Source organism: Lucilia sericata, unplaced genomic scaffold (genome assembly GCF_015586225.1).
Source record: "Lucilia sericata isolate MDLA Ls3-8-SP2 unplaced genomic scaffold, ASM1558622v1 Contig000687F_arrow, whole genome shotgun sequence".
In the NCBI taxonomy this organism is placed as follows: domain Eukaryota; kingdom Metazoa; phylum Arthropoda; class Insecta; order Diptera; family Calliphoridae; genus Lucilia; species Lucilia sericata.
This window is the reverse complement of record NW_023994690.1, coordinates 1,020-73,108: the sequence shown is the minus strand read 5'-3', so window position 1 is coordinate 73,108 and position 72,089 is coordinate 1,020. Positions and strand designations below refer to the sequence as shown.

The 72,089-nt window shown below is 32.8% G+C and overlaps 5 protein-coding genes and 2 non-coding genes across 7 annotated transcripts; 5 read left to right on the top strand and 2 right to left on the bottom strand.

Annotated features, from left to right (window-relative positions):
- Positions 1 to 5,356: 5,356 nt before the first annotated feature.
- Trnaq-cug lies at positions 5,357 to 5,428 on the top strand. Its single transcript has one exon. It is a non-coding gene; the product is annotated as a tRNA-Gln (tRNA).
- Positions 5,429 to 14,533: 9,105 nt separating this feature from the next.
- Positions 14,534 to 14,605, bottom strand: Trnaq-cug. The gene has a single exon. It is a non-coding gene; the product is annotated as a tRNA-Gln (tRNA).
- A 173-nt stretch (positions 14,606 to 14,778) lies between these two features.
- LOC119607325 (neuropeptide-like 4) lies at positions 14,779 to 15,372 on the bottom strand. The gene is made up of 2 exons (XM_037961190.1): positions 15,172 to 15,372; positions 14,779 to 15,110 (listed from the first exon to the last, which is right to left on the bottom strand). Exons 1-2 carry the CDS (start codon positions 15,181 to 15,183, stop codon positions 14,943 to 14,945), a joined length of 180 nt encoding a protein of 59 aa, XP_037817118.1. The 5' UTR covers positions 15,184 to 15,372; the 3' UTR covers positions 14,779 to 14,942.
- An 11,028-nt stretch (positions 15,373 to 26,400) lies between these two features.
- LOC119607322 (neuropeptide-like 4) lies at positions 26,401 to 26,969 on the top strand. The gene is made up of 2 exons (XM_037961186.1): positions 26,401 to 26,560; positions 26,623 to 26,969. Exons 1-2 carry the CDS (start codon positions 26,549 to 26,551, stop codon positions 26,776 to 26,778), a joined length of 168 nt encoding a protein of 55 aa, XP_037817114.1. The 5' UTR covers positions 26,401 to 26,548; the 3' UTR covers positions 26,779 to 26,969.
- Positions 26,970 to 29,761: 2,792 nt separating this feature from the next.
- On the top strand, positions 29,762 to 30,219 carry LOC119607323 (neuropeptide-like 4). Its single transcript, XM_037961187.1, has 2 exons — positions 29,762 to 29,868; positions 29,953 to 30,219. Exons 1-2 carry the CDS (start codon positions 29,857 to 29,859, stop codon positions 30,103 to 30,105), a joined length of 165 nt encoding a protein of 54 aa, XP_037817115.1. The 5' UTR covers positions 29,762 to 29,856; the 3' UTR covers positions 30,106 to 30,219.
- Positions 30,220 to 30,255: 36 nt separating this feature from the next.
- Positions 30,256 to 31,470, top strand: LOC119607316. The gene has a single exon (XM_037961180.1). The coding sequence runs from the start codon at positions 30,394 to 30,396 to the stop codon at positions 31,468 to 31,470; it is 1,077 nt and encodes a 358-aa protein (XP_037817108.1). The 5' UTR covers positions 30,256 to 30,393.
- Positions 31,471 to 46,988: 15,518 nt separating this feature from the next.
- Positions 46,989 to 70,077, top strand: LOC119607331 (myosin heavy chain kinase C; the record flags this gene model as incomplete). The annotated part of the gene is made up of 2 exons (XM_037961196.1): positions 46,989 to 47,348; positions 69,658 to 70,077. Coding segments are annotated over exons 1-2 (466 nt in total), but the record flags the coding sequence as incomplete, so codon positions are not given.
- Between the last annotated feature and the right edge of the window lie 2,012 nt (positions 70,078 to 72,089).

Genomic DNA, 72,089 nt, shown 5'->3' with positions numbered 1-72,089 from the left:
GTCGTTTTTGTGTGTATGTGTGATGCTTGTACTACTAATAAAAGGAACAACTGGCTTGACTGACAATTTCTCGTTGGCCATCTTCAGCAGTTATTTAAAGGAAAGGAACAACAACGACAATAACAACAACGTTAACAATGAAAGTGAAAAGGACTTGTGTTTATTGGTAATTATTATTTTAATATTTTATGCATTATTTTGGAAATTTGTATAAGAAGGAAAAAAAAAAGTTAATCAAACTTTGGTTTGGAATTGGTAACATTATGAGTGTTAAACTAAGAACTAAGTTTTATGGTAAAGGAGTTTTTGTTTTATTAGCTCCTACGGAGATTTCCTTAAAAACGTTTTTAATGTAAAATTGGTCCATAAATATTATATTTGAATTAAATTTTTTATTTGAAATAAAATTTTACTCTTCTATAGAAATTTACGAAAAATTTTATATTTTTTCAGAAAATTATTAAAATGTTCGATAAATTTTCAACTTTTTTAATTTCTTTTCTAATTTTTAAAAAATTTCGATTTGTTTCATGTTTTACAAAATTTTAGATAACTACTTAGTTTTAATTAATGTTCTATAAATAGAACAGGACTAGAACAGAATTAGAACAAGAACTAGAACAGAAATAGAACAGAACTAGAACTGAACTAGAACTGAACAGAACTGAACTAGAACTGAACTAGAACTGAACTAGAACTGAACTAGAACTGAACTAAAACTGAACTAGAACTAGAACTGAACTAGAACTGAACTAGAACTGAACTAAAACTGAACTAAAACTGAACTAGAACTGAACTAAAACTGAACTAAAACTGAACTAGAACTGAACTAGAACTGAACTAGAACTGAACTAGAACTGAACTAGAACTGAACTAGAACTGAACTAGAACTGAACTAGAACTGAACTAGAACTGAACTAGAACTGAACTAGAACTGAACTAGAACTGAACTAGAACTGAACTAGAACTGAACTAAAACTGAACTAGAACTGAACTAGAACTGAACTAGAACTGAACTAGAACTGAACTAGAACTGAACTAGAACTGAACTAGAACTGAACTAGAACTGAACTAGAACTGAACTAGAACTGAACTAGAACTGAACTAGAACTGAACTAGAACTGAACTAGAACTGAACTAGAACTGAACTAGAACTGAACTAGAACTGAACTAGAACTGAACTAGAACTGAACTAGAACTGAACTAGAACTGAACTAGAACTGAACTAGAACTGAACTAGACTGAACTAGAACTAGAACTGAACTAGAACTGAACTAGAACTGAACTAAAACTGAACTAGAACTGAACTAGAACTGAACTAGAACTGAACTAGAACTGAACTAGAACTGAACTAGAACTGAACTAGAACTGAACTAGAACTGAACTAGAACTGAACTAGAACTGAACTAGAACTGAACTAGAACTGAACTAGAACTGAACTAGAACTGAACTAGAACTGAACTAGAACTGAACTAGAACTGAACTAGAACTGGACTAGAACTGAACTAGAACTGAACTAGAACTGAACTAGAACTGAACTAGAACTGAACTAGAACTGAACTAGAACTGAACTAGAACTGAACTAGATGAACTAGAACTGAACTAGAACTGAACTAGAACTGAACTAGAACTGAACTAGAACTGAACTAGAACTGAACTAGAACTGAACTAGAACTGAACTAGAACTGAACTAGAACTGAACTAGAACTGAACTAGAACTGAACTAGAACTGAACTAGAATTGAACTAGAACTGAACTAGAACTGAACTAGAACTGAACTAGAACTGAACTAGAACTGAACTAGAACTGAACTAGAACTGAACTGGAACTGAACTAGAACTGAACTAAAACTGAACTAGAACTGAACTAGAACGGTACTAGAACTGAACTAGAACTGAACTAGAACTGAACTAGAACTGAACTGAACTAGAACTGAACTAGAACTGAACTAGAACTGAACTAGAACTGAACTAGAACTGAACTAGAACTGAACTAGAACTGAACTAGAACTGAACTGAACTAGAACTGAACTAGAACTGAACTAGAACTGAACTAGAACTGAACTAGAACTGAACTACAACTGAACTAGAACTGAACTAGAACTGAACTAGAACTGAACTAGAACTGAACTAGAACTGAACTAGAACTGAACTAGAACTGAACTAGAACTGAACTAGAACTGAACTAGAACTGAACTAGAACTGAACTAGAACTGAACTAGAACTGAACTAGAACTGAACTAGAACTGAACTAGAACTGAACTAGAACTGAACTAGAACTGAACTAGAACTGAACTAGAACTGAACTAGAACTGAGCTAGAACTGAACTAGAACTGAACTAGAACTGAACTAGAACTGAACTAGAACTGAACTAGAACTGAACTAGAACTGAACTAGAACTGAACTAGAACTGAACTAGAACTGAACTAGAACTGAACTAGAACTGAACTAGAACTGAACTAGAACTGAACTAGAACTGAACTAGAACTGAACTAGAACTGAACTAGAACTGAACTAGAACTGAACTAGAACTGAACTAGAACTGAACTAGAACTGAACTAGAACTGAACTAGAACTGAACTAGAACTGAACTAGAACTGAACTAGAACTGAACTAGAACTGAACTAGAACTGAACTAGAACTGAACTAGAACTGAACTAGAACTGAACTAGAACTGAACTAGAACTGAACTAGAACTGAACTAGAACTGAACTAGAACAGAACTAGAACTGAACTAGAACTGAACTAGAACTGAACTAGAACTGAACTAGAACTGAACTAGAACTGAACTAGAACTGAACTAGAACTGAACTAGAACTAGAACTGAACTAGAACTGAACTAGAACTGAACTAGAACTGAACTAGAACTGAACTAGAACTGAACTAGAACTGAACTAGAACTGAACTAGAACTGAACTAGAACTGAACTAGAACTGAACTAGAACTGAACTAGAACTGAACTAGAACTGAATTAGAACTGAACTAGAACTGAACTAGAACTGAACTAGAACTGAACCAGAACTGAACTAGAACTGAACTAGAACTGAACTAGAACTGAACTAGAACTGAACTAGAACTGAACTAGAACTGAACTAGACTGAACTAGAACTGAACTAGAACTGAACTAGAACTGAACTAGAACTGAACTAGAACTGAACTGAACTAGAACTGAACTAGAACTGAACTAGAACTGAACTAGAACTGAACTAGAACTGAACTAGAACTGAACTAGAACTGAACTAGAACTAGAACTGAACTGAACTGAACTAGAACTGAACTAGAACTGAACTAGAACTGAACTAGAACTGAACTAGAACTGAACTAGAACTGAATTAGAACTGAACTAGAACTGAACTAGAACTGAACTAGAACTGAACTAGAACTGAACTAGAACTGAACTAGAACTGAACTAGAACTGAACTAGAACTGAACTAGAACAGAACTAGAACTGAACTAGAACTGAACTAGAACTGAACTAGAACTGAACTAGAACTGAACTAGAACTGAACTAGAACTGAACTAGAACAGAACTAGAACAGAACTAGAACTGAACTAGAACTGAACTAGAACTGAACTAGAACTGAACTAGAACTGAACTAGAACTGAACCAGAACTGAACTAGAACTGAACTAGAACTGAACTAGAACTGAACTAGACCTGAACTAGAACTGAACTAGAACTGAGCTAGAACTGAACTAGAACCGAACTAGAACTGAACTAGAACTGAACTAGAACTGAACTAGAACTGAACTAGAACTGAACTAGAACTGAACTAGAACTGAACTAGAACTGAACTAGAACTGAACTAGAACTGAACTGAACTGAACTAGAACTGAACTAGAACTGAACTAGAACTGAACTAGAACTGAACTAGAACTGAACTAGAACTGAACTAGAACTGAATTAGAACTGAATTAGAACTGAACTAGAACTGAACTAGAACTGAACTAGAACTGAACTAGAACTGAACTAGAACTGAACTAGAACTGAACTAAAACTGAACTAGAACTGAACTAGAACTGAACTAGAACTGAACTAGAACTGAACTAGAACTGAACTAGAACAGAACTAGAACAGAACTAGAACTGAACTAGAACTGAACTAGAACTGAACTAGAACTGAACTAGAACTGAACTAGAACTGAACTAGAACTGAACTAGAACAGAACTAGAACAGAACTAGAACTGAACTAGAACTGAACGAACTGAACTAGAACTGAACCAGAACTGAACTAGAACTGAACTAGAACTGAACTAGAACTGAACTAGAACTGAACTAGAACTGAACTAGAACTGAACTAGACCTGAACTAGAACTGAACTAGAACTGAGCTAGAACTGAACTAGAACCGAACTAGAACTGAACTAGAACTGAACTAGAACTGAACTAGAACTGAACTAGAACTGAACTAGAACTGAACTAGAACTGAACTAGAACTGAACTAGAACTGAACTAGAACTGAACTAGAACTGAACTAGACCTGAACTAGAACTGAACTAGAACTGAGCTAGAACTGAACTAGAACCGAACTAGAACCGAACTAGAACTGAACTAGAACTGAACTAGAACTGAACTAGAACTGAACTAGAACTGAACTAAAACTGAACTAGAACGATACATTTTTTAGTAGAACATTTTCTATTTTTATAAAATTTTCGATAAATTTGATTTTTCTTTAGAAAATTATCTATAAATTTTATTTTCCTTTAGAAAATTTTGCAAAAAATAATTTTAAAAATTTTATAATTTTTCGAAAAATTTTTTATTTTCTTTTTAGAAAATTTTAAATTTTATTTTGTGTTTTTAGAACACTTTCGCTAAATGAATTTTGAAAATTTTCGAAAATACCTTTAAAAAAATATGAATACATTTTCATACAGAAACATTTCTCCCCATCGCTGTAAATACAAAAACAATTTATACGTTGCTGTAAATGGACACCATTAATAGTGGCTTTAGTTAATGAAGCCCAACCAACCAACTCTCTTCGTCATCGTCATCATCATCAACTACATAGTAATAAAAATTTAAAATTGATGAAAAAGTCTCATAATTACCGCACAAGTGAACAATAACTCTCACCTCCCACGCCCCTTCTACCCACTTACGTACATATCAACACCTTGTAGTTGTTGTTGTTGTACACTTTAATAATCACACAACATTTTCAAACGATAAAAAATTACTTTTAGTTGCAAAGTTGAAATTTAAATTTGTAAAGTTCGCCGTCAGTGACTGACATCATTCTAATTGGTCATTATTTTAAATTGTTGTTTTTGTTGTAGTAAGAATGAAGTAAAATAAAATATTTCTTAATTTAAAACTTAAGTAAATCATTTGCCAACTGACGGCACAACGGTTCCATGGTGTAATGGTTAGCACTCAGGACTCTGAATCCTGCGATCCGAGTTCAAATCTCGGTGGAACCTAAGAATTTCTTTTTTATTTATTTTTTTATTTTTACAAATTCTTGTTTTAAATTGTTGTTGTTGTTGTTTTGTTAAGAATTTTTACCACAAGCAGAGAAAACAAATACTTTAATGAAAAAAGCTTTCTTTAATGCAAAGCTTTTTCTGAAAGCTTATAGAGTTGCCACTGTAGGCTGAGATGATCAGTAGAGGGTTGAATTTGTGTGTAATTTACTAAAATGATCATTGTTGTTCCCTATAATCAGATTAAAAGTTTGGAATTTATAAAAATTAACTGCAATGATTCAGATTTTTAAAAATTCATACTATAAATTTTGTATAAATTTTAATTTTGTAAACGTTTTTAATAATATTCTATGTTGACCAGTGGGCGACGTGCCACATGCAAAATAAGTACTAAAAGTCGCATATCTCAGAAAGAGCTAAACTCCTTAAATTTTGTATGGACAACTTTGACATCCATATCAATACATGGGGATAAAATGGGCCTAGCTTCAGTAGGCGTGGCACCGTTCATATAAAGAAAATCTTAAATTAGTATATCTATGAAAATATCAGAGACACCTTAGTATAAACATGAATCTTTAACACAAAAAATGGGCGGACTAGAATTAGGGGGCATGGCACCTCCCATATGAATTAAATACTAAAATTCGTTTATCTGGGAAGCTATTGTAGATATAATCTTAAAATTTTACACAAGGTCTTTAAACATCCATGAGAATATTTATGACGAAAATGGGCATACTTTCTTAAGGTGGTATTGGCACACCTCTCATACGGATTGAATATACAAATTTGTATATCTGAGAAACTTTTAGAGCTACAATTTTAAAATTTTGTACGAACTACTGTACTAGATTTTAGGGGCATGGTAGCTCCCATATAACTTAAATTCAAAATATTGCAGCTAGAATCTTTACATTTTGTACGAAAAACTTTAACATCAATTTGAACATTTGGGAAAAATATTGGTGGACTTTTATTTGGGAGGCCTGACACCTCCCATATGAATTAAGTACAAAAATTGGGTAACTGTGAAACTATTACTACTGGAATCCTCAATTCTGCACAAAGAACTCTGACATTCGTGTGAACATTTGGGTAATAAATTTGCCGACTCTCAATAGGAGTTTGGCATTTCCCATATGAATGAAATAAAAATATTACTTAGTATATCTAGGAAACTTTTAGAGCTAGAATCTTCAAAATTCGTAAAGTGAATTTTTATTTATATTGATTTTAGGGTAGCAAAGCACACTGGGTATAGCTAGTTTAATAGAATTATGTAAAATCCGAAAGAAGTAAAGAAGGTTTAATAATTATATTCCAAAGTTCATCTTAATAAATAACACAGGCCAACAAATTTTTAACTCACATCAGTTCTGTTAAGCGCGAAAAAATGCTTTCTATAGCATAGAAGATAATAACAAATGCTAAAATGTGAAATGTAATGTAAAAGGTATTCAATTCGAGAAAGTTAACCTAACGAATTTAAAACAGTTTGACGTATCAAGTTCTGAATGAAAAACTGTAGAGAGGGAATTCCATACGATAGTGGAAAGAAGCGCAAAGTTCCCAAAGGGTGCAATCCCAACGACAATAGTGCGAGAAATTTCATCAGAAGGAGCAATCTTGAGTTTAGTATGATACTGATTCGGGACGGACAGGTTTATCAGCACAACTACACAAATGGGACGAGCACCATTATTTTTCATGTAAAGGAGCGCAGTTACCTTTTTAAAGTGGATTTTTAATTGGGGCTAGGACATAAATATTGACAAATGTGGTACCCTTTTTATAGAACTTAATTGGATCATGAAATCAGTGACATGATTAGGTAAGGTTGGCAGGTTGTCCTCGATGGGGACATCACTGGGGATACACTTAGATCCAATACGAAAGACTTTAACAAAAGATGATATATCCAGGTATCTGGAATTCATTACTGTCTTATTGTGGAATGTTTCGCCATTTAAGAACAAGATTGATGTTGTGCAAACAACATTTATAAACCTGATGGACATATTTTTAATAAATTGTGTAGAGCATGTCCATTGACCAAACATTAACTCTAATGCATAATACCTTTCCAACTATAAACGGTCAACTCGATCAGTTTTAAGTCATTAAAAGTAGTTGAAAAAGTCATAATTAGTCTTAAAACAAACTTTAAAATGCTGTCTGGGGATTAATTAATCTACTGCAATAATTAACAAGTAAGAAAGTATAGTCGGGCGTGGCCGACCATATGATACCCTACACCAGTTATGAATATTTTATGTGATTTATTTTTCATAATAAAGCATTTATCTTCAATATTCCCTTGTTCCGATACATTTAAGCAATTTACGGATGACAAACTAATTTTCTGAAAGAGGCTTTATATGGGGGCTAGGGGCAAATATGGACCAAGCCCGATAAAATTGTGTGAATATATTTATATTTACATAATATTTTATTGTGCTGAATTTCATCGCGATATTTGTGTTTATAAGTTAATTTGGGACATTCAAGTAATTTTCTGAAGGGGACTTTGTATGGGAGCTAGGGTCAAATGAGGCCCGATCTTTATGAAATTTGGCAGGGTCATCAAGACTTCTATAAAACTTAGTTTTGCCGTATTTTATCGGTATATATGTATATTTAACATAATTATGAGCTCAGAAGCCCTTTTCGGGGGGTCCTGTTCTATGGGGGCTAGGTGAAATAATGGACCGATTTTAACCATTTTCAATAGGCTTCGTTCTTAGGTCAAATAAAACGTGCGTGCCAAATTTCATCCAATTATCTTGAAAATTGCGACCTGTACCTTGCGCACAAGGTTTACATGGACAGCCAGCCAGCCAGACGGACGGACGGACGGACATAGCTTACTCAGAAAACGATTCTAAGCCGATTAATATACTTTAAGGTGGGTCTAGGACGAATATTTTTGTATGTTACAAACATCAGCATAAATTCAATATACACCCCCCCCCTCTAAAATGGTGTAGGGTATAAAAAATAATAAAAATCCATTTAATGTGAAAATTCCACAACTTAAAGGTAACTCTAAACAAAAGCTCTTTTCGAATAAAGATACAAATTCCAAAACAAAAAGCACACATTGCATTTCCCCCTTGCAATGTGAATGCACTATATTTAACACACAAATGGAGAAACGATGGAAAAGAAAATAGAAAAAAAACAAACAATAAATAATACTACAACAAAAATATGCACTTGACAAGATAAAAATTCAATATTTTCCTCATTTAAAATGCATATAGAAGAAGAAAACACAACAAAAAAGAAAAGAAAGAATAACAACCTTAAAGCAGCCACTTACCTTTATCTCGAAATAATTGTATATAATCCGTTAGATTATTCTGCTCCAACCAAAGGTCGACAGTGGGTAATGCGGGGTCGCTACGAAAGCCATGCAGCAGCAGTGAGGGATATTCGTTCCAAAACAACAACACAAGTTTGACAAGTGAAATTGTAAACATGAGACTTAAAATCAATGCAATGAGAATTTTCATTGTACTAATTAACATACTCGTACAAGTACTAATAATAACAAGTGGCAGCAGCGACGGACGAAGACAGCAACGTTGGCGGTAGCTAATAAGCACAATGTTAACGACTACTACTAATATGACGACTGCAGCAACAATTTAAAATTGTTTAATAAAAAAACTATTTAAGTGCTGTTATTAATTAATTAGAGACCGGTCTGTTTTGTTGTTTGTGTAAAACAGCAACAAAAGGTAAATGAAAACAAACCAATAAACGTTAAAAAACAATTGTTATCGAAATACAATAACAAAGAAATGTAAACAAAACAAAAAATCACTAAAAAAAATCAGCGTTTAAATTTGTTTAACAGAAGCAACAGTCAGTTGTTGTCTTGAATAATTTAACAATTTAATGTTTGTTTTTGTTGTTTTGGCAGGTGCAAGTATTTGTTTATATCTGCGTACGTGTTGTTGCTGCTACAACTAAATGCACTTTACATATTTGTTTGGCTGTCTGTCAGTCTATTTTGTTTGCAAGTTTGCACGCGATTTCTTTTTGCTGTTGTTGTTTTTGTCAAAAGCAAAATATTAAAAAAAGCAATGAAGTTGACGTAGAAGTACTTGTTGTTGTGAAGTACGTAAAAATCGGTGGTATTTTTGTTGTTTCTGCCGCTGCTGTTTCGACGCTCTTTAAAGTTGAGAAAGTTTACCAAGTGCGAAAGTTTTTTTTTGCTTTATGTTGTTATTATTGTAATTTCATTTTAAAGTCAATTAGTCTAGTGTCCGAGCCACTTTAAATTTTATTTACTCCGTTTTTTCTCTTCATTTATCATGTTATTTTTAGTTTCTTTTTATTTAAATTTGTTCACTTGTCAGTTTATTATAAATTTCTTTCATATAAAAAATTGATTTTCTTGAGTATTTCTTGAGCTATTTTATTGTTTGTTTTGTTATCACAGTTTTTTTTCTTCCGATTTTTTTTTTCTATTCAAAGATTTATTTTACACACATTTTTTGTATTTCTCGTGTCACGTTTAACATCCGTTCTGTTTACCGTTACAATCCGTTTGTGTTTGTTTATTCCCGTTGCTTTTACAGATGTGATGGTTCGTTGGTTGGCGTTTGTGTAGACTTTGTGAGCCTCCTCTCAAAAATGCCAACTTAAAGAGGGTTGCCAGTTATTGTTTTTGATAAAGTAGTTAAAAATCGCTTGTTTTAGTGGCGTTTTTTTTTTAGGTGAAATGATTTATGATTTTTTAATGATTAATGATTTTCATGCTTTTTGGACTAATCTTTGTACAGTCTATATCATACTCTCTAGGCTATACTGCTTTATGGACTAATCTTTGTACTAGTCTAGTATCTAGTTTATGGACTAGCCTACGGACTACTCTATGCGCTAGTCTACGGACTAGTCTATGCACTAGTATATGGACTAGTCTACAGACTAGTCTATGCACTAGTATATGGACTAGTCTACAGACTAGTCTATGCACTAGTCTACAGACTAGCCTACAGACTAGTCTATGGACTAGTCTGTGGATTAGTCTACTGACTATTGTATGGATTGGTCAAGTAACTAGTTTATGGACTAGTGAAGTTGCTAGGCTATTGACTAGTCAAATAACTAGTTTGTGGACTAGTGAACTGAATAGTCGATGAACTAGTCAAGTAACTAGTCTATTGACAAGTATATGGGTTAGTCTTATGACTAGTATCACTAGTCTATGGACTACTTTTGTACTAGTATATTAACTAGTCTATGGATTTGTCTATTGATAAGTCTACTGTCTAGCGTATGGACTAGGCAAGCAACTAGTCTATTGACTAGTCTTTGGATTAGTCTAGTAAATATTCTATGGACTAATCAAGTTGCTCGTCTATTGACTTGGCGAGTAAATAGTCTATGGACTAGTCAAGTAAATAGTCTATGAACAAGTCAAGTAACTAGTCTATGGACTAGTTTATTGACAATTATATGTTTTAGTCTTCTGACTAATGTGTGGTCTAGTAAAGTAACTAGTCTATAGACTAGTCAAGTAACTAGTACTGTGTACTAGGCTATTATCTAGTCTATGGACTATTCAAGTTACTTGTCTGTTGACTAGTCATTGACAAGTCTACTGTCTAGCGTATGGACTAGGCAAGCAACTAGTCCATTGACTAGTCTTTGGATTAGTCTAGTAACTAGTCTATGGACTAATCAAGTTGCTCGTCTATTGACTTGGCGAGTAAATAGTCTATGGACTAGTCAAGTAACTAATTTATGACTAGTCAAGTAACTAGTCTATGGGCTAGTCAACTAACTAATATATGAACTGGTCAATTAACTAGTCTATGGACTAGTCTATTGACTGCTCTATGGACTAGTCTACCGACTAGTGTATGGACTAGTCAAGTAAATGGTATATGGACTAGTCAAGTAACTAATTTATGACTAGTCAAGTAACTAGTCTACGGACTAGTCAAGTAAATAGGTCTAGTCTATGTACTAGTCTACTAATTAGACTATGTACTATGCTACTAATTAGACTATGTACTAGTCTACTAATTAGACTATGTACTAGTCTACTAATTAGATAAGACTGGGAACTGGGCAATTGGGACTAGCTCGGTAACTAGACTCTTGACTCGTCAATGAACTAGTATATTAACTAACTAAAATTAACTAGTCTAAAGACTATTCAACTGTATAAGCTATTTGTTTCCAGCTTTTAATTAAAAAATCTGGCATCATTAAAAATCACTCTTATCCTTATTATTGTTGCAGGATTCTCAAACACTTTGCAAAATGTGTTCTCTTATTGGGGAGTTATTATGTTCTCCTACTTACTCCTTGATTTCTCACATTTTCTCACTTTACGTTGTTGTTGATGTTGCTTTTAATGGTGGTAGTTTGATGTAAAATGTTCAAACATTCATATAAAATTTCATTTATTTCAACATGAATAAACACAATACTGTATCCTTTTCCTCAAATAAAAGTAAAACAGTTGTTTAGCGTTGGTGTGTGTGTGTGTTGGTTCAAAACTTTGAAAGCAGCTTGGCAGACAATTTGGCTTTCGTATAAATCTTAATTACGAGACATCATGACATTGGGGAAAGAGTATGGAAAATGATAAGAATATTTGTAAAAAATACAAAACAAACTAGAGATGTTGATGTGATGAGTATTACTCTCTTTCGCTTCCTAACGTGTTGTATATTATATATGTACGTAACGACTGTCTGATGGCTCCACAGGTCCTATTATGGGAGTTTATAGAATATTATATATGAATGTACTTGAACACAATGTTGTTCTATAATATTAATGATATAATGAATACTTTAAAACAAAATTTTACTTAAATGTACATCTATTTTTCATTTTGATCGATTAGATAAAATTTGATGTAATAATTTAATGCAGAAAATTTTATAGGAGAAAAAATAAATTTATTAAAAATTAAGGTTATGAAGTTAAAATTGAACTATATAGATTACTACAAAAAACTGAAATTAGCCAGTGATAAAACTCCACAATAACTGTATAGGGAACCTATGGTTATAGTTAAAATTGAACTACTTTATAAATGCAGATCCCAATGATCGACTTAAAATTAAAATATGTACATAAAGGAATAGTTAAAGAGTTCTGATGCAAAGATGCTGAAGAGCGATAAGACGATAAAGCATATAGTTAGGCGCTGCTGTAGAGTACTGTATAGTAATTATGTTCCACTATGAGCTTGTCTATGGACTAGATAAGTTACTAGTCTATGGACTATTCAAACTACCAGTGTATGTACTAGTAAAGCAAGTAGTCTATGGACTAATCCATTGGCTGGTCTATGGACTAGTATATTAAATAGTCTATGGACTAGTCTACTAACTAGTCTATGGACAAGTCTACTAACTAGTCTTGGGCTAGTCTACTATCTAATCTATTCAATAGTCTAGTCAATACCGACTAGTCAAGAAACAAGTCTATGGACTAGTCTATTTACTGGTCTATGGACTTGTCTATTGACAAGTTTGTGGCCTAGCCTACTGACTAGTGTAGGGACTAGTCTAGTAACTAGTTTAAGGACAAAGTCAAGTAGCTAGTCTATTGACTAGTCAGGTAACTAATCTATTGAGTAGTCAAGTAACTGGTTTATTGACTATTATATGGACTAGTCAAGTAACTAGTCTATGACTAGTCAAGTAATTAGTCTATTGACTAGTCTGTGCAATAGCCTACTAAATTCGACAAGGGCTTGACAATAGCAGAGAAAGTCTTTCAGTGGATTCGTCGTATAAGTTTCGTTCAATTTGGTGAATTAGTGCCCCAAGTTCTGTATGTCCATCATACAAACCACGGACTTTCTTCCAGTTATGAGACTTCTTGTTCTCTTTTCGTAAGATTTTGGGGTCCATTATTCCATGTGGCTAAGTTGGATTCTGTAGCTCAGGCTTGCAATCTGCTTCTGTTGCTTCGAATAGATTTCCATTAATCAGGTTAATATCTTAAAGTTCCCTGCCTATTGTTAATAAAAACTAAATAAGCTCTTTCATTACCAATAATCCCGGAGCGGCCTGGTGCCCTTATAGATTTTGCTACCGAAAAAAAGTCTGTTAAGGTTATCTTACTGTCTTAGCTTCAAGCATTTTGACTGATAATACCTGTATTGTCATTTTGCTGCCGGAAAATCTATTCACATGCGCCTGCGCCATATTCAATCCAGCCTATTTAATACATAGCACTGATTTCTGCCTAGAAGCTAGAGTTGAAATCTGATTGATTCTCACGGGTGTTTGAGCTAATGTTCCATTTTACCACGGTTGCCTATTAGAGATAAATCGCCCACAATTTGTGTCCATTTCAGTCTATTGTATTTGATCGGGTACTTTTGAATATATGTCGGTCATCATTATTCGGGTACTTCTGAATAATGATGACCTACATATATTCGCCTATAGATAAGATTTGCGCGACTGCAAGCATCTCATACATATATTGCATGCGTTCACAATTATGATTCTAAAACTTTGGCCCGACTTATATATATCTAAGCAACATGTGCACAGAACTCTTTATAATAAAATTATGGTGGCGTAAGATAGTATTGGTCTAAATACGCTTTTATAAAGACCAAGGCCTCTAAGAACCCATTATAGACTAAGAATCATTTTGGGTTTATGGTTTAAATACGTAGCTTCCAATATCGTGATGGTTGGTTCTATTCTATGTTGGTTCCTCATCAAAAACCAGGGTTTCGTCTTCCTTCTGAAGCTTTTCTTTATGACTTCTTTTCTTTAAAATTAGATATGTTTTATATCTAATTCGAAACAGTTTTTCCCCAAAATCCCAAAAATATTTCCTCATATGGGAATTTTATAAAACACATGTCTTTGTTCAAATATTACAATACCAGATGGCAACCTTAAATATAAAAGCTTGCACTCTTTTATGTAAAGCTTTTTAAAAAGCTTTTGTAGTTGTTCTATTTTTAGCCAAAATTTTTAGTTAAGACAACAACCAAACTGAAAACAAATACAAAAACATTAATACATAAAAGCTTTTAAGCTTTACTAACAGCATTAAAGATAAATTGAAAAAATAAAAAAAATTTATGTTCTTAGGTTCCACCGAGATTTGAACTCGGATCGCAGGATTCAGAGTCCTGAGTGCTAACCATTACACCATGGAACCTTGTTGCGATTGGAGGGCTAAATGAAGAGAGCAAATTTTTTGCATAAATTTTGCGTGGAGTTTATAGTAAAAAATAGAACAAAATTTAATTCTTTTGGTAAATAAAATTTTATTAAAAGTAATGAAATGTAAAAAAGAAAGAAAAAATAAACTTTTTTTCAACAAAAAAAAAATCCAAGTTGCATGTGCCAGCGTGCATTTTAAAACAAATTTCTTTTAAAATTTAATTTTTTTCAATAAGCATATACCTAACAAGTCACATATCCAGTTGTACCAGTAAGTCCATAAAAACCACAACTTCTGCCAACATAATTAGCAGAAAGTCGCTTGCATTTGCTTAACCATAGTAAGCATAAGGAGAAGCGTAGTAACCACCACTGTAAGCATAAGGTGTGTAATATTGAGGAGCTGGTTCAGGACGAGCTACTGGACGGGGAGCTGGGGCTGGTGCTGGATAAGGTGAAGCCATGCTGACAGCGAACAAGGCAGCAATGAGTACAAACAACTGGAAATAAAAAAATTATTGTTTATAATTTTTTAAATTTTTTATTATATTCAAAACTTACGAATTTGAACATTTTGAAGTTTTGGGTTGAGTTGTTTTAGCTTTTACAAACGAATTGCTTTTGATACTATTTCAAACCATTCCTGGAGTATTATAGGAATCTGTTTAGCTCCAACTTTACTATTTTGTTTTTTTTTTATTATTTATTTTAAATTTAATTGTATTCAGTCAATGCATTGCAGGAATAAATGTTAATTGAAATTTATTATAATTTTTTATGAATTCCTGCTTTTTGTTTATTATATCTGTGTTTTGAATTTGTAATTTAGGCATTAATCTCCGTAGAATTTTTCTTAAAAATTACGCAATAAATTTTTTTGTCGGATTCAAAGATAAGTGGACTTTGATTAATATTTTAGTCTAGTCTCTAGTCTAGTCTATAGTCTAGTCTATAGTCTAGTCTATAGTCTAGTCTATAGTTTAGTCTATAGTCTAGTCTATAGTCTAGTCTATAGTCTAGTCTATAGTCTAGTCTATAGTCTAGTCTATAGTCTAGTCTATAGTCTAGTCTATATCTAGTCTATAGTCTAGTCTATAGTCTAGTCTATAGTCTAGTCCTATAGTCTAGTCTATAGTCTAGTCTATAGTCTAGTCTATAGTCTAGTCTATAGTCTAGTCTATAGTCTAGTCTATAGTCTAGTCTATAGTCTAGTCTATAGTCTAGTCTATAGTCTAGTCTATAGTCTAGTCTATAGTCTAGTCTATAGTCTAGTCTATAGTCTAGTCTATAGTCTAGTCTATAGTCTAGTCTATAGTCTAGTCTATAGTCTAGTCTATAGTCTAGTCTATAGTCTAGTCTATAGTCTAGTCTATAGTCTAGTCTATTGTCTAGTCTATAGTCTAGTCTATAGTCTAGTCTATAGTCTAGTCTATAGTCTAGTCTATAGTCTAGTCTATAGTCTAGTCTATAGTCTAGTCTATAGTCTAGTCTATAGTCTAGTCTATAGTCTAGTCTATAGTCTAGTCTATAGTCTAGTCTATAGTCTAGTCTATAGTCTAGTCTATAGTCTAATAGTCTAGTCTATAGTCTAGTCTATAGTCTATTTTATAGTCTAGTCTATAGTCTAGTCTATAGTCTAGTCTATAGTCTAGTCTATAGTCTAGTCTATAGTCTAGTCTATAGTCTAGTCTATAGTCTAGTCTATAGTCTAGTCTATAGTCTAGTCTATAGTCTAGTCTATAGTCTAGTCTATAGTCTAGTCTTTAGTCTAGTCTATAGTCTAGTCTATAGTCTAGTCTATAGTCTAGACTATAGTCTATAGTCTAGTCTATAGTCTAGTCTATAGTCTAGTCTAGTCTATAGTCTAGTCTAGTCTATAGTCAAGCCTATAGTCTAGTCTATAGTCTAGTCTATAGTCTAGTCTATAGTCTAGTCTATAGTCTAGTCTATAGTCTAGTCTATAGTCTAGTCTATAGTCTAGTCTATAGTCTAGTCTATAGTCTGGTCTGTAGTCTAGTCTATAGTTTAGTCTATAGTCTGGTCTATAGTCTAGTCTATAGTCTAGTCTATAGTCTAGTCTATAGTCTAGTCTATAGTCTAGTCTATAGTCTAGTCTATAGTCTGGTCTATAGTCTAGTCTATAGTCTGGTCTATAGTCTAGTCTATAGTCTAGTCTATAGTCTAGTCTATAGTCTAGTCTATAGTCTAGTCTATAGTCTAGTCTATAGTCTAGTCTATAGTCTAGTCTATAGTCTAGTCTATAGTCTAGTCTATAGTCTAGTCTATAGTCTAGTCTATAGTCTAGTCTAAAGTCTAGTCTATAGTCTAGTCTATAGTCTAGTCTATAGTCTAGTCTATAGTCTAGTCTATAGTCTAGTCTATAGTCTAGTCTATAGTCTAGTCTATAGTCTAGTCTATAGTCTAGTCTATAGTCTAGTCTATAGTCTAGTCTAAAGTCTAGTCTATAGTCTAGTCTATAGTCTAGTCTATAGTCTAGTCTATAGTCTAGTCTATAGTCTAGTCTATAGTCTAGTCTATAGTCTAGTCTATAGTCCAGTCTATAGTCTAGTCTATAGTCTAGTCTATAGTCTAGTCTATAGTCTAGTCTAAAGTCTAGTCTATAGTCTAGTCTATAGTCTAGTCTATAGTCTAGTCTATAGTCCAGTCTATAGTCTAGTCTATAGTCTAGTCTATAGTCTAGTCTATAGTCCAGTCTATAGTCTAGTCTATAGTCTAGTCTATAGTCTAGTCTATAGTCTAGTCTATAGTCTAGTCTATAGTCTAGTCTATAGTCTAGTCTATAGTCTAGTCTATAGTCTAGTCTATAGTCTAGTCTATAGTCTAGTCTATAGTCTAGTCTATAGTCTAGTCTATAGTCTAGTCTATAGTCTAGTCTATAGTCTAGTCTATAGTCTAGTCTATAGTCTAGTCTATAGTCTAGTCTATAGTCTAGTCTATAGTCTAGTCTATAGTCTAGTCTATAGTCCAGTCTATAGTCTAGTCTATAGTCTAGTCTATAGTCTAGTCTATAGTCTAGTCTATAGTCTAGTCTATAGTCTAGTCTATAGTCTAGTCTATAGTCTAGTCTATAGTCTAGTCTATAGTCTAGTCTATAGTCTAGTCTATAGTCTAGTCTATAGTCTAGTCTATAGTCTAGTCTATAGTCTAGTCTATAGTCTAGTCTATAGTCTAGTCTATAGTCTAGTCTATAGTCTAGTCTATAGTCTAGTCTATAGTCTAGTCTATAGTCTAGTCTATAGTCTAGTCTATAGTCTAGTCTATAGTCTAGTCAATAGTCTAGTCTATAGTCTAGTCTATAGTCTAGTCTATAGTCTAGTCTATAGTCTAGTCTATAGTCTAGTCTATAGTCTAGTCTATAGTCTAGTCTATAGTCTAGTCTATAGTCTAGTCTATAGTCTAGTCTATTGTCTAGTCTATAGTCTAGTCTATAGTCTAGTCTATAGTCTAGTCTATAGTCTAGTCTATAGTCTAGTCTATAGTCTAGTCTATAGTCTAGTCTATAGTCTAGTCTATAGTCTAGTCTATAGTCTAGTCTATAGTCTAGTCTATAGTCTAGTCTATAGTCTAGTCTATAGTCTAGTCTATAGTCTAGTCTATAGTCTAGTCTATAGTCTAGTCTATAGTCTAGTCTATAGTCTATTTTATAGTCTAGTCTATAGTCTAGTCTATAGTCTAGTCTATAGTCTAGTCTATAGTCTAGTCTATAGTCTAGTCTATAGTCTAGTCTATAGTCTAGTCTATAGTCTAGTCTATAGTCTAGTCTATAGTCTAGTCTATAGTCTAGTCTTTAGTCTAGTCTATAGTCTAGTCTATAGTCTAGTCTATAGTCTAGACTATAGTCTATAGTCTAGTCTATAGTCTAGTCTATAGTCTAGTCTAGTCTATAGTCTAGTCTAGTCTATAGTCAAGCCTATAGTCTAGTCTATAGTCTAGTCTATAGTCTAGTCTATAGTCTAGTCTATAGTCTAGTCTATAGTCTAGTCTATAGTCTAGTCTATAGTCTAGTCTATAGTCTAGTCTATAGTCTAGTCTATAGTCTGGTCTGTAGTCTAGTCTATAGTTTAGTCTATAGTCTGGTCTATAGTCTAGTCTATAGTCTAGTCTATAGTCTAGTCTATAGTCTAGTCTATAGTCTAGTCTATAGTCTAGTCTATAGTCTGGTCTATAGTCTAGTCTATAGTCTGGTCTATAGTCTAGTCTATAGTCTAGTCTATAGTCTAGTCTATAGTCTAGTCTATAGTCTAGTCTATAGTCTAGTCTATAGTCTAGTCTATAGTAGTCTATAGTCTAGTCTATAGTCTAGTCTATAGTCTAGTCTATAGTCTAGTCTATAGTCTAGTCTAAAGTCTAGTCTATAGTCTAGTCTATAGTCTAGTCTATAGTCTAGTCTATAGTCTAGTCTATAGTCTAGTCTATAGTCTAGTCTATAGTCTAGTCTATAGTCTAGTCTATAGTCTAGTCTATAGTCTAGTCTATAGTCTAGTCTATAGTCTAGTCTATAGTCTAGTCTAAAGTCTAGTCTATAGTCTAGTCTATAGTCTAGTCTATAGTCTAGTCTATAGTCTAGTCTATAGTCTAGTCTATAGTCTAGTCTATAGTCTAGTCTATAGTCTAGTCTATAGTCCAGTCTATAGTCTAGTCTATAGTCTAGTCTATAGTCTAGTCTATAGTCTAGTCTAAAGTCTAGTCTATAGTCTAGTCTATAGTCTAGTCTATAGTCTAGTCTATAGTCCAGTCTATAGTCTAGTCTATAGTCTAGTCTATAGTCTAGTCTATAGTCCAGTCTATAGTCTAGTCTATAGTCTAGTCTATAGTCTAGTCTATAGTCTAGTCTATAGTCTAGTCTATAGTCTAGTCTATAGTCTAGTCTATAGTCTAGTCTATAGTCTAGTCTATAGTCTAGTCTATAGTCTAGTCTATAGTCTAGTCTATAGTCTAGTCTATAGTCTAGTCTATAGTCTAGTCTATAGTCTAGTCTATAGTCTAGTCTATAGTCTAGTCTATAGTCTAGTCTATAGTCTAGTCTATAGTCTAGTCTATAGTCTAGTCTATAGTCCAGTCTATAGTCTAGTCTATAGTCTAGTCTATAGTCTAGTCTATAGTCTAGTCTATAGTCTAGTCTATAGTCTAGTCTATAGTCTAGTCTATAGTCTAGTCTATAGTCTAGTCTATAGTCTAGTCTATAGTCTAGTCTATAGTCTAGTCTATAGTCTAGTCTATAGTCTAGTCTATAGTCTAGTCTATAGTCTAGTCTATAGTCTAGTCTATAGTCTAGTCTATAGTCTAGTCTATAGTCTAGTCTATAGTCTAGTCTATAGTCTAGTCTATAGTCTAGTCTAGTCTAGTCTATAGTCTAGTCTATAGTCTAGTCAATAGTCTAGTCTATAGTCTAGTCTATAGTCTAGTCTATAGTCTAGTCTATAGTCTAGTCTATAGTCTAGTCTATAGTCTAGTCTATAGTCTAGTCTATAGTCTAGTCTATAGTCTAGTCTATAGTCTAGTCTATAGTCTGGTCTATAGTCTAGTCTATAGTCTAGTTTATAATCTAGTCCATAGTCTAGTCTATAGTCTAGTCTAAAGTTCAGTCTATAGTCTAGTCTAGTCTAGTCTATAAGTCTAGTCTATAGTCTAGTCTATAGTCTAGTCTATAGTCCAGTCTATAGTCTAGACTATAGTCCAGTATATAGTCCAGTCTATATTCTAGTCTATAGGCCAGTATCGGATTAGACTTTAAAAAAAATTACGAAATCTTCGAAAAGCAAAAAGCAATAACAATTATTTAATTACAATATTTAAATGTAAATTTACAATTTTATTAGAAACAATTTGTTTAAATCTTTGAAAGTCAATTTTATCCAATTAACAATAATGAAGCTATTTTTATTATTAAATATTCTATATAGAAAGCTCTATAGAAATTTCCAGCATTTATTACCGTCTGGAATATTTTTTTCAATTGGGAATATCCTGATTGAACATTTAAAAGCAAAAAAAAAAAAATACTCTCACTTTTTATTTTGCCAAACTTTTATAATAAATATAAATAAAAAAGTATAAACAATTACTCGAATTACGTATTTATCAGTTTCAAAAAGAATAAATGAAGCGTGTTGAGAATCTTTAATTGTCAATTCGATTTCAATGAACCAACGATAAAAAATAATAACAAAACAAACTAAATCCAAAACAATAATCAAATTCATGCGATGATTTAACAGTTTATTTATTTACTTTTTTCTGTTTGTTTACTCGACAAACCGGCAATTTAACAAACTATTATTAAGAAAACTACAACAATTATTGTCGGGGGGGAAGAGACAGACAAATAGGCAGGCAAGTCGGCAAAAAGACAAAACACTATTTGACTGTTAATTTGATGACAAATAAACTAAAAATAACTGCGAGTGTAAATACATTTAATAAATAGTATAGGAGTAATAAAAGGCCACACTCTTCGATATCTTTCTTCAACGCTTTCGGATACTACAACATGCCTAGATATTAATCTAGTCAAAAGAAAGTCTTATCCTTTCTTAATTTATTATTCAATTTTAGTTTTCGGATAGAGTATTTAAGAGCGTTAAGAGTTTGGTTAATGTGTCTACACTAACCCATTCCAAAATAGACTTTTCCTAAAATTATAATTTAATCACACCAATATGTCTATGCTTTAGAGATTTTGAGAAGGTATTCGATATAGTAAGCCTAAATGTGATTTGAAGTGCATTGGAATATAAAGAATCACTCTAAATATCATAAGCCTATATGTAACTTTTTTGGAAATATAGAAATTCCAAATAACTAAGTGGAACGATGATTGGGCCGCGAATACTGTCCTAAGGGACGATGTGATCTCAATCTACACAGATGGCTCAAAGACAGAAAGGGGTACGGGATCGGGAATCTCCTCCGATGATCTAAATCTTCTACTGTCTCTTCGACTACCTGACACCTGCACGGTCCTTCAGGCAGAGATATATGCCTGAAGGACCGGGAACTAAATCTCGAAAATTCGACTATATAAATATACTTTGGACAGCCTTGCATCAATCAAGGCACAACTGACACAACATCACGTCGAGTTGATAGATGATGATAGATGAATGGGCTCTGAGTGAGACGGAACTAAGGTGATCAAATATCATCACTTGTAGAATATCGAGACTGCTCTGGCCCACTCTGACAACAGATAGGACTAGGACTCTCTTATCTCTTGATAAGTACTCGATTAGGCTTCTAACTGGTACAATTACTGGGCACTAAATGATTGGACATATGTCAGAATGTATGGGCTACCCAAATCATAGCTACTGTAGAAGCTGCTTAGACGAAGAGGAAGTGGAATCGATACAACACCTTCTATGTGACTGTCCAGCCTTACAAGAGCACAGACTACTCTATCTGGGTAGAGCTCTTTTCCATGATCTAGACTGTCTCAGAGATGCGTCACTGATAAACATGATCGGTTTTATTAAAAGCACCGGCTGGTTTACATGGAGGCCGAACGAACCAAGTAGTCAACGAAATTAGGGAGGGTAACCATTCTCTCATCGCTAGGGAATGGTAATTCTAAGGGTATCTCAATGGGCCACAAGGCCTCCGAGTGAACTCGCTTGGTAGCGAGCAACCTATAATGGAATTTCTAACTAGGGACGATTGGCTTGTATCCGATAGACTGTCTGATGGGTGCCGAATTTATACCGACGGTTTGATATATCAATATGATATATTACTTCACACTTCCTGATGAATTTTGTATCTTACAAATAGTTATAACAGCGATTTGGAATTAATACGGAATCACATTGCGTCGGTTGTAACATTTTATGTCGATAGTCAAGCTACTCTTAAAGTAAGTTGTAGATTATAGAAATGATTTTAGAGACCTTATGAGACTGTTTACTATATATTAGGTTGTGTTGGGTGTCGTGGCACTGCAATGTACATAGTAATGAGGTTACGAACGAACTAGCTGGATTAGGTACGAACTTTGAAATATATGATAGGAAAAGAAGAATGAAACCACCCATCTGTCAATATTATAGTTTGATTTACGAGAGAATTCCAGACATCATCAACCACTCCTGCAATAGTAGAACGAATTGCAAAACATCAAACGGCTTATGGTCAACACTTGATGTGAGGGCTACCAAGATACATATAGGACTGGTTAAGCACAGTATAAGGATTCTAACAGAGATCTTAACGGGACCTTATGGGACAGTAATATTATAGAATATTGTAGGTTATGCAAAGATGCAGAGGAACTAGAGCGATTGAGCCTATAATTTGCCATTGGCCTAGAATACCGAATCTTCTGACAGAGGTCTTAACGGGGCCTTTGTTAGCAAGTGGGACAGTAATATACCAGAATATTGTAGGTTATACAGACTTGCAGAGCAACTAGAGCGATCGATCATATAATATTCCATTGACTTAGAGTAGCGGATCTTTGGGAACTAGGTTACATGGCGAACTGGGGGGAAACAGTCTACTAGGTTTTGTCAGGGAAATTAGTAATTTCTTATACTTTGTTTTATAGAGAGACTGAGATTCTCTCACAACATTTTCTTTACTTCTTGGTTGGAACCTCTTGGGAATCGATCTGATTCCATTACTCCATCTCTGCTCTTGTTTATGTTCTATTTGTTTTTATCTAGTGCTTTGGTTTTTATTTTTGAATCTTCGGACTCTACGTAGAGAATCAGTATCCTATGGTCTTCGTGTGGAGTTTGCAGTTTTTTATAATCCTTCTTAACCTAACCTACGATTGTGAAACCTGGAACACGCTAGTATTCGTGAAACGAGAAAAGTCCCACAAACGGTGTCCATTGAAACTGGGATTATATAATGACTCAATCTACGCAGTCTATTAGGTTTTATCAGAAGATTTAGTCATTTCTTTTTATAGGGAGACTCAGATTATCTCACATTTCATTCTTTAGTGAATCGAATCGGTAAACTTTTTCGACCTGTTACCATTTCTCTCTCTCTCTCCTCTTATTAATGTTTTATACTAGTGTTTTGTTACTCGATCAAATTACTTATTTAGAAGAGCTGAGGAGGCTCTGAATGCGGCCTTGAGCTGGGCTCAACCGAGAGGCCTCAATGTTAACCCGGCGAAGACGGAAATCTGTCTTTTCACAAGAAAGACAAAAATTTCTACATATACTGGACCTTGCTTCCTGGGCAAGAAGATACCGGTGACAGACAAAGTACTTAGGTGTAATACTTGACCGGATATTAAAATGGAGACACCACATAGAGGATAGAATCAACAAGGCACATCGGTGCTGGGCGATATGTAGGAGAACCATAGGCATGAAATGGGGTCTTAGTCCTACTATGACAAATTGGCTTTATAAAAGTGTAATTAGACCAATTCTAGCTTATGCTTCAATAATCTGGTGGACTGCTTTGGACAAAAAGTGTAATATCAAACTACTACAGGGAGTTCAGCGTACATGCTGCTTGGGTATAAGTGGTGCCATGTGTACTACTTCAACCAAGGCTCTGGAAACGTTGCTAGATATTCCACCCATTGAAACATATATAAGATATGAGGCGGCGCTTACAGCCGAACGGCTCTTTACTTTAGGCGAACTGGCCAAAAACGGTTATAGGACACGTCATCAATGTATACTGTACACATTGGAAAGTTATACACATTCATCGGACGTGCCTGATCGCATACCAGACACAGAATATGTCGGAAACTTTGAAACGCTAATCCCAGATAGAATGTCTTGGTCAAGCGGAACATTACAGCAAATACCTGTAGGAATCCGTTGCTACACGGATGGCTCTAAATTAGGGGACAAAGTGGGCCTGGCGATATCAGGTGATAGAATTAAATCTAAGACCGTATTGGATTGTAAGAAAGCTTTAACTGAATACTCTCCCAGAGGTAAGGTTCACATCATATGGGTACCAGGCCACTCGGGAGTAGTCGGCAACGAAAGGGCGAATGCAATAGCTTTAAAGGGAAGGGAGCTCGATGTAGTTAACATGACAAACGCAAAACCATTCGACGCAACAAAAGCTGAATTAAAAATATGGATGAGAGAATCCCATAAGGCCTCTTGGAATAATGAAACGGTGGGTAGAACCACAAAGATTCTATGGGGTGACCCTGATGAGAGCAAGACGAGAAATCTCCTCAAAATGAGCAAGTCTGAGGTTAGTATGATGGTACGTATTCTGAGTGGACACACAGGATTACGTGCACATTTATACAAAATTGAACGTGCGGATTCAGACGAATGTAGAGCGTGTGGAGAGGACAGTGAAACTCTGGGCACCATCTTTGCCATTGTCAGGAATTCGTCGAAGTTAGATCCAAGAATCTTGGAAGTGATGTTATTCCGGAAATAACATTCTTAACCAACACCGATTGGTTTCTGAACATGGAAAAATAATACATTCAGTGAACAATTTTTCTTTTTTTTTTTCATGAATTGGAGAGCACAACAGGCCCGATAGTGGCCTAGGTGTATTTCTTCGGATTTGATGTAGTATACATCCTCCTAACCTACTTGATCTTTGGATCTTCACACTCTAGGTAAAGAATCACCATGAACACTATGATTTCCCGGTGGAGTTTGAAGCTTTTTAACCTAAACCTACGGTTGTGAAACCTGAAATTCGAGACATGTAAGTATTCGTGGATCGAGAAAAGTCCCACAAATCATATCCATTGAAAGTGGGAGTCTCAACTAACGCTGGCGAAGGCAAGAATTGTTATAGAATGTAACCCGTAAGGGAACAGAAGAAGGGATCATACATGAAGTAGACAGATTGAGGGTGAAGTAAACCGCGGTGGCAAGAGTTGAGGAGAAGTGTAAGAGTTGGCATAAAATAGAGGTAGGTTCTCCTTGTAAAAACGACGGAAACTTTCAGGAACAGTTGCACTATCTTGATCTCTTAGATTAGCTCGAATGAAGATTTTTCGACTCAAGACCAATTTTGGTTCCGTTACAATTGTACGCTAAAATTTTTTTCCTTCTAAACTGACTATAGGATATACAGATTCAAAAAAACTGATTTATGAAATAATGTCGATTGTTAAAAGATGAATTAAATTAGCAATATTGTAGTGATATTTGGAATTTGACTGAAATACTGTTGCGAATATTAAACAGCAGGCGAAAATGAACGAACGAAACAAATATGCAACAAAAAATGTATTTAAAATCCATAAAGCGTTGTATGAACAATAAATACTTTGACTACCTATGGACAATGGATGATGATGATGGTGGTGATGATTGCAATTTATAGTGGGAAAAAGGAAAAAAAGACTAATATAAAAATGACACTCAATTTTAAACAACAGGGCAGACGAATGGGCTGACAGACAGACAAAATGACAAAACAACAGTGAACATTTTTTTTTGTAAAATGTTGTGACGAATATCGTATGACAAATTCAATTAGAGATGATTTAGAGAGTTTGTTAAAGTGACTTTTGCCTGGAACGCTTATTTCGTTTGCTCTAGCCTGTAGCTAGAATTTAATGAGAGTTGGGCATATTTGATAATGCCAAAAAATATTGTCAGTTTGTGCATGGAATTCAAATCGATTTATTGTTTCAATTTAACAATGAATGAATGAGATTAATTTTGCCAATTGAGGCGATATGTATAACATAGGAGAAACATATAGACAAAGTATATTTTAGGTGTACCTACACCTTTTTTACATTACTTGGGGTTATATCTACCTCTAAGTATTTTCTTTATATAGGAAAATTGTTGATTTCATATAATTTCGTTTAAATAATGCAATGGAATTCAATGAGCTTAGTTCACTCTCTCTCTCTCTGCCTCAGAGTATATAAATTGTTTGTGCCAGTTGGTTACAGCAAGCATTCCTGCATACAACTTTGTCGGACATATTTCAAATTAAATTCAACAAAATGTTTAAAATTGTTAGTAGGATTACGTTTACTCCAATCTTTCATTAATTAATAATTATTCCTTCTTATTCCAGTTCTTCTTGCTATTCGCTGCTTTGTTGGCTTTCGCCGCTGCTGCTCCCTCTCCAGTAGCTTCACCCGATCCAGCTCCTGCCCCTGCTCCTCAAGTATTTTACAGCGGCTATCCTGCCTTTGGTTATGCTGCTTATCCTGCCGTCTACTATGGTTGATCCGTTTAACATTTGCTTTGGATTAATAATACATATATTTGATTGAGTAACTTAGTCGGAACACGAATCGGAATTGGAACAGTAATGGAATGGATATTGGGAATATGGCCTCGTTTTCATGTTAGATCTTAGTGTTTTTGTTTTTTATTTTTAAACATTTTTTGTTTTATTAAATGCATTTAAAAAGATAAGAAATTTGTCTTTTATTATTAGAAGTGTCGGGGAAAAGAGAGATAAGACTAAGATATGAAAATTGTCAGATCTTAAACCGGCCCACTTTTTTTTTTTAAACCAACACTCAGGAGATGTGGGGGGAAGTTGACATATATAGAATATAAGACCTAAGAACGAATTCTCATTGTAGAGCAATGTGCGATTCAATCTACTGCAAATGGGTGTGTTCTATCGGAAAGAATTTGCCTTATTTCAGAAGAATATTTAACTGTGAAACGTGCCCCACATTGAGATGGTGATTTAAAGAATGAATGAACGAAAAGTAGCTACGAGAGATTCCTACTAGATCTGTAAATAGTGTCATTCATTGGCGCAAAGTAGCGACATCAAATGCAATTGAATTTTACCATGCCACACCATGCCACATCCTAACGAATGTCCCCCCTTGATAAAATACCGTCATCTTGGTGTATTGCAAACCTGGAGTAAAGAGGTGCTACCAGGACTATAAACTGGGGATGACATTTCACTCCCTGGCTATTCCTTGGATGATTTTACATGGGGTCTAAACAGAGAACCACATAATCTGGTACTACGGGTGGCCAGTTGTCCGCATTACTTGACCTGTCAGGTCAGTTGATTGAGGTTCCTTCGGGATCCACGTAGTGGCTGTGGTTTAAGCAGAAATTCGCGGGAAGTGTAAGTTGCTGTTAAAAGACTGATGCACATTGAAATCTATATTTCGGGATAAATTCGGTACTATTGCCGAATGACCATGAATACCCCACAGTGGAGTGACTGTGGGACTAAGTGTTGAAAATGAGTTGATGTTAATTGTATATGATACGGGATAAATGTAGGGGTATGCGAAACTCATTCACCCGTATACCTAGAGTGAGTCCGTCGTATGTTGTTCTCTTATGAGTGTATCGGATAAATGGGAAGTGTGCTGGATTGAATGGCGATGGATGAAAGGTATCTTATACAAGTGATACCATTGAATTTTAGTCTTATTTGATGCTTTCGTATTTCGGTCTACTGGTTACGCCTCTAGGTGCTGTTGCCGACTCAACAGAGGCTATTCCATCTGCATGGTTGTAAATTTAAGTGATTTTTTTGCATCTCGGAAGTTGAGCAACGGGGCAGCAATGGTCAGAGATTATATAGCTTAAGTACTTAAGTGCACGTGTACTGGACCGGAACTTCCATATACGTAAATTGCCACCTGCCAAAATGGGGTGGTTGAGAGTCTTTACAAAAGCTCACCAAGTGGTTGGAAAAGATCACCGTGAAATAGCCCAACACGGCAGGTGTTCACGTAAAGCATTTCCACATTAATCCTAACTAATGCCTTGGATATATCAGGAGCCACAACTTAACTATTGCCAAAGTTTTGAATGGAAATACTTAAAATATTTTTTCTGCGGGTCGTTAAGTAAATTGTTGGGGATGTTGAGATACGCTAATACCCTTTTAACTGCACTAGTTCGAAAAAACATATTCGGCATAGTTAATAGTACTCTTTCCAGCTCGGGCAGTGGTTGATACTTCGCTTCGCTGGAAGCAAGAGCTATTCGCGAATAATTCAGCTAAAAGTTTAGTTTTGTCAATCTGGTCATCATGCTTATACCTTTTTTGCGAATGAAGAATGAATCTAAGAATGTTAACACTTTGGCTCAAGAAGATCTGGAATTTTCATGTGGCGATCAGTTTCGAAGTTTTTACTGCAATGTCAAATTCTGAATGCTCGCTCTCTATATCAGATTCTGCACTTCTGATTAAACCAAGACTTTTGTTTTGACGATGATTTTTCTGTCGTATACTGGACATATTGGGTATACTGGACATATTGGGTACTGACATATATATAGTACTGAAACTGAAATGTCGGGATCTACGAGACATTGATCGTGGTCAAGCTAACATAATAGCAAACATCTGCAGGAACCTGTTCTTAAACTTAAACTGGGATATATTATTCCTAATTAACTATAACACTAACTATTACGGAATGTGTAAAATGGATCGGAATCGTAACTGAATATAAATATATTTCCATTGGTAAGCTCCTCTTCATAAGGGTACCAAGCCACTTAAGGATAGTCGGTTGTGAAAAACCGAATATATCTGCTATAAGAGGAAGCCAACATGACAAATGTAAAACCGTTTGACATTACCTGGGTTGGGTTGGAGGAACGGTGGGTAAGACCACTAAAATCTTATGGGGTGGCATCAAGGAGAGCTAGACGATTGGCCTCCTTATAATGAATAAATCCAACAGTATGTATTCTAGGTTTACGGGTACAATTGGACAAACGTATCTAGACGAATATAGAGTAGCTTACGTAGAAGACAGTGATAAAATCAGTGATTCTCTCATATAAATCTCCTATGATTATATGGGAGTCTGAACTATTTCATAGCATGCGGTTGAACTAGCCTGAGTTCTCATATGTTGGGCTTCCAAGGGTAACATATGCATCTAAACAATGTTATCTTAGACATAGAGAAACAATAAATTTAGACGACATGTGGACACTTCCGTTTCTATACTAATATTTTAGCACTAAACTCCAAAACAATTTGGATAAGTGTGTGCAAAAATTGTTCACTTCGATGGTTTGATGTTATGAATTTTAATTAAGTCGGGGTTTGAAATCAATAAATCAATTTCATTGAATTGAATTATTTATTATATATTTAACTTCTGTTTCACCTGTTTCTCCTTCAATTTTGTTCTACACAATGATGATATAATATTTTTATTACCTCTTTGTGGTCTGCATTTAGATATCATCTTTTTTGGTTAGATCTTCAGGCGTATAAAAGGCTGGTGCAGATTTCAAACAACAAGCATTCCTGCATTTAACTTTGCCAGTTATAATTCAAACTAAACTCTAAAAAATGTTCAAAATCGTAAGTTTTGGTTATTTTTGGAAATATTTATAATATCGTTATTCTAAGTAAAAGAAGTTTAATGGATTTTTCTTGTTATTTTAGTTCTTCTTGTTGTTCGCTGTCTTGTTGGCTTTGGCCACAGCTGCTCCCTCTCCCGTAGCCTCTCCTGAACCAGCTCCAGCACCCGCCCCTCAAGTATACTATAGTGGTTATCCTGCCTATGGTTATGCTGCTCCCGCTGTTTATTATGGTTGAATGGAGTTGATATGGATTTTACGGAATGGATATTATGAACATGGACTTGTAATAATTTTGTACCTAAGGTTTTGTTTTAATAAATTTGTTTAACTAAATGCATTCATAAAAAAATTTTAGAACATTATTTATTAAGTTGGTCTATAACGGGATATATATATATTCGTTAACGATCTGGTTGTGTTTTAGATATTTACCTATTGTCATTTAAAAAACAATAATTCCTAAACAAAATAAAACTCAATTTGTCTTTAAAGCCGAAGAAAAACTTTAAACCCTTGGCCCAGCATGCCTGAGTTTAAAACGACAAGATCTCTATATCGCACTCGTACAGTGCGCAGCATAACACGAACTATGCAGCCCATTGCCAGCAAATATCTCATTGATTTTCGTGCAGAAGAAGTTGATAGCTCAAACAGAAGAAAATCCAAAGTAGCCACTCAACGTAATTCTTTTCGAACGGCGGATACAGTATTGGATCGTATCATAGGTAAACTTAAAAGAGACTTCAAGCCTGAAGACATATTACTTCTGATAACGCCCGCTAGTACACATGCAAAACGTTATAAGTTACATGTTATAGAGCGTCATAGACAAGGTCACTTGGGTATGACCACAATCACACACAATGAATTGTCCCGTTGGAAAGCAAGTAAGGCCTTTCAGAAATATTGTCTGGTATTTGGTTCTCGTTATATAGATTTGAAAACGGTAGTGCTGCAAACCGAAACCATTAAAAGTCTGGTCAACATTTTAAATAGAAAATGTTGTGTCGAAGCAAAAGATTTACAACTTCCCGCTAAAATATCTAATACTAGCTCTGCCGGTGATTATTTTAATGCAGAAACTGTACACAGCATTAAACTACAAGATAGTTTCATACAAACTGATCCAGAAATCGCCGATAATATTGCCTTTTCTCTTAAAGATATATTACAACTTATAGACACCATTAATCAGACGTTAGAACCTTGCAAAAACGATATAGAACGTTTCTTTTTGATGGCCGATAAAATGAAATTTTCTCTTGTCGTGCGTCCCGAATTGTTATGGAAATCAAATACTCTTGCTCTTAATACAACGCAGGAAAATTGTGATCTTTTTCAGATAGAATCCTATTTACCAGGCAACTGTTATCTGGGCTGTATAACTATGCTGGAAAATGATCTAATGCATTACATGGACTTATTTCCAAAACTTTTATATCATATTCATGTTATTGAGGATGTCTTTGAACTAACTCCCTTGCCGAGGTTTTTGGTGGAGCTATTAAAAATTATTTTTGGTTTCCTGAAATTGGAACTATTATATGATGCTTTGGGGGAGTTGATATTTGAATGGTATAAGAATTTTACATATTTGTAAGAGCTAATTATCCTCTTTGTATTGTTATTGTTTTAGGGAATTAAAGCTCTGGGAATATTTCACAATAAACGAGAGAACTATTCGTATGAAACTTATTTATGCCGATTAAAAAGATAGATAGATAGATAGATAGATAGATAGATAGATAGATAGATAGATAGATAGATAGATAGATAGATAGATAGATAGATAGATAGATAGATAGATAGATAGATAGATAGATAAATAAATATTCATAACTGGAGTAGGTTCTAATGTGGTTGGTCATACCCAACTATACTTTCCTACTTGTTTTAATTTTTTGTTTGCAATTAAAATGTTTTGAACATAAATCATGCATGTTAAAGCATGATTTTAATTATTTATCGCTCTAATAACAAAGTAAATTTGGAAAAGTAATTGTAAGCTTGATTAAATTCTATTAACTTCAACAAATTGAGAAAAGCTAAAAGTGTTTTAATTCCAGAATAATAATTACTACATTAAAAGTAACAAATATGAGTGTTATAGTCGGCTATAACGAATCTTATATAACCGTCATCAAAACATGTTTTTCAAATTTAACATGAACTCTTTATATGGACTTAAAGGTTTATGAATATATCCTTGTGTGTTTTATTTAGAACATTATTGTATAGGCTTCCTTAACGGCACCTTGGGATATATACATGGATATATGTTTATTGTTTTTATTAAATCGGAAGGCTGAAATTCGAAAATGTCGCTTATAATTGCATCAGTTGCTTGCAAAATATCAAATATGTTTTACAAAGTAATTGCTTAACATAGGGTACTTATACTTATTTTTCTTTAGCAATTCCATATTTCCAGCTTCCATCGAAAGAAAAAAATGAAGAAAAGTAATAAAAAGCAAGAGAAAGCGAAAATTATTAAAGAAAAACTTTTACAAAATAAGTTAAAAAATATATTAACAAATGAAACGAAAAGAAACTTTTCATTTCGTTTTGAGACTTTTTTTCAACTATTTAATACCAAGACGACCGAACAAAAGGTAATAATATAAATGGATAGAGTTTTAATTGCACCCACTTACACAAACATATTTTTATAGCAACAACAATTAAGGAAAAAGGACCAAAAAAATGGATAAACCATGATTTTATTGTTGTAAGTAACAAATACTTTTAATTATCGCTAAAACTTTATTAATGGGGTGTATTAGAAAAGGATTATTGTTTATTTATTGGTGTTTTCCAAAGAAATTTACCATCTTACTTTGAAATAAAACAATAAGTAAGAAAGAGGTAGTCAGGTAATATAGAACAGCAATTGTAGATTCGTTGGTTCCTCTAGGTTAAAAACGAATCACCACCGTACATGTACAAAGACTTTACTCAACTATTTCCGCTTTATATTCTGTGACCAGTCCAGTTTCGGAATCTCTCGTAATATTTAGAACTAAGTTGTATATGTAATAGAGGTAAGAGGCCCAACGTATTTCAATAAGTTCAGGGAATTTTTATACCTACTTGACCCCAGTTCATGTACAAAGACTTTACTCAACTATTTCCGCTTTATATTCTATGACCAGTAGAGTTTCGGAATCTCTGGTAGTATTTAGAACAAATTACAGCCTTTCTCGTATGTGAACGTCGCAGCTCATTCTCCATCAGGTTGGTGGTAGGTCAAGGATAAAGGAGAAAAAGAAGGAAACTGCCCCGTAGCACAATATCAATGGAAGTAACTAACTACGAACGAACTAACTAACTAACTAACGAACTAACTAACTAACTACTAAAACGACTAACGAACGAACGAACGAAGAACGAACGAACGAACGAAACGAACGAACGAACGAACGAACGAACGAACGAACGAAACGAACGAACGAACGAACGAACGAACGAACGAACGAACGAACGAACGAACGAACGAAGAACGAACGAACGAACGAACGAACGAACGAACGAACGAACAACGAACGAACGAACAAAACGAACGAACGAAACGAACGAACGAACGAACGAAGAACGAACGAACAACGAACGAACGAACGAACGAACGAACGCGAACGAACGAAACGAACGAACGAACGAACGAACGAACGACTAAACGAACGAACGAACGAACGAACGAAAACGAACGAACGAAGAACGAACGAAAACGAACGAACGAACGAACGAACGAACGAACAAAGAACAAAACGAACTAACAACGAACTAAAAACAACTAACACAAAAACGAACGAACGAACAAAAACGAAACGAACTAAGAACTAACGAACGAACGAACAACGAACGAAACGAAAACGAACGAACGAACTAACAACGAACGAACAACGAACGAACGAAACGAACGAACAACAACGAACGAAACGAACGAACACTAAAACTAACGAACGAACTAACGAACGAACGAACGAACGAAAGAACTAACGAACTAACGAACGAAAAAACAAAACTAACTAACGAACTAAAACTACGAACGAACTAACGAAACGAACACGAACTACTAACGAACTAACGAAACGAACTAACTAACTAACGAACGAACTAACTAACTAACGAACTAACGAACTAACGAACTAAAACTAACTAACGAACGAACTAACTAACTAACGAACGAACTAACAACTAACTACTAACTAACTAACTAACTAACGAACTAACAAACTAATAACTAACTAACTAACTAACTAACGAACTAACTAACTAACTAAAACTAACTAAACTAACTAATAACAACTAACTAAAACTAACTAACTAACTAACTAACTAACTAACGAACTAACTAACTAACTAACTAACTAACTAACTAACTAACTAACTAACTAACTAACTAACTAACTAACTAACTGACTGACTGACTGACTAACTAACTAGCTAAGGGTGTCCCGTGAACCACTCTTTTTCTGGGAATACCTCTCAAGCGATGCGTATCAATGTAATAAATAATAGAAGAATAAAAATATTCGGTTCCCTACTTTTAATTATTTTTCCAAAATTCCCAATTTTGAGATCAACTTTTCTGAACCGATTGTACTGAGATTAAGATTTTCAATCGTTGATGGGGAACTGAGGATTTTTCAGAAAAATATTTTCTATTATTCATTACAATAATACGTATTGATTGAATGGTATTCCTACATAGGATTCTTAAAAAGCCATATCGTCGAGACACTACTTCAGACCGATAGGGACAGCAGTCCAGATTTCAGCATTTCAACATAGATGAGACGCTTTTCTTTTTCTACCAAATAGATATTATTACCTTGCCGTCAGTTATAGTGGGGATATCAACAAAATTAATCTTACCTCCGGAATGTCCCGAGTAATATTGGGCAAAAGATTATGAACTCAGCGACAACTATACGAACAGAAAAATTTACACAGAAAGGAAGTATCGAACTTTTACAAGAATAGTGTTATTAATTTGTTGTCCAGTGTCTAATTTTAACTGGCTTTATGCCAAATCATAAGAAATAAATTCAAAACCCATAAATGTATAAAATTTGTACACTTAGTTACTTTACTACACTAGTGAAGTAAGTTGTTGTTATTGTTGGATTTTTTGTTTTAGTAAATAGCCAAAATTCCTGCTTTTTCGAGAATTCTTTTTTCCTGTTTTTGTATATGTTGACCAGTGATGTGGTGTAGATTCATTCATTTAAATTCAAACTGTTGGTTGTGTATGATGTGATGCGATGCGATATGATGGCGATTCCTGATTGTGATGGTGATTCGTAATCTCATTTCTATTTGAGAACATTTTATGAATTTTAAAATCATTCATTGTTAAAAATACAAAAACAAAATCATTATTTTTAATACGGATTTAGTTACTTTTTAGTGAGTTTGTGTATTTGTTTTATTTTTCATATTTCAATTGTTGTTATTGCCTTTTGGAAGAGGAGGGGTATTAGGGAAAACATTAGTATTTTCTTTCCCCAAATGCAAAGCCCAATTTTTCAAATGTTGCATAAATTCGTAATTTGCATGCATGAACATGCATCATCGTCATCTAATGCAATGGCGACTATTTAACTATTTTTTTTTTGTTTTATTATTTTTATTTTCCGCAATTTTTGTTGATTCTAAATCTCATATTTTCATAGAATATTTGTGGCATAATGTATGTAAAAACCACGAAAATGTTTTAGTTCCCACAAAATACCGCAATAAGTAAGTATGGTTGGGGGGATCAATGGGTGTGTTAGGTAAACGAAAACATTTAATGACACGTAAAAATGTTTGAATGATGACTATATAGAATGAGTGAGTAAAAGTGGCAAAATATCATCAATAGGTTTGTGCAGTTGTTGTTGTTTTCCCTAACCCATTTATTTATTATTTTTATTTACATTTGACCCATAAAATCCAAAACGTACGGAGAGCCAAAGCGTGTAAAGTTGTGCCCACATATTGTCCACAGTACACATCACGCACTATAATGAGTAATTATTACAATTGCAATTGTTATTATTTTTTTGTGAGCAAAAATGTATTATTAAGTTCTACATTATCTATTTAGCATAAATGTTGGAGTATTGTATTTCAATACGGAATGATTTGAAATATATATATTTTTTTTTGCAAATAATGTGTTTGTAAATATATAAAGTTAAACAAATTGATTAGTTATGGCAAACATTTAAATGTTGTAAATGATAGTTTTACAGTGAAATAAAATAAAATCTCGTGAAGAGAACGGTAGGTCCGAACCATGATGGATTTCAAAGGCTAATGCTCCTAAAGAAAGCGTATAGAATATCTGTCAACAATGCTAATATGAACAATAACTCAGGGAGCTGGGTCTAAGGTTTTAACTTTAACACTTTCAAACGGAAAACCAAAAGGGCTAAGCAGTTCTGGGGAGATTTGAAAAGTATAACATTCCGCCTATGGAAGTTACTTTCCGAACAAAAGGTTTCTCAATGAAACTAGATGGTAGGTTTTGGGGAAAGTAGTACCGAATCACTTAAAAGTCTTAATGATATTCATGTCAATCCCGCAGTCCTGTACTATAAGGCAGAAAACGCATATCTTAAGGACGATCAGCGCTGTTTTACGTCGAGGAAACATTTGATAGAAATTAATGTATCATTTGATATTTAAGTATTTGTATTTAAAGGATGTCTACAGGAGCATAAATATATCTTCTATTATTTTGTGAGAATAAAAGAACAGCTTTGCGTAATCGCCACAATCTGTCATGACAACTTTTTTGGATATAGAGGGTGCCATCAACAATGCATTTATATTCTTTATAGTTGAGGTTCTGAGGGATTGATAAAAGTATAACACTGAACGAGAAATATGTTGAATAGGACCTTTCAAATCAGAAATACCAACAGGAAAACACTGGGCTACCAACATTATACTTGGGTATGATTCGTTCTATATTTATGCTTATAGTTAAAAAAACTGTAAGAGGGGTACTGCCTCGGTAAAATTTTTCGACATTTCTTGGATATGTATTTATTTTTCAGGCTGAAACCAATACAACCTCGAGAAATATCCCTGAACTATATCGAAACATGGAACTTCTAACCACCATCTAAGTATGCAGCTTGACATCATCCCTTAGGAATCCAACCTTGGACATGAAATTTATACTCAATAGAATTCACTTTCTGTATCATCTTAGCATTTACTTAGGACATTCACTCTTTTGCCCTTGATCGTAATTCGTTAGGAGTTCTTATAGCTGATCTTTAAGTGCACAGGTTGTGATATCATATCATATGTAGCATAAGCCTCTTATTTAAACTAAAGGGTCTCAGGGATGTGTCACTAATGAATCTTATCAAATTTAGATTATAACAAGTACCGATTTGTTTTCACGTGTACTATGGGAATGATTAGATCGGCAAAATGATCTGCAAATGTTCCGAATGTGAATGATTGTTGTAAACTGAAAACCAACTGGGGTTTGCTTTTGGGGCAGACACATGAAAGGTACTATATATATTTCTCTTCAGTAGCTGTTGATGTAGCTACCTATGAAAAAGTACTTTACCAAGATATCTCAGATAACGCTCTTAAAGGAATATGCTAAAGGTTTTCTACAGTTTCCCAAGGAAAACCGTACCTTTTGAAACGTTTTCGATGGGTTCAGAAAGTTAACCTATAACACGACATCTTATATACTATAGACTAGACTATAGACTAGACCATAGACTAGACTATAGACTAGACTATAGACTAGACTATAGACTAGACTATAGACTAGACTATAGACTAGATTATAGACTAGACTATAGACTAGACTATAGACTAGACTATAGACTAGACTATAGACTAGACTATACTAGTATAGACTAGATTATAGACTAGACTATAGACTAGACTATAGACTAGACTATAGACTAGACTATAGACTAGACTATAGACTAGACTATAGACTAGATTATAGACTAGACTATAGACTAGACTATAGACTAGACTATAGACTAGACTATAGACTAGACTATAGACTAGACTATAGACTAGACTATAGACTAGACTATAGACTAGACTATAGACTAGACTATAGACTAGACTATAGACTAGACTATAGACTAGACTATAGACTAGACTATAGACTAGACTATAGACTAGACTATAGACTAGACTATAGACTAGACTATAGACTAGACTATAGACTAGACTATAGACTAGACTATAGACTAGACTATAGACTAGACTATAGACTAGACTAAACTAGACTATAGACTAGACTATAGACTAGACTATAGACTAGACTATAGACTAGACTATAGACTAGACTATAGACTAGACTATAGACTAGACTATAGACTAGACTATAGACTAGACTATAGACTAGACTATAGACTAGACTATAGACTAGACTATAGACTAGACTATAGACTAGACTATAGACTAGACTATAGACTGACTATAGACTAGACCATAGACTAGACTATAGACTAGACTATAGACTAGACTATAGACTAGACTATAGACTAGACTATAGACTAGACTATAGACTAGACTATAGACTATGACTAGGACTACTAGACTAGGACTATAGACTAGACTAGGACTAGACATAGACTAGACTATAGACTAGACTATAGACTAGACTATAGACTAGACCTATAGACTAGACTATAGAACTAGACTATAGACTGACTATAGACTAGACTATAGACTAGACTATAGACTAGACTATAGACTAGACTATAGACTAGACTATAGACTAGACTATAGACTAGACTAATAGACTAGACTATAGACTAGACTATAGACTAGACTATAGACTAGACTATAGACTAGACTATAGACTAGACTATAGACTAGACTATAGACTAGACTATAGACTAGACTATAGACTAGACTATAGACTAGACTATAGACTAGACTATAGACTAGACTATAGACTAGACTATAGACTAGACTATAGACTAGACTATAGACTAGACTATAGACTAGACTATAGACTAGACTATAGACTAGACTATAGACTAGACTATAGACTAGACTATAGACTAGACTATAGACTAGACTATAGACTAGACTATAGACTAGACTATAGACTAGACTATAGACTAGACTATAGACTAGACTATAGACTAGACTATAGACTAACTATAGACTAGACTATAGACTAGACTATAGACTAGACAATAGACTAGACAATAGACTAGACTATAGACTAGACTATAGACTAAACTATAGACTAGACTATAGACTAGACTATAGACTAGACTATGGACTAAACTATTGACTAGACTATAGACTAGACTATAGACTAGACTATGGACTAAACTATTGACTAGACTATAGACTAGACTATAGACTAGACTATAGACTAGACTATAGACTAGACTATAGACTAGACTATAGACTAGACTATAGACTAGACTATAGACTAGACTATAGACTAGACTATAGACTAGACTATAGACTAGACTATAGACTAGACTATAGACTAGACTATAGACTAGACTATAGACTAGACTATAGACTAGACTATAGACTAGACTATAGACTAGACTATAGACTAGACTATAGACTAGACTATAGACTAGACTATAGACTAGACTATAGACTAGACTATAGACAAGACTATAGACTAGACTATAGACTAGACTATAGACTAGACTATAGACTAGACTATAGACTAGACTATAGACTAGACTATAGACTAGACTATAGACTAGACTATAGACTAGACTATAGACTAGACTAGACTAGACTATAGACTAGACTATAGACTAGACTATAGACTAGACTATAGACTAGACTATAGACTAGACTATAGACTAGACTATAGACTAGACTATAGACTAGACTATAGACTAGACTATAGACTAGACTATAGACTAGACTATAGACTAGACTATAGACTAGACTATAGACTAGACTAGACTAGACTATAGACTAGACTATAGACTAGACTATAGACTAGACTATAGACTAGACTATAGACTAGACTATAGACTAGACTATAGACTAGACTATAGACTAGACTATAGACTAGACTATAGACTAGACTATAGACTAGACTATAGACTAGACTATAGACTAGACTATAGACTAGACTATAGACTAGACTATAGACTAGACTATAGACTAGACTATAGACTAGACTATAGACTAGACTATAGACTAGACTATAGACTAGACTATAGACTAGACTATAGACTAGACTATAGACTAGACTATAGACTAGACTATAGACTAGACTATAGACTAGACTATAGACTAGACTATAGACTAGACTATAGACTAGACTATAGACTAGACTATAGAAAGATATAGACTAGACTATAGACTAGACTATAGACTGACTAAGACTAGACTTTAGACTAGACTATAGACTCGTACTTGACTGATATAGACTAGAATATAGACTAGAATATAGATAGACTATAGACTAGACTATAGGACTAGACTATAGACTAGTACTATAGACTGACTATAGCTATATATAGACTCGACTATAGACATAGGGACTCTAGACTAGAATTAGACTAGCACTATAGGACTAGACTATAGGACTAGACCTATAGACTAGACTATAGACTAGGACTATAGACTAGGACTATAGACTTCGACTATAGACTAGACTATAGACTAGACTATAGACTAGGACTATTAGACTAGACTTATAGACTTAGACTTATAGACTAGACTATAGACTAGGACTATAGACTAGACTATTGAGACCTAGGGACTTATAGACTAGACTATAGACTAGACTATAGACTAGACTATAGACTTAGGACTATAGACTAGGACTATTAGACTAGACTATAGACTAGACTATAGACTAGCCTATAGACTAGACTATAGACTAGACCTATAGCCGTAGACTATAGACTAGCCTATAGACTAGGACTATAGACTAGACTATAGGCCTAGACTCAGACTAGACTATAGATAGACTATAGACTAGACTATAGACTAGACTAGACTAATAGACTAGACTATAGACTAGACTATAGACTAGACTATAGACTAGACTATAGACTAGACTATAGACTAGACTAGACTAGACTATGGACTAGACTGTAGACTAAACTATAGACTAGACTATAGACTAAACTATAGACTAGACTATAGACTAAACTATAGACTAGACTATAGACTAAACTATAGACTAGACTATAGTCCAGAATATAGTCGAGACTAGATACTAGACTAGAGATAGTTTGTTCGTTTGTGTGCAGTTTTTAGAGCAGAAACAAGGTGTTTGTTGCCAATACTTGGAAAACATTTATATTTTTAAGTTTTAACCCCAATAGGTAGTTTGATGGTGGGTTTAAATGACATTGTATCTCTTTGTGTCCTCAAAGATAACTGTTATACACAATTCTTGTTCTTATTTATTCTAAGTTTTTAACGTTTTTTTTTGTAATGGTTGTTGTATTAGCTAAAACTAAAGTGTTATAATTTAAATATTTCCATATTTTTTAAGCATTTGAGTCCTTTTATTTATCTAACTTTTATAGAATCCTTGAAAAAGTATGTAGTACTTTTTACACACGCTAGATGTCACTAGTAATAGTAAATAGTATTTTTTCTAACTGTTATAATGTCCTTATAGCAATCCCTTAAACAAAGTAAATAGTTCAAGGATATTTTAGTTATTAATTGTTATAAACATTTGTAGCTAAGCATGTTGAGCAACTTTTAAATGTAGCACAACAAAAAAACGAGTATCGAACTAGAGAGTTTGTTTTCATAAATAAATTGAGTGACTTTTTACGCTCTTTCTCGCCCTTTCGAGAATGTTTCCTTGCAATTTTGGTGTTTTTGTTATGATAACGGTAACATGAATGGGAGAGTTGTAGGTAAGAGTTTGAGCTATTGTGTGTGTGTTGCAAGGATGCTAAACATAACAATTCTAAAAACTGTGTCAACATGTTTATTGGAGTAAAAAAGGAACACGAAGTTGAGGGGAATAAAAAACAACAAAACACGCATACACGATGTGTTACGCACGAATGTTTCTTGTTGCAAATGAATGCTAATTTTAAAGTACTTTTTTGGTCGTTGGTGGGGCGCGTTAGGGCGCTACTGATGATGATGATGTTGATGGCTGATGTTGATGAGGACGACGCGACGACAATGATGTGAGAATACTTTTGTATGTTGCCAAGAATTTTGTTTTCTTTTTGCTAGCTGCTGCAGCAACAACATTTAAGGATTTAACAGGATTGTAAAACAGTTCAGTATAATTTTGCCATCGCCGTGATTTGTACGCAATTCGAAACGAATCAAGGGAACTAACAAAGAAATTATTGTGTTGTAACGCATTTTCCGATTTTTGTTTTTGGAAAAAAAAATGAAAAAAATATATAAAATAAAACTCATTTGAAAAAAATGATTCGTTTTTCGTGATGCGTTCGTTAGAATGCGTGTTTGAGTGTATGTTGGGCTTAATAAAAAGAGTTAAATAGAAAGGACCTTCATATTGAGTTCATTTTATATTTTCACAATCAGTTGTTATTAAACTTTTGAACCATCATGTCTGAAATAGCCAAATAATACGGAATCTTTAATTAAGCCTTGAAAATGCGTTATACGGAAAATGTCTGACTCGATGTGCTGCTAGTGGGCCAGTAGTGTTTCATGTGTTAGTAGTTAAAATAAAGGAATTTCATATTTTAACAGTTGATGTCATTTATTTGATTTTATTTGTTTTTTTTTTTCGTTTTGTTTCTCATATTCGTGTGCGTTTTAAATGTTATCGTGTGCGAATTAAACGTCATTTGAAACGGATATGTTGCCGGAAATGTTGACATCACTCATGTGTTGGTATCATCGCCTTCCTTAAAACGCGTTTTTCTAATGTTTGTGTAATATTTGCCAAATAGTTTAGGCGTGTGTGTGTGAGTTGGCAATTTTAGTGAAACCATAAAAAGGACTCTTGTAGTCTTAGTATGAGTTTGAAATAAAAATGATGTCATGTTACACATCAACAAAAAAAATTAGAAAGAAGAGAAATTAAATTTTAAATGAAATTACATTTTAAACAGAAGAATGAATATAATAAAAGAAATATGTGATATAAAATAAATGAATAAAGTGATTTGACGAAAATTTTTTAAAAATCATAAGAATTAATATAAAAATTGCTAAAATTTTATTCAAATTTAAAATGTATAGATACTTATGAAAGTTGCAACTTTTAAAGTTACTTCGCCTTTTTTTTACCTCAAAATAAACTTCTTTTTAACAAATATATAACCAAAATGGAACTATTTTAAAACTTAAACAAAAATATGCTTTAATTTTGCACTATATTTAGCTCGTAATCAAAAATTTAGCTGAAATTATATCCAGGACCTAAAAAACAAAATCTGAAGTTCCATCAAAATATATTACAAAAATTAGTATTTAACAAAAACAAGAGGGGGCCAAAAGAAGTCTTTAAGACCTCTACAAATCATAGATTTGTAATAGTAAATCTATAGCCCGACAAGACGGACTGTGTTTTGGTTGAAATCAGTACACAGTTTTATCTAAATAGGTTTATTGTCGTGATACAATTCAAGTCGAGTAAACCAACTTTTGAAACCGATATCTTTCATCAAGATCGGTCAAGAACTCTCTCAGTTACAGTGAGCCAAAATTTGACTCTTTTGTCAAACCGGTACTCTATTAATATTTACCCATAATGGTCCCTGTTTTTGCTTCTTTAAAAGCCTTTTGATCGCTTTGTGGGATGCGAGTGGGAAATTATACTATAAAGTATGGCCAAGTCCGAACCTTTGAACATATGCGCTATACAAGAACGTACAAGAACATTCCACAGTAGTTTGGTTGGTTGGTTAACGTGGTAGTTCACGGTGCGCGAACAGTCAAGTAGAGTCGAAGAGACTCCGTTTTGGCCGGACCACTCCACTCGTCAGATGTAGTATTGCGTAGTATTAGGTCCAGCCTATAGCAGTGAGAAATCTCAGGATATCATTAAGCTTAGATCCAGATATCTCATCAAGGTTAGATAAGATCTTTTTAGGTATATAGCAGGGTATTTGCCGAGAAGATGGAAGGTCGTTTCTTCCTTTTACCTGTCTTTGCAACTGACACAATGTTCATTGAAGGGTAGCCCAGTGTCCTTATATTACTGCTATCAATCTCGATATATCCCATCTAATTCGATTTATAATGTGTCTTGTGCGTTTCTCATTGAAGGAGGGTCACAATATCTTGGCCCCTTTACATGTCTCTAGGTTATTCCAGCTATTTTCAGCCCTTTGAAGATAGATTCTGAGGATACTATATTTGATAAAACCTAATGGGGTTGGTACTGGAACGGCGTTAGAGATATCACAGTAGTTTAGAACAGATTGTTTTTCGGTAATTTTCGATCTATTGAATTGATATAGCAGCCCTTTGTCCTATGCAATTTTGGTCAATTTTAAAATTGTGCGAAACAAGATATTTTCACCTGGATCTCTGGGTTAAAAATTTGCCGCTCTACCTATAGTTGCATAGGTTTTATTGATTTATACTGAATCGATACTAATATGAATATGAGAATGATTTTCGGATTTTTTGACTGATCTAGCAGATTTAAAACCCATAGACCAAAGTATACTTTTCTAACGGATTGCGAAGAAGATATGAAAGAGATTAAAGTTTTAATGAACTTTCAGACCTTTAGGCCTTTGCTTCAAAAATCTGTTTTATAAATAAACGTGTCTTCGCGCTGTTATATCATCACATATATCGCCAAAACAGGGTTTTCAAAATTACCGATAACTCGAAAATCGGATGTGATTGTGAAGTTCTGAGACCAAGGTATGTTTTTGTCTCTGTTTCAAAAATCTGTTTAATAAATAAACGGGTCTTAGCGCTATTGATTATAATGTCACAGATATTGCCAAAAACGGAGTCTTTCAAACATAAGGATATTTCGAAAACCTGATGCGGTTGAGAAGTTCTGTGACTGGATTATGATTCTCAATACTCTAGACATATACCTTGATATATCTGCACCTTGTAATTATACTACAGTTCGCAGATTTTTTTGAGATAATTCGATAAAAATTGTATACGTATTTCAAAAAGACAACCCGTATTGATTTTTGATTGATATCGGTCCATTATTTTACCTAGACCCCATGCAACCGAACTCCCAGAATAGGCCTTTGTAGCTCATAATTATGTGAAGTATACTAGTAACTGCACAAAAATAGGCTTAACTACGTTTCACATAGTTAATGATCAGACCTCATTTGACCCTAGCCCATATAAAAAGTCTTCCTCAGAAAATGGCTTAAATATCTTTATCCTTAAGCAATTGCTTCACACAAACTCTTATTATAATCTACATTGGTTTGGTAATGATGTTAGTAAGGCGTTAAAATATACCGTCCGTCTCCCTGTCTTTCTGTCCGTCCATGTAAACTTTGTAATCGAATTTTCAAAGTAATTTGATAAAATTTAACACGTATGCTTTATTTGACCCAAGAAAGAATCCTATTGAGAATATTTAAAATTGGTCCATTATTTCACCTCTAAGACCTATTTTATCCTCCGAATCTCGGAAGTAGTCGGCAACGAAACGGTGAATGTAATAGCTTTAAAGGGAAGGGTGCTCGAGGTAGTTAACCTTACGAACGCAAAACCATTCGACGCAATAAAAGCTTAATTAAAAATATGGGTGAGAGAATCCCATAAGGCATCTTGGAATAATGAAACGCTGGGTAGAACCCCAAAGATTCTATGGGGTGACCCTGATTAGAGCAAGACGAGAAATCTAATCAAAATGATCAAGTCTGAGGTTAGTATGATGGTACGTATTCTGATTGGACACACACAGGATTACGAGCACATCAATATAAAATTGGACGTGCGGATTCAGATTAATGTAAAGCATGTGGAGAGGACAGTGAAACTCTGGAGCACTTTCTTTGCCACTGTCAGGCATTCGCCGAAGTTAGATTCAAGTATCTTGGAAGGGATGTTATTTCGGAAATAACATTCCTGACTAACACTGTTTGGAAAATTCATAGGAATTACTTCCAGGAAACTGAGTTTCTGAACATTGAAAAATAAAACATTCAGTGAAAATTCTTTTTTCTCATGAAAAGGAGCGTGTATTTTTTCGGATTTGATGTAGTATACATCCTGCTATCAACCTAACCTATCCTCCGAATCTAATTATGTCTTCAAATTATGACATGATAATGCAGTTGATCGATTGTGCAGTTTTCTAAGTTTTCTGTCTGTCCGCCCATAGAAATTAACTACAAGGCCAATTTTCAAGATAATTTGATAAAATTTGACACGTATGTATACTTTGTTTGACCCACGAATCCCTATTTTTTTCTCCAACGAATCAAATTATAATATGATAAGGCAGTTGTTTGGATAATGCAGTGCAAAGAAGAAGACGTGCAAAGTTTATTTTAAAAACCCTAATTTAGTATTCCTTTCAATCCGATAATTATAATCTATTTAAGTTGAAAAATTTCAGGTTTTTATTAAATTAATCACTAAAACATAAAAAGCCTTGGTTGTATGCCAAACTAAAGCCAATTTATAGATTCAAATAAAGTGAATTTATGAAAATTTTTGTAGCAGCTTAAAATTGCATATTTGTAATATTTTGGTAAAGTAATTGAAATTCATAACTTTTTACTGAACAAACAATTTCATTAAAAGTCAATTATATATTTAGTTTTTTTCCTTTTATTTTTAAAATAATTCTGACGTAGACCAGTTGAACTTTTAAAATAAATGCTGTGCAAGTGAATTTTTTTCTAATTAAAGTTTTAATAAAATACAATTTTATTTATTTTATTTAAAACCAATAAAAACGTTTAGTTTATTATGAAAAAAATAAGTAAGAAGGTATTATGTGTAATGAAAATATTGAAAGAATAAAATCAGTAGAATATTAAAATCAAATAATGATTATATAACAGTAATAAAGTAAAATTAATATAATAAAAAATTTAAAAAAATAATAATATAAATAATAAAACGGTTTAATGTTTAAATTCAAACAAATTGAGACAAATTTGATATAATACAAACAAATTTTAACAAATTATTAAACAAATAAATTAAAAAAAGTGTATTAAATCAAAGCTTAAACAAAAATTGTAATTTTATTAACCTCAGTTTTTATTAAAATATAAACAAAATTAAATCAAATCAACAACATAAAAACATAAAGGAAAAATATAAAAAAATTCTCTCATAAAATAGACAACATAAAAATCAGCAATAACTTTTGAATCCTTTTTACGCATTTCCCGATTTCGTGGTGTCATCTGCAAACGCCATAGACATCATTAACATCGACAACATTAAAAAAATTATCGTCACCATCATCAGAATAAACAAGGAATACCAGCTCTAGTAGCAGCAGCTTCAGCAGCAGGATCTCTTTACCAGCATTTACTATGGATTTATTATCGTTTTTATTGTATTTTCTCTTGACACGACATGGTATGCTATACGAAAAATATTTTTGTTATTACATGTTTTAAAAAAATACTTTTCTTTTTGTTTCGTTTAACTTTTGGTTGGGTACTTTAAGGATATTTTATAGGGGGGTTTTGTCCAAACAAAATTTCCTTTTTTATAGTTTCCATTAATAATTATGGAGGTGTATTAAATTTATCCTATCGTTTATAACACGAAATTATATATGTATGTATTCTAGGGCCTCATCTATATAGCTAAGTATATAGATAGATAGATAGATAGATAGATAGATAGATAGATAGATAGATAGATAGATAGATAGATAGATAGATAGATAGATAGATAGATAGATAGATAGATAGATAGATAGATAGATAGATAGATAGATAGATAGATAGATAGATAGATAGATAGATAGATAGATAGATAGATAGATAGATAGATAGATAGATAGATAGATAGATAGATAGATAGATAGATAGATAGATAGATAGATAGATAGATAGATAGATAGATAGATAGATAGATAGATAGATAGATAGATAGATAGATAGATAGATAGATAGGATAGATAGATAGATAGATAGATAGATAGATAGATAGATAGATAGATAGATAGATAGATAGATAGATAGATAGATAGATAGATAGATAGATAGATAGATAGATAGATAGATAGATAGATAGATAGATAGATAGATAGATAGATAGATAGATAGATAGATAGATAGATAGATAGATAGATAGATAGATAGATAGATAGATAGATAGATAGATAGATAGATAGACATGCTGTACATTCATCTGAATCCGCACGTCCAATATTATATAGTTGTTTCCGTAATCCTAACGTGTCCATACTAACCTCAGACATACACATTTCAAGAAGCTTCTCCACTTCCTCTCGTTAGGGTAACTTCAATTGATATTTGTGGTTCTACCGACAAGCGCCTCGGGACGCTTGTTACCCAAATAATGTAAAGCTTACATTTTGAGAGTATTCGATTAAGACCTTCTTACAATCGAATGCGGTCTTATCTAGAGTTATCCCTAATTGCCTTCTGGCTTCGGTATTTATGTTAACCTCTCTTGGCGCCCTATGGGTATTTGCTCTAATCTTCCGCTTGGCTATAACATTCTATCTGAGATAAGTGTTTCAAAGTTCTCGGCATATTCTGTGTTTGGTATACGATCGGTCACATCCGATGTTTGTATATAGCCTTCCTATGTATTCAGTATACATAACTGCTTTGGTCAGTTCGCCTAAAGTTAAGAGCCATTCGGATGTACTACAAAATTTCATGATGATCGGTGTACTACAATTCCTTGTTGTGGTCGCGGCTACATTACTGTTTAGAATGAATCAAGCCAATTTCGGTTTACTCGCTTAAAGTAAAGGCTATTTCAGTGAGAGTGTTCTGCATCGATCGTATCTAACAGTAATCAGGCATGGTAAGGTCTGGACTATAATGATTAAATTGTGTTCGCTGCTTGTCTCCCGTAATCGACAGACCCAATTTTTAGCAGTTTATGATAGATGTGGCCCATCTGGTTCCAATTTATATAAAACATTATATTGGTGCCGATTACTAATCGCCTTTAACATAGTTTTGACTAATTTGTAGAAATTCCATTATTGTAAGAAAACCTTCAGAAGGAGAAGACGATTGGGCGCATCTTAGATTATATGAGCTAGTTTTTTAAACGATATAAAGAAGAAAAATCGGTAAAATATATACATAATTGTAATGGACCCAATATACAAGACCCTAGACCCCAGATTACTTGCTACAAGAGTTTTTCACGATCTCAAAATGAACGTTAGTCATGGAATTAAAAGCGTAATTCCAAAAATATTTCTCTCTTTTCTAATTTTTAAACAGTTGATCGTATTTTTATAAAGTTTATAGTTTTCCAGAGAAGGTAATGTTGAGTTTAAATCAGCTGTATATGGTCATTTGAATCTATATATTTTGTCTCGACTCAAAATTCGTTAAGTTTAGCCAGGGTAGTCGCAAGCTTTATAATACTTTTCAGATTATGTTTTGGAACGTACGTATGTCGTTTTTTCTCGTATTAGCTCTTTAATCTTAAAAAGGTCAACGTTGAAGGTCATCAAGTAAGTTTGCAAAATTTTAACAAATATTGTGAATATAAAATTCGGCTTAGCCGCATACAATATTCCTTTATATTTGTCGTATTATGTTTCTGTCCTTCCTTGGTCCAGTTTGTTTTGACATTTTATGTTTAGCGGTAATATGAACATTGTTATTGTTGTATTTTTATTGTTTATAATTTAATTAATATTTAGGGTTTAAGATAATCAATAATTTAAAAAAATGGGTTTATTTTTCTAAAATTTCTTCAACTTTTGCATATAAAGTAAATGTAAGTAGATTTTGGGAGCTGTTCGATTTATTTGCTTCAAATGTTATTTAAATATGTTATAAATTAACTTGGCACTTCCTTAAACAATCAACTATTCTGTCACACATTTATTATAACTAAAATAAGCCCTACAAGTTTTCTTAAATAGTTTCAAATTTCAATTTTATTTTGTAATCACCATTTAATCATGTCTTTTTTTGATGTTTAAGAAGTTATTTTTTTAAATCTTAAAATTTTTCTAAAGAGACTGTCTGTCCCCTTGTCTGTCCAAAACATCAACATGTTTTCTTCTGACATCTCTTCCTTTGAAAATTTGTTAGAATTTTTTGTTTTTTGTAATTTTAATACAAGTTTTCTATTTGCTTCCCGCTGTTTTCTACTCAAATATCAGACAACTACCATTTAACATTATATTTTGTGCAAAATTTTGTGTGTTTTTTTCTCTCTCTCCACCTCCCTGTGACATCGTTTTTTTAGTTGATTATTATTTCCGCTTTGTTACTTCAAACTGCAACAATATTCAACATTAGTTTTGTCATCAGAGTTTTCGTTTCTTGAGAAAGAGTATAGAATACCCTGTAGACATTTACCAAGAATCTTTTGATTGTCGAACTTTCTCTTGCTCTTTTTTAGAGAATTTCTGATAAATTCTCTTTTTATAGAAAATTTTCACTAAATTCTCTTTTTGTAGAGAATTTTCTCCTTATAGAAAATTTTCGATAAATTCCTTTTTTATAGAGAATTTTCAATATATTCTCTTTTTATAGAGAATTTTCGATAAATTCTCTTTTTATAGAGAATTTTCGATAAATTCTCTTTTTGTAAAGAATTTTCGATAAATTCTCTTTTTGTAAAGAATTTTCGATAAATTCTCTTTTTATAGAGAATTTTCGATAAATTCTCTTTTTATAGAGAATTTTCGATAAATTCTCTTTTTATAGAGAATTTTCGATAAATTCTCTTTTTATAGAGAATTTTCGATAAATTCTCTTCTTATAGAGAATTTTCGATAAATTCTCTTTATATAGAGAATTTTCAATAAATTCTCTTTTTAAAAAGAATTTTTGTTAAAATCTAAATTCTAAATTCTATTTTTATACAGAATTTTCGATAAATTCTTTTTTATAGAGAATTTTCGACAAATTCTGTTTTTATAGAGAATTTTCGATAAATTCTCTTTTTATAGAGAATTTTCGATAAATTCTCTTATTATAGAGAATTTTCGATAAATTCTCTTGTTATAGAGAATTTTCGATAAATTCTCTTGTTATAGAGAATTTTCGATAAATTCTCTTGTTATAGAGAATTTTCGATAAATTCTCTTGTTATAGAGAATTTTCGATTAATTCTCTTGTTATAGAGAATTTTCGATAAATTCTCTTTTTATAGAGAATCTTTGATAAAATTTCGATATATTCTCTTCTGTTAGAGAATTTTCGACAAATTTTTTTTTTAGGGAATTTTCGATATATTCTCTTTTTACAGAGAATTTAAATAAATTCTCTTTTTATAGAGAATTTTCGATTAATTCTCTTTTGAAAAAGAATTTTTGTTAAAATCTCTTTTTACGGAGAATTTTCGATAAATTCTCTTTTTGTAGAGAATTTTCGATGATTTCTCTTTTTATAGAGAATTTTCGATGAATTCTCTTTTTATAGAGAATTTTCGATGAATTCTCTTTTTATAGAGAATTTTCGATGAATTCTCTTTTTATAGAGAATTTTCGATGAATTCTCTTTTTATAGAGAATTTTCGATAAATGCTCTTTTTATAGAGAATTTTCGATAAATGCTCTTTTTATAGAGAATTTTCGATAAATTCTCTTTTTATAGTGAATTTTCGATAAAATCTCTTTTTATAGAGAATTTTCGATAATTTTTCTTTTTATAGAGAATTTTCGATAAACTCTTTTTTGTAGGAATTTTCGATAAATTCTCTTTTTATAGAGAATTTTCGATAAATTCTCTTTTTATAGAGAATTTTCGATAAATTCTCTTTTTATAGAGAATTTTCGATAAATTCTCTTTTTATAGAGAATTTTCGATAAATTATCTATTTATAGATAATTTTCAATAAATTCTCTTTTTATAGAGAATTTTTGATAAATTCTCTTTTTATAGAAATTTTTTTGATAAGTTCACGTGTTATAGAAAAATTATGTTAAATTCTCTTTTTATGGAGTATTTCTGATTTAACTGAGAATTCTTTAGATTAACTTTTTCCCTATTGGGTTCAAAATTTTCCTATTTATTTAACTTCTAATATTATTTTAAATTAGTTCTTCAAAAAAGAAAGTTGTAAAATTTTGTCAACTGCCACTTGTAGTATTTATGCAGTAGTTTTGTCTTGTTCTACTTCTTGTTTAACAAAATGTCTTGGTGTTTGTGTGTGATTCTATGTATGTCATCTTTGTGTGTGTGTGTGCGTTTATGTTAATGTGTCATTTTATTGCCACTATTTTGGTTGCAAACTTGCAACATGGTTCATATTAAGACTTGATGTTGAATTGTATTTAATTTGTGTGTGTTCTATTTTATGTTTTCAAAAGTTTCAAAATTATTTTCATTTTACTTGTGTGTGTGTATAGCTCGTACTATCATACCTATACATACATGTATGTTTAATTTCAAAAAGAGGGAGTTTGTGTATGAATTTGTGCAAATTATGTTTGAGTTTTGTATTTTAAAGGAGGATGAGGAGAAGGAGGACTTTGAAGGAAATAAATTTCACATGAGATAAACTTGTGTCTGTTTGTTCAACATACAAATTTAATACATTTTAATATTTAAATTGCTTTTCCATCTGTTTATTTTGTTAAATTTTTCAAAAGTCATTTATAAATACTCTAAAAATACTCATACATTTATTTACACATAAATTTATATACATTAGGTGGACTCACGGAAATACTTCATGTTTTATCAGTTTGAAATAAACGAAACATTTGGGGACTACTTGCTATGTCTCTTAGAAAAGGGGCCATCCTTATGCTACTGTATACATACATACATATGTATGTATATAAATGTTTGTAGAAGTTTAGTTGTCATTATACATACTACATATATCCTGATTGTACATGAGTGCTAGTCCTTGTATACTTAATTTGTTTATTTAAATAAAATACATGATTGTTTTATTTGTTTTTACTGTTATTTGTCAAGTGTTTGTCTGTTGTTCTAATACTTGTCTTGATATTTTTTTTGTGTTTCAAATTTTAAATGTATTAATTATCTCAAATATCCAGTAGTATTTACACTTCTACATCTTTGTTTATTCTAATGTTGAGAAATGTTCTATTGCTAAGTTATATTAATTTTTTTTGCATACAAACAGGTGTAAGAAATTGCTAGTTTTCGAAACTTTGTTGAAAGTTTACATGTCTGTCTTAAGGTTGTAATGCTTGTAAATCTTAATATTGCAAATTAAAATGTTTTTCTTTTAGCAAAAATTACCTTTTCTAAATTACCATAAAACATTTGTTAGATTTTGAAGTTTTAGGAGATTTTTGTTGTCGTTTAACAACTCATATTAACCTTTGCTAAACCGCTACACAGCATGACAATGTTTGATAAATTATATTTTTTTTTATAGAACATTTTGTTTTTTAATAGAAAATTTCCAATAAATTTTCTACGAAAATAGAAAATTTATTGAAAATGTTCTATTAAAAAACAAAATTTTCTATAAAAAATCTATATCGCAAATTTTCCTTAAAAATATATTTTATCAAACATTTATATTGTCATCCTGTGTAATAGAAAATTTTTAATAAATTTTCTATTTTCGTAGAAAGTTTTCGATAATTTCTACTTTTTCATAAAAGTTTTTTAATAAAATTTCTTCTTTATAAAAAATTTTCAATAAATTTTATTTTTTAGTAGAAAATTGTCGATTAATTTCCTTTTTTAATAGAAAATTTTCGATAAATTTTCGTTTTTAATAAAAAATTTTCAATAAATTTTCTTTTTTAACGGAACATTTTAGATAAATTTTCTTTATTAATAGCAAATTTTCGATAAATTTTCTTTTTTAATAAAAAATTACCTTTTTAATAGACAATTTTTAATAATTTTCTTTTTTCATACAATTTTCAATAAATTTTATTTTTAATAGAAAATTTTCGATAACTTTTCTTTTTTAATAGAAGATTTTCAATAAATTTTCTTTTTCAATACATTTTCTTTTTATAGAAAATTTTCGATAAATTTTCTTTCTTAATAGAAGATTTTCAATAAACTTTCTTTTTTAATAGAAAATTTTCGATAAATTTTCATTCTTAATAGAAGATTTTCAATAAACTTTCTTTTTTAATAGAAGATTTTCATTAAATTTTCTTTTTTAATAGAAGATTTTCAATAAATTTTCTTTTTTAATAGAAAATTTTCTATAAATTTTCTTTTAAATGGAAAATTTTCAATACATTTTCTTTTTATAGAAAATTTTCGATAAATTTTCTTTCTTAATAGAAGATTTTCAATAAACTTTCTTTTTTAATAGAAAATTTTCAATAAATTTTCTTTTTTAATAGAAAATTTTCTTAAATTTTCTTTTTAATAGAAAATTTTCAATACATTTTCTTTATAATATAAATTTTTCAATAAATTTTCTTTTTTAATAGAAAATTTACGATCAATTTTCTTTTTAATAGAAAATTTTCAATAAATTTTCTTTTTTAATAGATAATTTCCTTTTTTAATACAAAGTTTTCCATAAATGTTCTTTTAATAGAAAATTTTTAATAAATTTTCTTTTTCAATAGAAAATTTTCCATTAATTTTCTATTTAACAGAAAATTTTCGACAAATTTCCTTCTTAATACAAAGTTTTCAATAGTTTTCTTTTTAATAGAAAAATTTCAATAAATTTTCGTTTTTAATATTAAATTTTCTATAAATTTAATTTTTTAATAGAAAATTTCCAATAAATTTTCTTTTTTAAATTTTCGATAAATTTTCTTTTTTAATAGAAAATTTTTGATAAATTTTCTTTTTTCAATAGAAAATTTTCGATAAATTTCCTTTTTTAATACAAAGTTTTCCATAAATGTTCTTTTAATAGAAAATTTTTAATAAATTTTCTTTTTCAATAGAAAATTTTCCATTAATTTTCTATTTAACAGAAAATTTTCGACAAATTTCCTTTTTAATACAAAGTTTTCAATAGTTTTCTTTTTAATAGAAAAATTTCAATATATTTTCGTTTTTAATATTAAATTTTCTATAAATTTAATTTTTTAATAGAAAATTTCCAATAAATTTTCTTTTTTAAATTTTCGATAAATTTTCTTTTTTAATAGAAAATTTTTGATAAATTTTCTTTTTCAATAGAAAATTTTCGATAAATTTCCTTTTTAATACAAAGTTTTCCATAAATGTTCTTTTAATAGAAAATTTTTAATAAATTTTCTTTTTCAATAGAAAATTTTCCATTCATTTTCTTTTTAACAGAAAATTTTCGACAAATTTCCTTTTTAATACAAAGTTTTCAATAGTTTTCTTTTTAATAGAAAATTTTCAATAAATTTTCTTTTTTAATATTAGATTTTCTATAAATTTTATTTTTTAATAGAAATTTTTCCCATAAAGTTTCTTTTTTAAATTAAAATTTTTCTTTTTAAAAGAAAATTTTTATTATTTTTTTTAAGAAAATGTTTGGAAAATTTTCTAGGTTAGGTTGATAGGAGGATGTAACTACATCAAATCGAAGAAATACACCTAGGCCACTATCGGGCCTGCTGTGCGCTCCTTTTCATAAGAAAATCTTCTCTGAATGAATCATTTTTGAATGTTCAGAAACTCAGTATCCTGGACGTAATTCCTAAGAATTTTCCAATCAGTGTTAATCAGGAATGTTAGTTCCGGAATAATATCACTTCCAAGGTACTTGGATCTAGCTTCGATGAATACCTGACAGTGGCAAAAAAAAGTGCTCCAGAATTTCACTGTCCTCTCCACATGCTCTATATTCATCTGAATCCGCACGTCCAATTTTGCATAGATGTGCACGTAATCCTGTGTGTATCCACTCAGAATACCATCATACTAACTTCAGACTTGCTCATTTGAAGGAGATTTCCCCACCGTTTCATTATTCTAAGAGACATTATGGGATTCTCTCACCCATAATTTTAATTCAGCTTTTGTTGCGTCAAAAGGTTTTGCGTTCGTCAGGTTAACTACTTGAAGCTCCCTTCCCTTTATAACTATTACATTCTCCCTTTCGTTTCCCAAATGGCCTGGTACCCATATGATGTAAACATTACCTTTGGGAGAATAATGAGTTAAAGGTTTCTTACAATCCAGTATGGTCTTAGAAATAATTCTATCACCTGATATCACCCTAATTGCCTTCTGGCTGTCGGTACATATATTATGCCCTGTGGGCACCATATTCATTCAAATCCAATTAACACATTCCGTTATTGCTCGGACTTCTGCCTAGAAGCTTGTATTGTGATTAGGTAAACTCTGGCATATTTGTGTTTCTGGGTCTTCAATATATAACCCCAGGTCCACTTTGTCCCCTAATTTAGAGCCATCCGTGTACCAACGGATTCCGCTTGACCAAGCTATTCCATCTGGTATCAGCGGTTCAAAGTTTACGACATATTCTGTATCTGGTATGCGATCAAGCACGTCCAATGATTGAATATAACCTTCCAATGTGTCCAGTATACATTGATGATGTGTCCTATAACCACTTTTGGCCAGTTCGCCTAATGTAAAGAGCCGTTCGGCTGTAAGAGCCGCCTCATATCTTAAATATGTTTCATTGGGTGCAATATCTAGCAACGTTTCCAGAGCCTTGATTGAAGTAGTGTCCACATGGCCGCACTTATATCCAAGCAGCATGTACGCTAAACTCCCTGTAGTAATTTGATATTACACTTTTTGTCCAATGCAGTCCAACAGAATATTGAAGCATAAGCTAGAATTGGTCTAGTTACACTTTTATAATGCCAATTTGTCATAGTAGAACTAAGACCCCATTTCATGCCTATAGTTCTCCTACATATTGCCCAGCACCGATGTGCCTTGTTGGTCCTATCTTCTATGTGGTGTCTCCATTTTAATTTCCGATCAAGGATTACACCGATGTGCTTAACTTTGTCACTTAATCTGTCACCGGTATCTTCTTGCGCAGGAAGCCTGAACCTTGCTATACGTAAAAATTTTTGACTTTCTTATGAAAGACAGATTTCCGCCGGGTTAACATTGAGGCCTATCGGTTGAGCCCAACTCAAGGCCGTATTCAGAGCCTCCTTAGCTCTTCTACACAAGTAATTTGCAACCTTTCCCTTTAAAAGTATTACAACATCGTGTTCAAGCAGACTAGGTGTAAGTCCTTTATCAGTTAGGATCCTTAGGAGGCTATTTATCATGGTAACCCAGAGTAAAGGAGACAAAATGCCACCCTGTGGTTTACCACGAGATACCTTTTCCCTGATAGTTATATGTCGTAGCTTATCCATCTATTCCTTAGCATGTAGTTGCTAAGGAATACGGAGCAATTGGTCGACATAAACTGGTCTAGAGATTGGATAAGAGTATCATTGTGCACGTTATTGAAGGCGCCTTCGATGTCAATGCATACCGCCAGTGTACACAGTTTGCTACCGAATCATTCACCTATGTAGTGGACATCTTCGTTTAAAGCGATTTCCACCGATCGTCCCTTTACATAAGCATGTTTTCAATAAATTTTCTATTTTAATAGAAAATTATCAATAAATACTTTGAGGTTTCTAGCCGAAATAGCTTCTAAGATGTATGAATTTTTGTATTTTATCCATATGGGAGGTCAATTTATTACCCGAAAGTTCACGTGGATGTCAAAGTTGTTCGTGCTTAATCTAACTCTAATCTAATCTAATTCATATAGTAAATGACACGCCCCCCGATTGCTAGTCCGCCCATTTTTTGGTTTTAATATTCATGTTGATACCCGAGTGGACTCTAGCTGTTGTATTTTCTCAGATGTATTAATTTAAGATTTTCTATATATGGGAGGTGACACACCCACTATAGCTAGGTCGTCAATTTTGTTCATACGGATATCAAAGACTTTTAATACTGCACCGATTAAAACAAATAGCAATTGGATGCGACAAAGTCTGGCCAATAAGGCGGGTTAGGCCAAACTTTCCAACCAATTTTCTGTGATTAGATTTCAACTGGAATGTTACGCTTTCATGTCTGGTCGCATATTCTGGGCGGATTTCGGCCAATGATCGCTTCAAGTGAATCTGTTGATTTGGCCAGATTTCAGTATCTCAAAATAGATAGGACCTGTTTAGTTCCATCAAATACCTAATCTTAGGTTTGGTTTCCATGCTGCAAAATACTACATGTCGATCCTATCTATGTATGTGTGTATTTATGCTGCAATTCAAGTTTTCAATTTTATTTTAGTACTAGAAAGATGTACATAAAAGTACATAAAATTTTATGTACGTACCTCAACTAAAAATGATGAAAATCATGATGATAACTTTTAAATATACATATATTTTTTCATTAAGATACCGTACAAACGGATTTCCTTGGCAACCATAAAACATTTTAATTCATTTCTGGCCCACTTTTTTTTCTTTCTCCTTTTCCAGCTATAAATGATTTTAAATGAGTTTTAGGAAAACTACAAAAGGAATAAATTTGTTAAATATCATGTTTTTTTTTTTAATTTGAATGCAGAATGTGAAAATTTAATTTGAATTGAATTGAAACATTTAAAGAAACCACCACTAACTATCACTTTTATGTGGAAAATTATTATTAAGAAAAGCGCATAAAGTTGGAATACACTACAACAAAAACAAAAAAATACAATATTTATTGTAAAAGCGTGTACGAATAAAACATCCAATTCATTGGGTTTGCGTGCGAGAAAAACAAATAAAATTTGTGATTATCTAAAATGTACGTATGAATGGTGAAAATTAATAGTTTCCTTTAGGCAGATATGACCAATAAACATTTCATGGGTGGGCCGAATGTGTTCGAAGGTGTCATAAAGTTTAATGGACCATGAAGCAAATATGAATTGATATGGTTTAAAGAACGACAAGAGGGGAATCTTTAGAGAAGGGGGGTTTTAAGGATAAAAGTGATGGTTTTGATGTTTATAGCTGCTGTCTTAATTTATAGTTTTAGTTACTTTTTTATATTTACCATCAGAAAAGGTGGGGGTATTTTGCTTTCTTTCCATAAAAGACCATGTTCCATTTTGCCATGTCTGTCTGTCTGGACGGCCAGGCCTGCGGAGGCTAGAGTTTTTTCCATAAATATTTTATTTTAGTTTGTTTTAGTATTAATGGACAAAATCGGTTCATATTTAAACCCATATAAGATCTCTTACAAATATGGCTTTAACGTTCATTATTGGCTTAAAAATACATATTTAAACCCATATAAGATCCCTTACAAATATGGCTTTAACGTTCATTATTGGCTCAAAAATACAAGTAGAGTAATGAAAATTCACATGAACACGAGTTTTTCTACCAAATTTAATAAGGATCAATTCATGACTGGTTCTAGCTCTTAAGAGATATTGCACAAAAAAAGCTTATCAAAAAAAGCCCACACAGACTGATAGGACTGCCAAAAAATGTCAGACCATCTTAAAACTTTAGAGAAACGCAAACCAAACATTTTATCATTATTCTTAAAAAATTTATGAGCTTCAGAACGATATTCCGGGAAGGCACAGCTAGTCCATAACATGACATAATCAGTTCAGATACATAATAATGAGTTCAAAAGTCCTATTCGTGATGTTGTAGACTTAGTCCTTTGGCCAAAGGTTAAAATGCGGAGCATATATGACATTCATTGAAAATATTATCGAGATAATTGTCAGAAACGTCATCTGAAATCCATGAATTTAAGTTTCATTATTAACCAATTCATAAGAAAATTTCACAGAAAAATACTGTGAAAGATCGGTTATGTAAAATGGAATAACTTTTTAGTCACTTTAAGGATCAACAGTTTTTTAGATCCCCTGTTAATGAGTTTGTATTTATAAAATCTTTAAAGATCGTTTAGATTTATGTACGAAGTTTTTCCTCATTAAGTTTTGAAAACGGTCTTCAAAGCTTGGACAATACTAAGTCCAGCAAGAGTCTTTATATTGAAATTGTAAATTTTTCATATATAAATCTTTAGATGATTAATCACCAAATAGAGCATTTTTCGTCTTCTTTTAATGACCAAAGATTGATTAATCTGTTTCAATAAATGGTTTGCTCAGTCAAAACTGAAGAGGCTCCCACCAAATACTTAAAAGAGCTGCGAGTAGAGTAACAGGTTCTCTTGCGAAAGTCTCATTTATGATACTCAATAGTAATATTCGCTACTATTAGAGTCATGAATGAGACTTTTGCAAGATAATCTGTTACTCTATTTCAATCATATTGGAGATAAAAACTTCAAAAATATTGGCTAGGTCCACAATTTAATGGTTTCAAAAAACTTGTCATCATCGCTTTGTGTTGAGATGCAGATATTATTTTCAAATAGTCGAACAGACTGAGGCATTATCTTATTGGTCACTGCACCAATAGGAAACGGACTACATAGTATCTACACTGAATTTTAATAGGTTGTTTAGGACCAGAATACCGACAAGGAATGATTGAATGAGTGCCGCAAACACTGTCCTAAAAAGAGAAAGAGCCACGAGCTCCAGAATTTTTTCCGAAAAACTGTTGTTGTCACATATACACATTCACAAGTGTATATCGAAATACTTTGAGAAATTGATGCCATTGATCTTATTGAAGAAATCCCTTTCTAATTATGCGTGTTCAGAAACTAGGTCCCGTTAGTATTCTTCTTTAAGTTAGAGAATTGACATATAATGCTAAAGAAAGGGTCCATTGACATCCCTCTAAGACAACGATGTCCATTTCATAGCACAATTGTGCTGACTAAAACACACACATATTCTTATTCTCGTTTGTTTAGTCGTCACTGAGCCAGCGACGCTCTAAGATATCGAAATCCCTATTTAACAAAACCTTTTCTGCAAAAACTTTCATTGCCAAATTAGGGGGAATCTGGTATTAATCACGCTGGCTTACAAATAGGGAGTTAAATAAGTACTGCTTAATAAGCAGTTGTCATTGAAAAGTAAGTTGTTGACTAAGTAAAGTCATTACCATGTTTTTGCTGGATTTTCATAAAAAGTATTAAAGTGAAACTGCTCTCTATCCAAAACAACAAAACACTTATCATAAAATGTATTTTGAATGAGTTTACTTTTCTTTACGGTTCATAAAGCATTATAGACTCCTTTCACATGAAAAAAGTTAATATTAAAAGCTCAATAATTTCTTTTATCAAACTCTCATCTGCTCACGCTTTAATAGGCTTCACTAATTTATTAAAATGTTATTAACAGAAAACATAAAAAAAGACATCTCTCCACCCTTAAACAAACATAATTCAATTAACAGCACTCGTACTTATAATATTACCAATAATTTCCCCTAAAAATTCATATACCAAGGTGTCCTTTACAGGACACACCAGGTTAAATAATGATGGCGTGCAGTGACAGCATTAAAAGTTTTGCTCTTCCTTTAAGCCAATACTTCAGTTTTGTTTAAAGAAATTTGTACATAAATGTGTTCAACATGAAGTGTGTGAATAAATTTTTATTAAATAAAGGAAAAAAAATTAAAAGAAATTATATGAAAAAAAAAGAGAACATGAAAAGAACAGGTAATAACCATTTAAACAGATACTCGTAAAACAAAAGGAGAAAAAACAACAAATTTAAGGCGTGTAATTTATTTTTTTGGGGGGGAAGTTAATAAAACATTAACATGACTAATCAAGTGAAGAAACGAAGAAACCAGGCTGCCCAGCTAGAGCCAATTGCTAAAGAAAGTTACTTCAAAAGGGTGTAACTACAAATGACCATTACAAATTTTACTGCCTTCCTTTGCACTAAAATACAATCTTATTCTTAAAGATGTTAGTTAAAAACCGTGGCATGAAAGAATTACAGAAGAAGAACAACAAAATTATTGCCTTAAAAAACACATTTTGGCAATAAAAATTCTACAACTTAATAGTCTTAAACAGGAATCTAAATGTTCAAAAAACCAAAATTGGAATGAAAAGAACTCAAACCAATAGTAGCAGCAGCAACAACAACAACAAATCTTGAAAAAAAAAACTTTAACTCTATTTGGGTTTGGCACACAGCCCATTACAATAAATAACAATACGTCTGTGTAAAATAGAAGATGATGGAAAAGATGCTACTGCCACTGCTACTGCAGCTGCAATTGAAGACAAAGATGAGAGTTGAAGGCACACTGTATAGAAGTTTAATGAAAGAAAAGCTACAGGAAGTCAAAATGCAACTTGATCTCTCTCCACACACAAACACACATACACACAACTCAATTCTACTAAACTCCAATTTTTATTTTTTAGATTTTTTGTTTTCTTTTTCGAAAAGAAAAAAAGAAAAATCAACAATAGTGTTTTGTTTGGATACAATGGCTCTATAAGCAAATACATGTTTAGAATCATGTGAGTCTATACACTTAGAGAAAGTTAATTTTAAGTCTTGATTCTTTAAAGTGAAAGAATTATGCACCCCACCTTAAACCCTTAATGATGTGATCCACCCGATACACCATATTCAGTAATGATCTTCGAATCAATAGGTCTGTTCAATAAGATCCAGATCACACTTCTAAAACAAGAATCTTGTTGTCTTCGAATTGTTACTAGTTAAGTCATGTCAAGAAAATATGTTCCCTTGAAAAACTCGGAAGATGAGATCAACTCTCAAGTCCACCACATTCAGTATAAATCTTCAATTTCATAGGACTATCAATTACTAAAACTTATTACTAAGGGGTAAACATGTTTCTATAGATTAACACTTTAATCCACTATATGCTTTTCTGTCTTCGAGTGATCTCTCATCGATAAGTGATGAACTCGAAAGTTGAGATTAACTCTATAACCAAGTCTTTCCAAAGTTTTTAGTAAGAAATCTACCTAACCTCCTCGATTGACCTTTGAAAAACTCGAAAGTTGAGATCAACTCTCCAGTCCAGCACAATCAGTAAAGATCTTCAATTCAATAGGACTGTTTTGTTACTGATAGTTGTTACACGTTAGTAAATTATGTCTGTATTCAGAATAACTCTTTAGCAAACTAACTCCTTTAAGATCCAGCTTACACATCTAAATGAAGAATCTAGTTAATAAAAAACAGTTATAAGAGAAAAGGGTCTACTCCTTCATTATCTATTTCTTTTTTGCTCTACTTCATACCTTTTCTGCTGATCCTAAGTCTTACCATGATGATCAAGTTCAAGTGATCTCTCAACATCTACCTTAAACAATCCTTGAAGAACTCGAAAGTTGAGATCAACTCTCCAGTTTTTCGTCTCATTTGAGAGTCTCTAAGTCTTTTCAAGGTTTTAATAGGAAATTTATATAATCGTGTGCAAATTAATTGAAACTTGAAAAACACGAAAGTTGAGATCTTCAATTCAACTAAAAAACAATTTTCTGTTTTAGATTAACACCTTAGCTCACTAACTCCTTTAAGGTCCAGATTACAAATCTAAATTAAGAATCTATATGATACCTATGAATACCTTCATTATTTGTTTCTTGATCTACGTCATACCTTTTCTGCCTTCGAGCTATTTCAAAATCTTACAGTGATGATCAAACTCAAGTGATCTCTCAACATCTTCCTTAAACGATCTAGTAGAACTCGGAAATTGAGATCAACTCTCCAGATTTTATCTCCAAGTTTTTCAAGATAATCATTTGCAAAATAGTCTGCCTTGATCGACCATTGTGATCTTTACATGATCAATGACGCCTGTGATTGTCCGGCCGAGATGGCGAATTATTGAAAAACCTAGAACTGGTCTGGGTACTGGAATATTCAAATATCCCTGGGAACAATATAATGAGAACTTTATGTAAAGTTCTATCAGCTATCTGGTCTAGTTCCAGCTTTCAAGAGTGAGGCTACGATTGATTACTAATAGCCATGGGACAGGGCGTTCCGGGTATTATTACTGTGACCTTGGATAATCCAAAACTTCACGGTATAGCGGATCTGTTGTTGTGTCTTTCAAGGGCTACGCATGCTAGGAAACATATTCTTCCATACAACGACTATTGTGGATGTTGGTACATCCACAACATGAATAACATGAATATTATCTTTATCGCTGTATTGCACTATTGGATATTAAGACTGTGGTCCTGGTCAATACAACACTGCACGGTATAGCAAATCTATCTAGAATTTGTGTTCGGGATGTTTGTGGTTAAGTTGAGACGCGATCCGCTTACGGTTTGGCTGTTGCCTCATTAACCTAACCTAGTCTTTCTTGATCGGCATTTAAGGTAGGCAGGCTGAGAGTTCGAAAACATAAGAGGTGCTCTCTAGTTTTAGGCTAATGTTTGGCTTCTCTAAAGTTTTGAATAAGAAAATTATATGCCTTCTAAGACGAATTCTTTCGCCATTCTTAGCACCCACCTTTTAGCATCCTTACGAATGATTTCCAACTATACATCGGGTCAATTTTCGCTAATTCCCATTAGTACAATAGATACTTTTTAAATATAATACGACCGCATCTATTGTACTGAAAAAACTGTCTTCGTTTCTTTCTTCGTCTTTGTTATCGAGAAGTTCTCCTGCAAAAGTTAATCCATCTGTTATGTCGAACTAGAAAGAGTACCCATGTATCTGTCTTCTAATCTATAGCGATCGTATTTCCACTGTGAGGATTCAAAGTCGTCGTGAATTGAATATTATTTGAATACGCCATCGTTCGTCTAACTAGTACTCGTCCCTATCATGCAAAAAGATAGCCTAACTGTTTCAACCTAAAACAAAAGTTCAAACAGAGACTCATGAACCACTCTTACATAGAGTATATACGCTAATCGTGAAGATTACGTTCTATAGCTTTCAGACTCTATTGGCGTAGAGAATGGACGATGTGGAGGTGAGAACGGTGACTTTATTTCGACTCTTCTTTGGCGAAGGTAGTTAATTACAAAGCTAAGTTTGGCTTTTCTCATCTGAACTTTTATTTGAGTAATAAACTTCAGTTTTCAGTTTTTGAGGTTTTTATCAGGATTATTAATAATTTTTGGTTTGCTAGGCTTCTCGAAGAGTAATTATATGGATGAAACTGTGAAGAAATGCAGAGAGAGCAGTCCACTCAAATTAGCACAATTAAATATTAAAGACAATGTTCTCTAGTACTTCCGACAAATTTGTCAACATTGGTTCCTATATTAGGCAGCTTGGTAACTGTTATACTCAAGGAGGTGCCAGTTCTAAAAGCAGAAGACAAGGCCATTACTCAAAGAGAGCTCTTCACTCAAATTTGCAAAATTTTTTTTTTACCAAATATGAAGTCTAATAGATGTTTCAGACAATTTTCTCCAGTACTTAAGTCAAATTTATCAGCTTTGGTTCCGATATTAGGCAGATTGGTACTGTTAGACCCGTATAGGTAGTAATTCATAAAAAATACATTCGCCTTACTATTTCCTGACAACCTATTTCCTCTATGAGGACTTTAAGTCGAGGTGGATCGAAAGTTACTGGAATCATAGTTTCGATCAAAACATAGCAAGAAGGAATACGGGAAAACCTAAATCTGCTTTATATCCAAATATTCAAAATCTAAAATTTCTCTCAGTGCACACAATTATCATGTATACATGAATTTATCTCTAAGTATCTAACTAGTATCTATGTTGGCATATGTATTTAGTAAAAAAAAAAAAAAAAAAACTAAAGAAAAAAGCATAAGACTTCAAATAAATGAATGGCTACATAGTGACTACTAAATGAAATGAATGCAATACTAAAATACTAAATTCTGAATGCATTTGCTAAAGCCACAATACTATTTTCTAAACAAAAAATAAAAACAAAAAAACATATTATGTTTCACACAAATGAATCTCTATGCAGGAATAGAAAACAAAAAAGATAAAATGTTGGAGAAAAAAATATATAAAGATAAAAAAAAAACCTAAAAAACAAAATCACAAAATGCATTTCAAAAACACACATACAACTAGAAGGTAACATACTAAAATAGGAAAAGAAGTATTTTGTAATAGTGTGTTTGTTATGAAGAAGATACCAAATACCAAACAACTACCAAGTATATTTGCCACATCCCCAAGACACTTGCCGATGCATTGCACTACTGCATCTGCAATGCGCAGTATAATTTATGTTACAAATATTTACCGAGATTTATGACAGGATTTTCTTACTTCATTCATTCATTCTTCTACGTTCATTTATTGTTCTACTTCATATCTTTCTTCTCAATGTACTAGCAAACGGAAGAAATGCATAAGTAAGTACTTATTCTAGAACAGGATGTTAGAATATTTGTTTTTTTGTTGTTGTTGTTGTTGCTCTTCTTCTCCAAATATGGTCCATATCTTTTCTTTAGTAAAAGGCTTAAGTAAGACTTTTTGAAGTAATATAGAAAAAATGCATTTAAATGTGGATGCTGGCTTGGGAATGATCTTTATTGACTAGACTATAGACTAGACTATAAACTAGACTATAGACTAGACTATAAACAAGAATATAGACTAGACTATAGACTAGATTATAAACTAGACTATAGACTAGACTATAAACTAGATTATAGACTAGACTATAGACTAGACTATAGACTAGACTATAGACTATAGACTAGACTATAGACTAGACTATAGACTAGACTATAGACTAGACTATAGACTAGACTATAGACTAGACTATAGACTAGACTATAGACTAGACTAGACTAGACTATAGACTAGACTATAGACTAGACTATAGACTAGACTATAGACTAGACTATAGACTAGACTATAGACTAGACTATAGACTAGACTATAGACTAGACTATAGACTAGACTATAGACTAGACTATAGACTAGACTATAGACTAGACTATAGACTAGACTATAGACTAGACTATAGACTAGACTATAGACTAGACTATAGACTAGACTATAGACTAGACTATAGACTAGACTATAGACTAGACTATAGACTAGACTATAGACTAGACTATAGACTAGACTATAGACTAGACTATAGACTAGACTATAGACTAGACTATAGACTAGACTATAGACTAGACTATAGACTAGACTATAGACTAGACTATAGACTAGACTATAGACTAGACTATAGACTAGACTATAGAACTAGACTATAGACTAGACTATAGACTAGACTATAGACTAGACTATAGACTAGACTATAGGACTAGACTATAGACTAGACTATAGACTAGACTATAGACTAGACTATAGACTAGACTATAGGCTAGACTATAGACTAGACTATAGACTAGACTATAGACTAGACTATAGACTAGACTATAGGACTCGACTATAGACTAGACTATAGACTAGACTATAGACTAGACTATAGACTAGACTATAGACTAGACTATAGACTAGACTATAGACTAGACTATAGACTAGACTATAGACTAGACTATAGACTAGACTATAGACTAGACTATAGACTAGACTATAGACTAGGACTATAGACTAGACTATAGACTAGACTATAGACTAGACTATAGACTAGACTATAGACTAGACTATAGACTAGACTATAGATAGACTATAGACTAGACTATAGACTAGACTTATAGACTAGACTATAGACTAGACTATAGACTAGACTATAGACTAGACTATAGACTAGACTATAGACTAGACTATAGACTAGACTATAGACTAGACTATAGACTGGACTATAGACTAGACTATAGACTAGACTATAGACTAGACTATAGACTAGGACTATAGACTAGACTATAGACTAGACTAGACTAGACTATAGACTAGACTATAGACTAGACTATAGACTAGACTAGACTACTATAGACTAGACTATAGACTAGACTATAGACTAGACTATAGACTAGACTATAGACTAGACTATAGACTAGACTATAGACTAGACTGTAGACTAGACTATAGACTAGGACTATAGACTAGACTATAGACTTGACTATATACTAGACTATAGACTAGGACTATAGACCTAGGACTATAGACTAGACTATATACTAGACTATAAACTAGACTATAAACTAGACTATAAAACTAGAATATAGACTAGACTATAGACTAGACTATAGACTAGACTGTAGACTAGACTATAGACTAGACTATATACTAGACTATAAACTAGACTATAAACTAGACTATTAAACTAGAATATAGACTAGACTATAGACTAGACTATAGACTAGACTATAAACTAGATTATAGATTAGACTATAGACTAGACTAGACTATAGACTAGACTATAGACTAGACTATAGACTAGACTAGACTAGACTAGACTAGACTATAGACTAGACTATAGACTAGACTATAGACTAGACTATAGACTAGACTATAGACTAGACTATAGACTAGACTATAGACTAGACTATAGACTAGACTATAGACTAGACTATAGACTAGACTATAGACAAGAATATAGACTAGAATATAGACTAGACTAGACTATAGACTAGACTATAGACTAGACTATAGACTAGACTATAAACTAGACTATAGACTAGACTATAGGCTAGACTATAGACTAGACTATAGACTAGACTATAGACTAGACTATAGACTAGACTATAAACTAGACTATATACTAGACTATAAACTAGACTATAAACTAGACTATAAACTAGACTATAAACTAGACTATAGACTAGACTATAGACTAGACTATAGACTAGACTATAAACTAGACTATAAACTAGACTATAATCTAGACTATGGACTAAACTTTAGACTAGACTATACCCCATACTATAGACTAGACTTTATAATCTAGAATTCGCAGCGCGAAAGAGTATTTGTAGAATATTGTCTACAATTTTTTGTTGCGAGAAATTTCTGCCAAGGATTACTAACTTAGAAACCCTATAGTTCTATAAATATGTGACATTTATTATTTTAACCCAGACTTCCCGGATTCTGTAATTTACTGTCTACCAGTTTATTGTTGTTGTTTTATTTATGCAACAAAATCTATTCGTTTGTAATCAACAAAACATTTTAACAATATGTAGGTTTTTTCTTTAAATTTTTTTCATTTGCATTTCCATTGGAAAATGATTTGCATTCTTGTTCCTGCAGCCGAAGAAAAGAAAATAGAAACATAATTTATAAAATGAAAAGTAGATAGAAGTTTAAATGAATTTATTTGCATTTTCTATTTGTTTTCTTCTTCCTTCTGCTCGGTTTAGTTTTGTGTTGATTAAATGCCTGTACCGCCTGCCTGAATGCTAGTTGACTGTTTGTCGTCTGCCCGTATAATTGGGAGCGGGTTAAAAAACTCGCTTCAAGGAGTAGAACTATGTTGGCGGGATATAAATTGTTTATAATTAATTTCAAAAGAATGTTTGATGTCAATTCTGGAATATTTATTTAGTGATGCCTCTATGTTGGGAGCGAGATAACAGGGAGTTTTTCTATTTGAGAGATTCAACAGGAGTTGAAGGATATTTTAGAATTTGCGTCATATTGTCTTCGTTTTGTTTTTTGTTCAAAATAAAAGAAAAATATTATGTAAATTAAACTTAAGCTAAAAAATTGGAAAATATACCGCTAAATAAGATACAGTTAATAAAAATAACTGTTATATTCATGCATGTATTAACCGATAATGCAGGGCTCCACTCTTTTACAATTTTCGAATTATTTTCTGTGAAGCTGTTTCAGCTTCCTATCTCAAGCAAACTCTTTTTAATTACTTATGAAAAGCTGATTACTGTCGGATATTTCTTTAGCAATTCAAGAAGTAAATTTTTATTAATCTTTTATTGAATTTATATTATTTTCTTAATAAACAACTTTATGATATTCTTCATTCTTTACAGTCACAGTATGGGCACAAATCCACAGCAACACCATCACCACCTACACCAGTACCACTACCATCACAAGCAACAACAGCAATTCACAAAATTTCCACAACAACAACCATCGACAACGACGTAGCACCGGAAGCAGTAGCTCCAACAATATTCCATCGGTTAGCGAGAACAGTGTTTTGTATTTAACACCATCGCAACCATCTATACCACATTTTGTGAATGCTTCCTTTATAATATTTTGCAATACAAAACAACGAACGATTGCAACAACAGATGCAACTGCAGCATCGTCGTCTTCATCATCATCACCATCAGCATCTTTATCGAATACAGTACAAACAGATATTGAGACTAAATGGAAAGATCCCAATGGTGTGGTGCGTGAGAATACCAAAGGTCGTGTTCATGTTGAAAAAAGAGGAGGTAAGTGCAATTGGTGTGTTGCTACACAATAGAATTGAAAGAACTGGGTTTCAAAAGTTGAGTTTTTCAGTTGGTTTAGGTTCCTTCGGGATCCAAGTAGTGGCTGTGGTTTAAACCCAAATTCGCAAGAAGGGGCGCTTGTTTCTGTTTCTTAGTTTCTAGGAGCAGTACAAACCACAGGGTAAGGCTATCGATTAATTGGGTATGAGTTGATATACGATGTACCATCGGATACTTGTATCTGATGGATGTGGGGGATTCTGAGTTGTTTTTGACATGTGATCGATAATGTGAGATGATTTGTGGAGCTGATAATACCTTAATCTTTAATTTTTTGGCGGTTTTCCTTCATGGTTGGGTGTGTTGGTGTTTTCTCTTAAACATTGTGAACTTATCACAGTAGGTCCTTTTGGCGCTGAAATAACTCTTGTCAATCAATATGGATCCGTACTATGTACCACCAATTACGTTCCTAGGTGCTGTTACCGAAACAACTGAGCCATCTCAGTAGTGTGGTTGTGCGCTTTTAAGAGGTTAAGAAACGTACTGCGGTGAGTCTTTAGATATGAGGATGTGGGAATGAGTGAAGTGAGCATTCTTCATAGTATCAATATGGGTACGCCCCTTCTATTGGCTCTAAACTAGTGATTGCCTTTCCCTAGTCGGGATATATATTAGGCTTGTCTCATGATACCTGTCATTCCTACAATGTCAAGATATTAGTACTTCAGAAAAGTGCCTGTATATGGACCGATAGAACCATGTACAAAAATTGCCACCTGTGAAAGACAAACACAAAAGGGCAGTGGTGAGTCGACAATTAAGCTCACCCTGTGGATAAAAAGAAGCTCGTCCGTCAATGCAGTTATTCACGTAAAGCTAGGTTAGGTTAGGATAGTTGTTATCGTCCGATGTTCAGAAATTATTTCTTGGAAGTGGTTCCTTAAAATTGTCCAATCAATTCTAATTCAGTTCAGTTCTATTTCAGTTCTAGTTCAGTTCTAGTTCAGTTCTAGTTCAGTTCTAGTTCAGTTCTAGTTCAGTTCTAGTTCAGTTCTAGTTCAGTTCTAGTTCAGTCTAGTTCAGTTCTAGTTCAGTTCTAGTCCAGTTCTAGTTCAGTTCTAGTTCAGTTCTAGTTCAGTTCTAGTTCAGTTCTAGTTCAGTTCTAGTTCAGTTCTAGTTCAGTTCTAGTTCAGTTCTAGTTCAGTTCTAGTTCAGTTCTAGTTCAGTTCTAGTTCAGTTCTAGTTCAGTTCTAGTTCAGTTCTAGTTCAGTTTCTAGTTCTAGTTCAGTTCTAGTTCAGTTCTAGTTCAGTTCTAGTTCAGTTCTAGTTCAGTTCTAGTTCTAGTTCAGTTATCAGTTCAGTTCTTCTAGTTCAGTTCTAGTTCAGTTCTAGTTCAGTTCTAGTTCAGTTCTAGTTCAGTTCTAGTTCAGTTTCTAGTTCAGTTCTAGTAGTCAGTTCTAGTTCAGTTATAGTTCTTCTACGTTCTAGTTCTAGTTCTAGTCAGTCTAGTTCAGTTCTAGTTCAGTTCTAGTTCAGTTCTAGTTCAGTTCTAGTTCAGTTCTAGTTCAGTTCTAGTTCAGTTCTAGTTCAGTTCTAGTTCAGTTCTAGTTCAGTTCTAGTTCAGTTCTAGTTCAGTTCTCGTTCAGTTCTAGTTCAGTTCTAGTTCAGTTCTGTTCTAGTTCAGTTCTAGTTCAGTTCTAGTTCAGTTCTAGTTCTAGTTCTAGTTCAGTTCTAGTTCAGTTCTAGTTCAGTTCTAGTTCAGTTCTAGTTCAGTTCTAGTTCTAGTTCTAGTTCTTTCTAGTTCAGTTCTAGTTCAGTTCTAGTTCAGTTCTAGTTCAGTTCTAGTTCAGTTCTAGTTCAGTTCTAGTTCAGTTCTAGTCAGTTCTAGTTCAGTTCTAGTTCAGTTCTAGTTCAGTTCTAGTTCAGTTCTAGTTCAGTTCTAGTTCAGTTCTAGTTCAGTTCTAGTTCAGTTCTAGTTCAGTTCTAGTTCAGTTCTAGTTCAGTTCTAG

What these genes read in the sequence shown, in the direction of transcription:
- LOC119607316 (XM_037961180.1), top strand. Translation starts at nt 30,394, where the DNA reads ATGCCTGAGTTTAAAACGACAAGATCTCTATATCGCACTCGTACAGTG.